The sequence below is a fragment of the Sceloporus occidentalis genome, unplaced genomic scaffold (assembly GCF_023333645.1).
Source record: "Sceloporus occidentalis isolate IW3139 unplaced genomic scaffold, rSceOcc1.0.p SCAF_234, whole genome shotgun sequence".
NCBI lineage: Eukaryota > Metazoa > Chordata > Lepidosauria > Squamata > Phrynosomatidae > Sceloporus > Sceloporus occidentalis.
In genome coordinates, this window is record NW_028317214.1 from 768,626 (window position 1) to 829,573 (window position 60,948).

The 60,948-nt window shown below is 39.0% G+C and overlaps 1 protein-coding gene across 3 annotated transcripts; it reads left to right on the forward strand.

Annotated features, from left to right (window-relative positions):
• The first annotated feature begins 42,025 nt into the window (after positions 1-42,025).
• On the forward strand, positions 42,026-60,551 carry LOC149276553 (serine/threonine-protein phosphatase 2A regulatory subunit B'' subunit beta-like). 3 transcript variants are annotated; one of them, XM_089503473.1, is made up of 13 exons: positions 42,026-42,382; positions 50,628-50,807; positions 52,287-52,390; positions 52,692-52,794; positions 53,696-53,770; positions 55,824-55,910; positions 56,216-56,369; positions 57,202-57,250; positions 57,520-57,609; positions 58,957-59,132; positions 59,541-59,659; positions 59,751-59,857; positions 60,407-60,551. In XM_089503473.1, the coding sequence occupies exons 1-13, from the start codon at positions 42,026-42,028 to the stop codon at positions 60,549-60,551; spliced, it is 1,746 nt and encodes a 581-aa protein (XP_089359599.1). The 3 variants fall into 3 exon arrangements, with proteins under 3 accessions (XP_089359599.1, XP_089359601.1, XP_089359600.1); XM_089503475.1 differs by having other exon boundaries at positions 42,026-42,376; positions 50,622-50,807; positions 59,541-59,663; positions 59,755-59,857; XM_089503474.1 differs by having other exon boundaries at positions 42,026-42,376; positions 50,622-50,807.
• The last annotated feature ends 397 nt before the right edge of the window (positions 60,552-60,948 follow it).

Consider the following 60,948-nt stretch of genomic DNA (forward strand, 5'->3'; position numbering starts at 1 on the left):
TCTCTGAAATCAGTTATATGTCATGATTTAATATCTCTGATTTGTAACATAACGTATATATGAATGTCATAAAATAAACATATACTATCTGATATATTTGTCTCAATGGTTGCATAAAATTCTACACCAGTGTGGAATATGATGGCTCTACACAAATCAATAAATAATAATATTGAACTAAGTTGCATCTTCTATAGGAAGGATTATCATGTACATTATGTCTCAGCGCTGATTTCTAGTTGTAGTTTTGACTGTGCCGCTCCCTCTGAACACTGAGCTCTATGTTCCTTGTTTTTTTATGGCTCTAAGCACCACACACCTTTCAACCATATTGATTTAAGTGAGCCGGTCACAATTTTGGGGCATCGTGGCACCAAGCTGCCCCATTGTCCCACTTTTGTAAGCATGGGCTGGTTAGGGAGATCAGAAGATCTCCCCTGATGGCCCACCAAGCTGTGAAATCTCCTTTCATTTTGCAGTACGTACCTCAATCACAGCTCCCACATGGCCTCCTCATGAAACACTGAAACAGGGCACTGGGATATGATGTAACAGCCTGGTATAATGCTACATTGTGTTGCAAGGTAGCAAAGTAAGTGCATGATCCTGTCCTCGGCCCAGCCCCTAATCATGACTTCCCCCAATGAATGTGTCCTGTTTTGTGGACCTGAAATGTCGTGGGGTATGACACCTTGTACTCATATTTCATTTTTATTTCACAATGACTGGGTTGTCACACAGAAGGTTACATATAAAAATGTTATTTTGGTGCAAAATTAAGGTCTTAATTGATTATATAAACCTATAATATCCACCATATGAAACACATGCTTGTGTTAAACAAAAATAAAAAAATGTAATATATAGAATATATATACAGGGGTTGACAAATTTGGTTTATATCAATAAACCAGACGAAAAATACAGCCAATTTGTTTTCTGTGACTAACATACTTACACACTCACAGTAACATACACACTAACACACACCGTAACATACTTACACACATACTAACAGAAATATACACTTTTCTGAAGGCTCATATGTCTGACCCTAATGGTCGGTTTCTTTTTGTCAAGGCACTATCGCGGATTCTGTTTATACTTTTGCTAATGTGTATCTCCCTAATAGGCAGCAACACCGTTGCCTTTCCAAGATTCTGCGATTATTCCAAGAAGGTCTCTTGATCCTGGGCGGAGATTTCAATGTGGCTCTTGAACCCAGACTGGATACTTCCGAAGGGCACTCCTGCACTCCCCCGCATGTCTCCCAAAAAAAGAAAGCTCTACTTCATGATCTTCAGCTAGTAGATTGCTGGATATTGTCTCTGACCTGCGGCGACGACATGGCGTCTTAACGAATCACTTTTTACGGACCCGATAGAGCAGGCCCATAAAGATTCTCTTACTGATGATGCCTTTCAGCAATTGGTTCTTCTGCGTAGGGACCTCTCTTCGTTGTTGGTCACTAAAGCATGGTGCTCTTTTCTGAAGCTGAGGGCCCTTTATTATGAACACGGGGACAAACCAGGTAAATATTTGGCTAGGGCCCTGAGAACTCGCTGCCGACCATATTATATCCCTAAAATACATTCGGCGGACGGTTCCCACCGCAGGCTTCCCAATGAGATTATGTCTGCCTTTAAGGACTATTATTCTAATCTATATAATCTGGTGCCCATTCGTCTGCTGATCAGACTGCCCGGTCTGATACGATACGTGCTTATCTTTCTAGAACGCTGCGGAGGAAGTTGTCTGTGGAGGAGGCAGATAGTATGGAGGCCCCTATCACTATAGCTGAACTGGGGGTGGCGGTTAAGGCGTCTAAGCTTGGGAAATGTCCTGGCCCAGACGGGATCCCTTTGATTTATTACGGGAAGCTGTTGGATGTCCTGGGGCCACGGATGGTGTACTCATTTAATTCTATTTTGGAGGGGAGGGATATTCACCCACATACCTTGATGGCTAACATTTCCCTGATCCCCAAGGAGGGCAAGGATTTGGAGCAATGCAGTAGTTTCCGCCACATTTCCCTGCTTAACGCAGACCTCAAATTGTTTTCAAAAATTTTGGCCACTCGTATGCAACGGTTTATCCCGTCCCTGGTACATCCCGATCAGACAGAGATAGTACGCTTAGAGCGGTGAATTTAATGCATTATGCGATCTCCTCCAGGACTGAAACCATCCTCCTGTCAACAGATGCTGAAAAAGCCTTTGACAGGTTGGATTGGTCCTTTATGTTTGCGGTCTTGGATCATATGTATTTTGGACCAAATATGCAGCGCTGGGTCTCCTCCCTTTATTCCCTCCACTCGACTCGGGTGCGCGTTAATGGAGTGTTAACTGACTCCTTCTCTATCACGAATGGGACCAGACAGGGCCGGCCGCTCTCTCCCTTACTTTTCATTCTTTGGAGCCTTTCATGGAGTCCATCCGACAGAATGGGGACATTCGGGGCCTCTTAGTTGGTAATGTCATGCACAAGGTCCTGGGTTATGCCGACGACTTACTCTTTGTTATCACGCAACCGTGGCTAACGCTCCCGGTCATACTCCGTGAGTTGAAAGAATACGGGGACTTGGCTAATCTCAAAATTAATAATTCAAAATCTGAGATCCTGAACCTTAATGTGGCTACGCTTGACGCTCTGCATTTGGAATATATTGAGAGCCCCGACATTCGGGCCCTGTTGCAGGTGTGAGGGGTGGGGCGCTGTGCTGGTTTCTAGGAGCACCCTCTCCCTCCTTCCTGTTTATCTTCTCTTCTCCCTCTTGTGTGCCATGTGTACGCAATGTGTTATTCTTACCGCTGTATATGCCCTGTGTTCGACTATGTTGGCCCACTGCGTTGGGCTATATATCTGCCTGTATTCTGTGGACTTATGGACCCTTTTTTCCCCTTTGTTTTCCCTTCCCCACTTATTTCCTGTTCTGTTGTTGTGATAAAACAATAAAACATATATTTACAACAAAAAAAAGAAATATACAATTTTCTGTACCTCTACCTTTGTACACTGCTTGGACCAACACCAGGAAATTATGTCATCTACCTGCACTCAGTGTGCTGGACCTAAGGGATCATGGTCAAGCGGTAGGCGGGGTATGCCAGAGGGGAGTGTTGGTGGCACTGGGCACAAGGCCTCAAAGTTTGAAAAGTACAGTGCTCCCCTGCAAAACACTAGGCACCAGAATGCAATTTCTTCTCGCCATGGTGCCCTGATTATAAATAATATAATTTATACAGTTAATATTTTGCAGGAACCAGACACATGTAATTTTACCTTACCTGGTCGAATATAATTTGATGACTTGCCAATACTGTCTCTGCTCTCAGTACTGTAGTGTTAAAAATGCAAGGTTGGTTAGTATTAGCTAATGTTTATATTTTGTGGAATATTTTTTTGATCACTACAAAACACTACCTAAATGGAGATGTGTGTACATTTTGTTATTGACATACATTTTGTTGCCAAGCAGTTGTTGACAACATTTATAAACTTATTTATCTCTGTCTTGTTGTTCACAATTATCCAATTCCCTACTTATCCATCTTTCTTTTGTTTTCCTTTGTCAGACGGGTTAATGCATTCATTCAGAAAGCTGACATCTTGAAACAGACATAACATTTGACATTGAGGTCTTTTAAATTAAATAATGTGTAACTAATTCAATAAAGTAACAACGAAGGCAGGGCATTCAGTTTAGCAATTAAAGGCTATCTGACCAGGGATCAGTTCATGTTTTCACATATATTCAAGATTTTCTGGATGACTAGATAAAAACACCATCCATTTGTATTGCTAATTTCAAATTAAAACAAGTTTTTTTTTAAATTGTGTGTTATATTTCTTTCAGCACTAATCACATAATTTCATGTTTATAGACATCTGTACATTTGTCACATGCATGTGTTCAAGCTTGGTTACATTAGTTCAATCTATTAGACACCCCGACTCCTTATGATACTGCCTTGTGGGACCCTCATATTACCAAAATGATTTCATTGTAAAATAAGGACTTATAGGATTGGCATGGAAAATAAATATTACAGGTCTTATGAAAGATCCATGACAAGACAAATATCAGAGACATAAATGCGGAGTCATCAATAGTAGCGCTTTTTGCACATGTGCGTGAGAGGGGGGTCTTGTTAGACCCCTAGATCTCTTGCATGACCCAGTACTGTAGCACATACAAAGTGGTAAATGGGATAGGTTTGGCTGACCACACCAATCCTAGGAGCCAGGATTGGAGAAATAGTGTAAATGATCATGTTGAACCACTGTGCATTTGCAAGGGTAAAAACATGGCACTCAGCTTTAATATGCATTAAAGTCCATGTGATGATTAAATAGCATGCACTGTATCTGAATCCTTGCTCATGAGAGCCTTTATTTTATTAAGCTTCTTTGTTAATTTACAGAGAAACAATCTTCAACATATCAGACGAATTACATCTACAAGGGCATTCTAGAACCAAAATGCAAGGCAGATTTGCTCTGCATAAAGGAAAGCATCAACTCCAGGCTTCTGGATGTCATGGGCCTTGTCAGTAAGTTGCAGTTGGTATCCTTAAGACACACATTGTATATATTTTTATCCAATGATTATTTTAAATGTATAGAAATGTTTTCAATGGATAAACCAATATATAGTTGTGATGTATAAATAAATAAAACTACAAATTTTCATTTTTTGTTTTACAATATTACCCAATTTCCACAGTGTCTGCATGCACAAATATTCAATATATATTAATATGTTGCAATTGTTGTACATTGAAAGGTACTTCTGATGCCTATTTGTCATATTCATTTGTTCTGGGTAATTTATTTTCCTACATTAATACATATTTAAAGAAAAAATAAGAAAGCATTCAAAACACCATTTTTAGAAAGCTGCACTAAAACTAAAATTCTTCTTGACTATCAGGCTTAATTAACATCTGTACAATGACCTCTGCATCCAGCCCATATCAAAAATGTTACAGCAGAAATGATTCAACATGAACTCTATAGCAGAAAAGACTGCTTACTAATGAATACTAATGAACAGTAATTACTGGAGCTCAGCCGTTGAAAACCCACTGCAGAGACATATGCTAATAGGATTTACACAGCAAGACCATAGAGCACACCAAACTAAGGATGCCGAAACTCTATCGTATGCACAGCATAGGGGAGATGATTAACTTGTATATCTCCAAAACTGCCAAACGGAACCTTATTCCTTAAATGTTTATTTAAAAAAAAAAAGTAATTAATTGCACCCTTTTTAATAGCAAACTAATAATGATACATTCTACTACACTCTTATAGCAAAGCCCAAGGCTGTCAGATGCTAGAGGCTTCCTCACAGTGTAGTAAAATTTGGACATCTGGCTGGGCAGCTGCTCCGCATTTGCATTCTACCAAGAGACTCAAAAAACCTAAAATACAACACTTGTAAATACAATTAGAAAACCATAGCATTCTGTGCAAACAATAAAACAGAGAAACCAATTACTTACTATTAAAACCCAGTTTTTCATTATCGTACATCAAAACAGCCATGGGAAAGGGAATGTTGATAGAATAAAAATTATATTTATTTTGTGTAAAATAGAGTGTACAATAGATGTATGGCAGTTCACTGTGAACAGCTAATAAAGTATCAGGGAAAGAGCTATTCCAAATTGTACATGTTATTTATGGGATATTTAAAAAATTAAACAAGCTACACTAGCAGACAATTGCCCCTATAGTTGTTTAAGATTATGAATTTTTAACTCCAATGAAATAAATTAATCAATAGGTTAATTATTTGTTTTTAGGCTGTTCATTAAATTGAAATGTTTTTGGTTTAGATTGTCACAATATTCAACATAAAACTCTGGAGATGAATTTGGATTTGGCAAATTTGGCAGATAAATTTGGATTTTATATAAATCCCAAAATATAAACAAATCAAATTATCTGTAATTAACATAATAACTGTGTCTGTTAAACCTCCTGGCTGATTAAACCTTTAATAAATAAGCAACATGGTATGTTCATGTTCTGTTGGTTTGCAGCAAGATCACTCATGGTCAACAACCTTCGGCCATTTCTTGGAACATATCTCTACATGTGGCAGTAACCATGATTTGGTTATAGATTCATGTGTGCTCTTTAGGGGCGTTGCTAGGTCTTCAAAAGATCCAGGACTAGAGCCCACAGCAGATTTGATAGCAGTGGAGTCTTTGCACACACTGAACATGTATATATAAACCGTATTGGCCCAAATATAGGCCGCACTCCCCATCCCCAAACTTTAGGTCTTTAAAGTAAATCAGACAAACAAATCATGTATTTGCAGGTATACAATAATAATGTAGGGAAACATAGCATTGCAGGTATAGATCAACAGAACACACAAGACCAGCATTGCGGGTATAGATCAACTGGAAATCACATGTAAACTCAGCACTGAGGGTATAGATCAAAAAACACATGGAAAGAGCACTGCAGCACTCAGCAATAAAGGTATAGATAAAACCCCCTAAATTACAGGCATGGATCACAGGTTGCACACCCCAAAGCCAGCCCTGGCGTCCACATTGCCCACATAGAATCTGACCAGCACCGAGATAACACACATAAGACTTGCCATCTTTGTCCCCAAACATCCCAGCATGAGTCAACTTTGTCCCCAAACAGTCCATCCTATGCCATCTTTGTCCGATAAACACCCTGCCTGCGCCATCTTGGTCCCCAAGGCTCAAGCACCCTGCTTGTGCCATCTTTGCCTTTCCACAAATCCAACACTTTCACAGTCACTCACTAATTCACACTTTCATTCACATTATTCATTCACATAATCATTTATTCTCTCCCTCATTCAGACAATTCATCCACACATTAATTAATTCATTCTCTCCCTCATTCACACAATTTATCCACACACTAATTCATTTATTCTCTCACTCAATCTCACTCTTTATTTATTTCAATATTCTTACTACCCCCTCTCTCACTATCTACCCCCTCCTCACTATCTACCCCCCTCTCCCACTATCTACCCCCCTCCTCACTATCTACCCCCCTCTCCCTTCCCTTCTCACCATGCCCCCCAACTGTCCTGATTTGGGTGGGACACTCCTGATTTTGGGTCTCTGTCCCGCCTATCCCTACCTTTGTCCTGCTTTGCAGGGGCAGAGGTAGGGTAAGGCGAGAGCCTTTCTAACCTCAGGTGCAGCTGCGCGGAGCGCACAGCCGCCTGATCAGCAGCTGCAGCATGCAGGACTAGTTGGGAGATCACGATCTCCCTCTAGTTGGCTCAACATTAGGGAGCCAGAGGTCTGTCTCTTCGATGAGTTCTGCGAAAGCCATTAAAAAAAAGTGTACCTCTTTCACATTTTGAAATTTTGGGATGTATGTCTCACTATCTACCCCCCCTTCTCATTATCTACTCCCTCTCCCTCCTTCCCTATTATCTACACTGCTCTGCCGCGGTGTGCGCTGCTTCACTACTGAGCTAGAGGCCTTGCGGAGGAGACAGAGGGGAGCCGAGTCATTGCTGAAAACTTCATGAGCAACCGCTCAGCGCCACTCTCTCTCCTCCACGTCCCAAAAAAAAAATGACGGCGCTTCAATTCCGAGACAATGCATTGTCCTGGGCAATCCGGGACATGTGGTCACCCTAAATAGGGGCAGAAATAGTAATACTTTTTAAGAAAATCCCAACGTAAGTATTCAGATCCATTTGCTACATTTTCATGATCACATGGCTAAAATTAGATGTCTTTTAAGTTTCAATCAAATGTGCAAATTGTATAATGATTTAATAAGAGGTAGCAATTGATATTGTGTAAGTATTTAGAGAAACAGGTGTTCATTTCTCTTTTTTGAACTGCACTTCAAGCATTTTTCCTGTATGTTGTCAAAAGCCAATTAAGCAATCAAATCAATTACGCAGGGTCAACGACCTTACCGGGGCTAATTCTGGGAAAAAACTCCCTGATCTCTTAATCAGCTGCTATTTTTGAAAACACAAATCCAATGACCCCATACAATATTAAAGACACTCTTCCACCTACTATACTTACCTACTGTTTGATTAAACACTTTATAACTTAATACATCATTAAAAACACCATATCTCGCACTTGTGAATGCCCATACCCTTTTCAGAAGAATTATTTAAATCATGTAAACTTTTCCCTATTTACTTAGAAACTGAAAAAGCTTATTTGTTTTGTTGCTTTTATTTTATAAACAAAATCAGAAATGTTTTTGTTACATTTTATTAACAATGTGACAAATATATTTATAAACATTCTAGTAAGCCCAATAAATGGTTTCTCTAAGTTGAACTGTTGTGCATGAATGAGCCTTAACTGTCTATATTAGAGGGGTAATTGCAAATTAGAATATATATCAGATTTTTAGTTCATGAATTTAAAATACACCACAAAGCAGTCAATCAGAAAAAAACACTGTGAACAGAATACATACAATATATTTTCAGCAAACAATACTATTTAATGAGTAATATTCTTCATATAGTATGAACATGTTGATAGCATTTCACATAAGCCCTGGACAGCTTTTCATAGCACCCAAGCCATTCCAAGGTATCTGACCAATGCTTAACATAGAAAGCATTGAGATTTTGTTCATTGTATGATCTCTTCTGTTACATCCCAAGCTGTGTGTTAGCCACCTTCTGAAACCAAGCCCCTGCATGATTCAAAATTTATTCAACCACATTTGGACTGCTTTGTCAGATCTGCAAGCAAGTTTATTAAGTCATATTTTGTATACTTATTCATGTTTTCCTCTATTTTGACCATCTATATCAGGGGTGTCCAACATGCGGCCTCGAGGTGCGGCCCGCGTGAGATCGGCAGCCAGGATCACAAGCCCTGCTGCTTACTTGTGGGAGGGTCTATTCTCTGCTGCAGTCCTGCCTCCTCTGTGGGGAGAACGAGGGAGGTCGCGCCCCCTGCTGAAGTCTGCCTCCTCTGTGGGGAGAACAAGGGAGGTCGCGCCCCCTGCTGAAGTCTGTGAGCGGCATCGAGAGCTGTAGTAGGTAAGGGGGTGGGGGAGGTTGTTTGAATGAGTATGCCTGTGAGGGAATTAATGTGTGCATGAATGAATGAGTGTGTGTGTGTGATAGCATGGATGTGTAAGTGCTGGAACCTAGGCATGATGGGACTGTGATTGCTGTTAGCAATCACACTCCTATCATGCTAAGTCAGCCAGTACATGCTGAAACCTGGCTAGCTGCCCCCTTGTGTATTGATGCTGCCAGCAGTATGGGGTCTGCACTTACAGCCATCCTGTACCAGCATGTACTGGCTGACTTGGCATGATAGGTGTGTGATTGCTAACAGCAATCTGCTAACAGCAATCTGCTAACAGCAATCACAGTCCCATTATGCCTAGGTTCCAGCATTTACTGGTTGCCTGGGTATAAAAAGAGTGTGTTTGCTGTTAGCAATCACACTCCTATCATGCCAAGTCATATTGTTGATTTTTTTGTCCAATTGTGGTGTGTTACTTTTAATAAAAGTGTGGTTACACACTAAAATTGGACAAAAATTACTGGTACAATGCCTAGCCAACCAGTACATGCTGGAATCTGGGTATGCCTGAGATTGCTGTTAACAATCATAATATATAATTTTTTGGTACAATTTTGGTGTGCAACCTACTTTCATTAAAAGTATGTGGGGGGGTCATTTTCAGTTTTGGCTAAGTGAACACTGAATTTTCGGTTTTGGTCCAGAATTTTCATTTAGGTGCATCCCTAGGATAAATAGAACTATTTCATTTTAACTTATCCAGAATCCTGAATTTGTAGTCACAAAACTTGCTAGGCCCAGAAATCAGTGAGAGAAAAAGTAAAGGTTTTGTGTCATTTACTTTATTTTAATCTGCATATCTTATTAAAGGCCATATTTTCTCACAGTGAAAAATGAGTGCGGCCCTCGCACGTATACAATTCTGATGAAGTGGCCCACAGCAGAAAAAACTTGGACACCCCTGATCTATATATTTTGGGGAGATTGTTTCTTTTTTGGCCAAATGTTGGTATTCACCTTTTAAATGAACTCTCCTTTGTCCTGATCCCTCCCGACCTACTACAAGCCATAACTCTGCCCCTTTTGTATCTAAAAAACTTTATTTTATTACACTTCTTTCTCTTCTCTGGTAGCCTTTCTGTTACATTCCAAGCTGCGTGCTAGCCATCTGAAACCAAGCACATCTCTCTGTTCATTTTATTTATGCATCCTCTTCTGCATCTTGAAACCACTTAGCTCTAATTACTGCTACAAGAGACATCCAACTCCCTCTTTTCATCCCTCCTTTTGTTTCAATTACCCCTACTATTCCCTTAGATTGTAAAATCACGAACGGGGCCCTCAATGTCCACCATTCCTGACTGGAACTTTGTGTAAAAGTACCATAAGGCTAGACGGCAAGTTTACTGTCAGGGTTTTTAACCCCTGATGTATCTGTGTATATTAATGTATATTTGTTATGTATGTGTTAACTTCTCCATTGAAATTTTACAGCGCTGAGTAATTTAATAAATAAAACATAATAATAAAAAGTCATAATAATGATTTCTGATTAGAGAAGGATTACATTTTGGATTTATCTGTTAATGATAATGTTTGTGGCAGTGTGTTTTTTGTATATTCAGTTGTTTTGTACGTAAGATATGAACATTCACTGAAAGCAATTGGGAAAGAAGACATATTATGTATAACAGGTGATGGAAATGTGACAGACGACCTGAATAACTCCTAAGTACTCTATAGCTCCTGGACCCACCGTTTTACCTGCTTAGGTTTAGATGCAAATACTAAGAGCAGGGAATTAAGGATTGGCAAGGTTAAGTAAAGAAGGAAACCATGATAAAAATGTTGCTGAGAACTTATTAAAAATCCAAAAACCCAAGTTGCATAAAAGTTACCTTTTTACCAAGAATATTTTTAGCTAAACCTTCCAACATAGAAAAACATGTATTTTTAAGCAAAAAATAATAAATACTTGACATGTCAGTAAAAGCTTTTATTTCATGTAAAAAATAATTACTAACTTAATGTGCTATCTAAAAGACTATTTTGTAGAATATACACGTGCTGGTGTAGAAAACAGAAACACAATGCCTCTTCTTGTTACTTTCATATTTCGTGCATCAGAGGAACTGCGAATTCAAAGCTATGTACATCCATTTAAGCTCACAGCTGAATGACTGCTAATTACCAGAGCATTTGGATTTAAGCACATGCAAAGAGACAAAAGGCTTTTTTGACAAGACTGCCCTAAAGGCAGAGGTAGATGTAAGGCAGTGTCCTTGGTACATGGGCATTACATGGACAGAGCATCCTTGATGTAATACACAGCTTGATTAACCCCACTGGGTGCCCATTAGGGCACATGGATAGATGCCTTATAAGTATTTGAAAAGCCTGCTAAGTCAATAGGTACTTCTTTTGGTTATCCAAACTAAAATGCTTAAAGCCTCTTCAATCATCTTCGTTATCAAACGTTAATAAAGTTTTTGTCGGCTAAAAAACACTGCAAGAGAAAAAGGCATAAAAGGACATAATTTACTCATGGATGACAAGCCTCTCTTTCATCTGATGGATTGCTTTCCTATGTTCTGCTGTAATCAATGTCACATGGGTTTGTCTTTCTAGTCAGCCCTATTTTATTTTTCTCAAGGAGCTGTGTACTGTACTTTTACTAAAAAGGACTCTTAATCAAAGCTTACCTTATCCTGAGGTAATTATTACAAAGATTGTTGAATTAAAGATGTGAGTTTTGACACTTTGGCAGGGGGTAAGGGACATGGGTCTCTAAGGTCCAAATTATGCCTGAAACAGACCAATTAACACCATGCAACTTCTTTTATGTTAACTTCAATTAAGATTTCTTAATAAAATTAAAGTTCTTTTCTTCTTTATAATCTCAGAATGTCAGTAATGTACATCAAAGAAAATTGCCGTAGTCCGAGAACCATAGGTAAAACTGATTTGCATGAACAAGTCTGCATATTTCAAAGGCTCACAGAGCACATTTTGCATTTCTTATTATACAATATAAGATAATGAATTAAAAAAAGAATACTGTGCCTACAATAAGAAAAAAGTCAGATTCTCTGGACCGGGCTATAATAAAGGCAAGACGCTGCCATTGTTACTTTGTCATGATGTGAGATGTCTAATATTTATCAAAGAGGTTTGGCCCTTTTGGTAATGTACAGGTAATGAGAGACATCAAAATGAAGGGCAGGAAACGCTCCCAAATGTACTGTGCCAGAAATGCCCTTTTTCTACGTAGTGTAGGTCGTGAGAGAAAAGGAAATTTAATTTGCACAACCATGGGGCCGATGCTGTGTCATCGGTCTAAACCATTGAGCCTGTTTTGTGTAATATAGTTCAATGACTATTTACTTAACACCCTTGTGATATTTCCTGTTAATTTGCTATTCATGGAAGCACAAACTGTATTTCCCAGATAAACCTATTAAAGATGTTTTAATTAATCTCTGTAGTGTAGCAGATGTTTTATCTCTCATCAGAAAAAAAATAATAAAAATGGAGAAACAAAACCAGTTTGTCATAGGCTCAGCGAAGGTTATCTTTAAAAAGTTATATTCTAAATAGTTAAGGTACACAAAAACAAAACTTAAATTGTAACATTAGTACAATTCCTTAAATCTTAGAAAGCAAGAAAAACACAGAAGTGAGGGGTAATTTAATGTACGCTGCCATTTCTTTTTCTAAATACGTTTCTTTCTTGTTTAAATATTTTAATTTTATAAAAAGATCCAGAGCTGCAGTGAGTAAAAAAAAAAATAAATTTCATTGGTGGATCACAGAAGCCATTGATTCGTCCATTTCGTCCGAATAACAAACCAAAAAATGCGACTCTGGAGGAAAGAAACGAAAAATGAACGTGCAAATCTTCATTCATTTGTTCCGTCGTCACGGCCGCAATTTTAACTGTACTAAGAGGAGAATCTCGCCCTTTTGCCTGCACTAAGAGGAGGGACATCGAGTGAGCTGATCTTTGTTTGTCCAACAGGTCAGTACTGTCACATCATGCTGAGGACTTGTCCGATGGCTGTGCTGCATCTTTCAAAGAAAAAAAAAGCAGACTAGTAATGAAGAGAGCCTATATAAGAGCAGAGCAGGCAGAGGATCCGTTCATTTCACTGTGACTGCTTTATGTGACATTGCTGTGCTGTGTCTGAGCAATTTACAGAGTGAGATTCTTCTGTTTGAAACTTGGTGAGCCTCAGCCTGCCATTTCTCAGTGCTAAGACTCTCTAAAGTTTTGATTTAATTAAAATCATTAATTAATTCAATTAAGGTAATTTAACCAGTCCAATACTATCCTTAACATTAACCCTAGAATTGCATTAAACTCTGTTAGCCAATAAATGGTATAATTTTAATTATACCTTTCTCCTGTTTTTCAATGGCTAACACGGTACAAACCTTTTTAACCTTAACCCTATAACTCGAAGTTAATTTTGACTCTCTTTCTTCCATCCATTGATCTGAAATCCAACTTCTTCTACGCCTTTATTTCTTGTTTCCATGCCAACCAGGTGGTTAAATGGCATTTCCGAAAATGAAAATGACGAATTTCAAACATGAATTTTCCGTTGGCGCCCAAGACTACTTCCCAGGATAGGGTAGGTACCTGGAGCTGCTAGTGTTAGGACTAGCCCCAGAGAGGTTTTAGTGGGAAGAAACTGGGTGGAGAGCAGAGGGAAAGGATTTTGGGATTAGTGATTTAAATACAGAAAATAAGACATGACTATGCCTGAGAACATCGGGTCATGGTGCCAAATTTCTGGGTTGAGGAAGCAGTGCTTAACCCCTTCGTGACAAAGGCTTATTTTACTTTTTGTACCCTTCGTGACAATGGCCGTTTTAACATTTCTGCGCTGCTCGTGTTTAGCTGTAATTTTCTTCTTTCCCGTTTACTGAACCCACACACATTAGATATTGTTTTTTTCAGGACAAGACGGGCTTTCTTTAGATGACATTGTTTTGATTGTATCATATTATTTACTATTAAAAAAAGTATAAAATATGGTGAAAAATTTAGAAAAAAATGACTGTTTCTAACTTTTAGTTGAAAAATCTTTTACTCATCTATAAAAGGTAATAAAAAAACCTGCTAAATAGATTCTACTATTTGTCCTGAGTTTAAAAACACCCAATGTTTTTATGTTTTTTTGCTTTTTTCTGCACGTTATGGAGCAATAAGTACAGGTAGCATTTTGCTATTTCAAAGCCATTTTTTCCAAATCTGGTAATTCTTCCCCCATGTGCCATTTTGGGTATCTTTGAACCCGGCCAATGCAATTTACCCCATCAAATCATATATTTTTTAAAACTAGACAGCCCAGGGTATTCCAAATGCTGGTATTTTAACCCTTTCCAAGCACTTATTCTACCATCAGCCTTTGTCAAACTTTATGGTAGTAATTTTTTTGCATTTGTTTTTTCACACACATTTTACTTTAGGTATGAATAAACAGGTTCTGGTATATGTCACTATCATAAAACACCCCAATATGTGTTTAGCAACATCTCCTGAGTACAGCGATACCTCACATGAATGATTTTGCCTGGCTGTTTGGGGGCAAAAGGGCCACATTTGGGGCATGTGCATTTTTCAATGTTGAACTTTGGCATTTGGGGATCCAATGCCCATGCCCTATTTGGTACATCTTTGAGCCGGGCCATTTCAGTGTGCCCAATAAATCCATATATTTTTGAAAACTAGACACCCCAGGGTATTTCAAATGCTAGTATTTTAACTCTTTCCATGCACCATATCTACCACCAGTCTTTGTCAAACTTTGTGGTAGTCATTTTTTTGCATTTGTTTTGTCACACACATTTTACTTCAGGTATGAATTAAAAATTTCTCGTATATGTCACTATCACAAAACACCCCAATATGTGTTCAGCAACATCTCCTGAGCGCAGTGATACCTCACATGAATGATTTTGCCTGGCTGTTCGGGGGCAAAAGGGCCACATTTGGGGCATGCACATTTTTCAATGTTGAACTTTGCAATTTGGGGATCCACTGCCCATCCCCTATTTGGTACATCTTTGAGCCGGGCCATTTCAGTGTGCTCAACAAAACCATATATTTTTGAAAACTAGACACCACAGGGTATTTTAAATGCTGGTATTTTAACTCTTTGCATGCACACATTTTACCACCAGCATTTTTTCAAAGTTTGCAGTAGTATTTTTGTGTGTGTATTTTTCCCACACACACCTACTTTATGTATGAATTTACAGCTCCTGGTATATGCCGCTGTCACACGAAAACCCAATATGTGTTCAGCAACATCTCCTGAGTACAATGATACCCCACATGCATGGGTTTGTCATTTTTGGGGGGAACTAAAAGGCCACATTTGGTACGTGTGCATTTTTCTAATTGGAAATTAGATGTGTGGCCATCCTTCCCCCCGTGTTAATTGGGACCTTGTTGAACCCGGCCAATTCAATTTACCCCATCAAATCATACAGTTTTTAAAAGTAGACACCCCATGGGCATTTAATATGCCAGTATTTTAACTCTTTCCATGCGAGAATTGTTTTAAGCTAATATGCTAATTTTAGGACTTGCTCACAAAAATATATTTTTTATATATATATATTTTTTTTTTGCCTTTGCTGTTTTTTTTAACATTTTTTTTCAACTTGAAGGTTCCCCTGATAGTGACATCAGTGGGAAATTATTTTTCCATTTTACTGGTTTTTTACTATTTTTTTTCTAATTATTATTAATTTTATTTTATTTTTAATTTATTTTTTCTAATCACACTGTGATTAGAAAGCTGAGCTCCATTGACTTGCATGGTTGAATGCAGTACCTATATTCAACCGGCAAGTGGAGCCAGAGTTCTCTAGAGGGTCTGGAGACCGTCTAGCGAACTTTTTAGTCTTTGTTGGTTTTTTTTCCCGGGCTTGCTGATGGCGAAGATCACCGGCAGCTGAGGCTGTGACCGCTCTCCGGAGCGGTCACACTCCATCCCCAGGTAAGTGTTTGGTGTCGCTGGATGCCTCCTGATCGAGGCATTCCAGCTACACCATTTAAGTTTAGGAGGCGGTCGTTGATCGCCTCCTAAACGCTTTTAAAACGGGCATCCGCCGCCATACAAAGTATGGCGGATGTTGACGCCCCGGGGAGGGGCCAGAGATGGCCCCTTTGTGCCGATAATGGCGTTGCTGAATGCCTCGAGGTCGAAAATAGATCGCTTTCTGCACCCGTTTAAAGACGTGCCGGTCCTGGCACGTCATTTGTCGTTATCGACTTGAATTTCCGTGACGTGCCCGGACCGGCAATTGTCATCAAGGGGTTAAGCACTCACAGGTGGCCGGAGTCTAGGTACTTAGGTATGGACAAGATAAACGATATTTAATTTTAAACCAATCATGAAGGCCGACATCAGCAAAACCTCCAATCAATTTAGATTGGGGATGCTACAGATGATGGCAAATAGAGCAATTGGCCTCCAGTTTTGCTGAGGGGGGAGCACTCTAGCTCTCACGGAGAGCTTTTGAGAGCACTCTAGCTCTCATGGAGGGATGCCATGGATGGATGGATGGATAGATAGAAATGATGAAATACTAAATACATTTCAGATTGTAAGTGATAGGTACCCACCCCAAACAAGCTTCAGCAATGGCTTTTGCAAGATTTTTAGGGTCTTAGTACTTTAATATGCATTTATGGATGGCGAGGCTGTTTTCTTTAAAAACGGTCAGTTTATAGTTTTTACAGTTAACTTTAAGGTGAATGCATAGTAAAGTACTTGTGACTACTGTAACATGCCATCTTCCAAAACACAAAAAGCAGATGCAGCTACCTGATTCCTTGGGTTTTTGACGATTCTCTACTGCTACACTCAGGTAATCAGTTTTCAGGAAAGTGTTTTCTGCAAATGCTTACTGAGGTCTGAATAGAGTATAATACTTGTGGGGAGATGTGTTTAGCTGAAAATATTTCCAGCATGGAATATAGCTGGGGGCGGGTAAAAATGCAAATGCAGAGGGCCGGTGGCAGAGAACACAACACACCTACCTTTACCACCGCTCAAGCAGCTAATCTAGTGCGTCACTATATAGTTACCAGTTAGATTTATACAGCCACACACTCCAAGAGTATCAAAGTGTAGCGTGTGGCTATGCATTTCTAGTTGGCAACCACACATATGCCTTTAAATGGCCACTGGCCTGTAAAAAAAAAAAACTGAAAAAAACATGCAGACCAATCTCTGATAATTAATATGCATAAAAACTCATATATGGATATTGCCATATACACATGTAGCCAGTTGTGTAGCTAGACAACATATATATGGACAAACATTTGAACCATACTCAATATTAGGATTATTTATTAACAAAATTCTACTGTCAGAAATACCACTATGCTATTTCTAAACATGTTGCGGTGATGCTGTTTTCCTTTTACTATTGATCGACAAATCTCCAGACCCAAGGCTATATATACAGGCACATCATGCTGTTCGCAGAAGCCAGACCAATGTTACATGCTTTTCTTTTACATGAAAGGGTTTATCTATCATTTATTCAATATTACTACAGTACCATTACAACATTTCTGTTGAAGATCCCATCTCTGTTGAAAATTGTAAAATATCTTCAGTATAAATAGATCAAACAATCACACCAAGCAGATCACATTTCTAATTTTCTTCAGTATATCATTAGTTGCTTGAGAAAGCTATTAAGTAACTGTTTTCCCTAGAAACACGTATTATAAACTAATTATAATACAGATAATTAACAAGAAAAACTGTTTTTACTGTATTTAGAGGAAATATTACCCCACACGTGCAGCATGACACATCCCGGCTGGTACTGGCTTGATCTACAGGATACTGGTAGCCGTAAGGAAAATAATGTACCTCATATAATACGCCCCTGCCTTTTAGTTGAATAGCTCCCCAAAAACATCACAAAAAACAGGAGTGAATCCCTTGCCATATATGTTATCAAGTGGCAGGACATATTGGATGAGCTAAACGGTATAGTTTTGACTTGTTATTCTAGCTGTTTATTTTGTATAGTTCAATTTAAAACATGAAATGGAATAAGCAAGTGTTCCCTGTTGTCCTTGTCTGTTGTTATGTCCAAGTTTGAAATGGGTAGTAGGAAATTACCATATCTTGATGAGACGGTCCTATGTTTGCACCCATTCATCTGCAGTTTTGCTTGAAACCAAAATCTTTACCTTAATTAATGTTTAAATAAGCACTTAAAGTATTCCACATATATTCACCTAGGAACCTGTTAGCTTTCTATGCAGCAAAATAAGATTCCTCAATTTAGATCTGTAAACAGAATATAATTTAATCTGCACCACATATAGTAACATAAATTGTTATTTTGAGAATTGCTTGGCACATAGAGCATGCTGGTAACCATTCTATGAATAACCCCACCATGCACTTAGTTGGCAACAAGGCAGAGGCACAGAAATTGGTGTGTTTCTGTGCCAGTGCGATTCATAGAAGGCACAGGTCCAAGGAGCAGAACCTGCATTACCATAAATGTCTTTCTTCGAGTTCACCTATCAGATTAAGTTTAAGATCAACAAGTTTGGGGACAAGGGGTCCGAAGAAAGAAGAAACTGAACGAGAAACCTTTAGAACCAGGGCTTCACCAGGAGACTCTGGGTCAAAGGAAGAGAGCTCCCAGATATGGTCAAGATCCCAAGTGTGAAGAACCATGCATTAGGCCACATATAGATTGTAAATCAGGCATACGATGAAACCCAAACTTGCACCAGTGAATTTCTAGAAGGCAAAATAATATTCAGATGGTGCTGAACACATTCATGTTTATGATCATTGTGAGATAAAGTAGCTCACACTACCACCAAGTGGTCAAAGTTAGAATGCTAGAATTTTTACATGGAGGAAAAAGCATAACACTGTTAAAGTAACATTAAAGTACATTTTAAGAAAATAGCTAAGCCAAGTATTAAAACTGGCAGGATTGCTTTTTTCCAACACAACTGACTCCTCTATGCTCGTAGACCATCTTCTGGAGTGAAGATGGCAAGTAAACTTGCATTTTTCTTCTAAGCTCTTAAGGAACTTTTACTTTTTTACTTATACTGTAAGTTTTGTTTAATGTATTCTCCTTCCATAAATGTCCCTGTTATGGAAACACTAGAGTTATTCCTTGTCCTAAGACACTAGAGTAAAGGCTGTGCACCAGGAAGATTGACTTTGACATCCCTACACACAAAGACAGTTTATAGAGTATACTGTACAATCATATACACTTATTGAAGTGTATCAATAGCCTTGGGTACTGTCCAACCTATACCAAATAGTAGAACTTGATAATTTATATAAATCTTATCTGTCCATTTTGCTCTGAAGGTAAACACCTGAAGGGTGAAGGCATTTTTACACTTGAGGACGTCATCAGGATAGCAGGATATGGCTGATTATTTTTCCTTTTTTATTTTTTTACACATTTTTATTTATTTATGTATTGTTTTTGGTACTGCTCTCTTTATATTGAGTCTTTTCACACCCTAGGGATATCTTTTGAAACAGGGGAAACCATTATGATGTCTCTGTTGCAGTAAGAGAACCCCCTTGCTGTCGTCACTTTGAGAGCTGTCACATTCATTCGCTCATCGTGGGGGCATACATTTTAGGACCAGCTAGCAGAAGGGAGATCTAGCCCTGCTGATGTTTAAAGTGGGTAAGAGCACATCTTAATTTAACTGCTGGAATTTTGTGACATACTATTATCAGCATTAAAGCCTTTTCAGCTTGTATGACACTAATTTATTAGTGCTTGATCATGTAGCAAAAAATGTGAATAAGACAAATTTTGACATTTAAGAATTATTTGTGGGAAGGGTTTGGGTGCCCAACAGAAGGATGTTTATTTGAACTATGAAGAACAACATCTTTAAGAAAGGCCCTGATGTGTGATTTTTATGGTAGCCTTACAAGCAGAAATTCAAACTTCAGTGTAACACAACCACAAATGGTCACCAGTATCTTGTAATGGGTGCACTGACCTTCTCAACCGCGCCACTGTATTTGGATTTGTCTAGTCAGGCAACTGCTTTGTAACACATATGCCCTATCAGGGAAACTACCATGAAGTTCTGTTACCCAATAAGTATTCACAACACAGAAAGGTGTCTGCTTGAAATACGAGTGTCTTCTGAAGAATCTGAAATACATATACTGTTTTATCTACAAAGAAAACCCACTGAAACCAACCAGCAGATATAGCACATAATACATGAATGGGCTACCTTCACGATGCCAAAGATGCTTTCTCCTCACTTATCGTCAAGTAATGTTATACAGGCCATTATAGAACTGAAAGATATCAGGGGCCTATGCATGATTACCAAGAAACCGTTATGTGACGTGTCATCTGAGTACTATAGAAGAATAGAATCAAAGTTTATATCAAGCAGGTCTTTCATAAACGGTTCCTGATAATGAGATTAAGAAAAAGGGTTGTATGGAGTGAGACCTTCTGAAATCTGAAACTGTATTTTCGACAATGATGAAGGACATAAAGAATAACATTTAAAGTCTGGAGATGAAAGCTAGAGCAATAATCTGTGGCCAAATCAGTAAAATACAGAGTGAAAGTTCACTAGGTCATTTTTAAGATCATTAATGAACTGAGAGGTTAAAATATAATGATGTGGATTACTGGCAGTTTGCATGGAAAACAGAATGTGCATGGACATGTTTATACGATCATTAAATTAAATCCAAATGTTAGTTTTCAATTCTGCAGTCACTTACCTACCAGCTAACGAAAGCAACATAAAAAGAATGTAGAATTCTGATCCACAGGCATTTAGAACTATATGCACATAATAATTTATGCATTTGAAACAAAGTGAGAATTCAGGTATTATAACCAATATATAGGTAAGGTGTAGAACATCTAAAAACAGAATGAGGTGAATAATTTGAAAATAGATTAAAACACAATTAAAAAATGTAGGGTAATTTGTTAAAACTGTGCACAGAAAAAGTACACATATCCCTTACGTTTTGATAAGGCATGTCCTTACAGTCAAATGGAAAGTTTACAGCTTTTTTTTTTTTTCTAGTTTATAGCATTATTTTTGAAATAATGTTTTAATGACTGGGCTGAGGTTTATTTGAAAGCTTATTGTCTATAAAAGGACAAAGCACATTTGATCTCAACAAAGGCAATTATGTGATTTGATTTGTGAGGAGAAAAATGTAATATAGAGTAATAAAATGAAAACAATATAAAGTAAGAGCCAGGAATATTAAATTACCTAATCGCATGACTCATAAACACAGAAGAATCAAGGTTTATGTCTTGTAGTGTGGAATTACCAATCAATATTAAGGTTTATTTAGGCCATCTAACTTTAATAGCTCAAATGAAGTTGTTTTCCCATTTCTTACAAATTTTATTTTACTGTGAACAAAAAATGAAATTACGTAGGTTTTATTGAAGACCAAATAGTTTTTTTTTCTTTTTAGATTATTTCACAATATTGTCATGTAGAAGGCTGGTAAATCAATACCAGAACAAGCTGGCTTAAATAAGATGGGTACAAGATGTACCGTTCCAGAGTTCTCATCAAAAACTGTTGTTTTTTTAACTGAAGTGTACATTACAGCATAGGTCCGTATAAGGGAAAGAGCAACATATAACTATGGTAAGTGCAAACACATTTGGGCATTCAATATTTTTTCCCTTTCTTTATCTTTTTAATCAAATATGAGGATTATTTTAAGCAATATGTTTTGGTAGCAGAACTTAGTAGCAGGGTATGAGCAAAGGAACACAATTGGTACTGCAGCAAATAGACCACAGGAGAAAAGTAGGAGGATAGTCAGGCATAAGTTGAGGTTAAACCAGGAGATAAGATGACTATCATGCCAAATCAGAAATGAAAATGTGTAGTCAGCAATGAGTTGGTGTCAAATAGAAATACCAAATAACATCATAATGAATCAGGATCTAGAGGCAAAACAAACAAATGTGCAGAGACCAAACCAGGTAATAGATACAACTTCAAAACACCGATTCAGAAGGGTAACCAGAGATAAGTCAAAAAAATCAAGTCTGGAGTTGAAGGAACGGATCAGTAACAGGGGATGAGCAAATAGGAATTACCATTAGTGGGAATTACCTTACTGGGAAAGGTTTTACACCTGAGCATTGCACCACCCTCTTGGCAATTACCAGAGTGTCTGTGATGCTACCCGAGGTGTCCAAGGTTTGAATGTGTAGGCACAACTCTCATCTTCCTTGTAGAACAAATGACATGCACACGACTCCCAGTCCAACGCCTAAGATGGGAGCTGCGGAGGAAGCACACAATACATGCTTGCCAAGTACATTACATTTTTCATGAAATATATTTATATAAAACATGTATAAAAAAATGGTATTCTTTCCCTTTTTTGTGTGCGTTCTTGGATTATTGCCTATTATATATATATCGTGATAGGTCCGACTTGCCTTCTTTCCATTTGGGCACCTTGAACTTTAAAGCCCCTTCATTGTATTGTTTTCTCACCACTGATGGAAATGTGCAGAAGGCAGTCTTTCACTGAGCCAATGGTGGATCTGAATGGCAGTGAGTACACCATGTGGGCTCAGGCAGCAAAGAATGTGTGCAAGACAAGGAGCTAGGGGTGGAGAAAGAGTCAAAAAGGGATGATTCTGCAGAATCCCTGCATGTATTTGCAAGAAGGACCCAGGAAAATGTAAAGGGGAGCCATTAAAGTGCTTTGCTACATTGTGTGTGATGTAATCACAGAAATATGAAGACTGCAAATGGCGCCCACCTCCCCATATGGACGCTCACATGGATTTCATGTAGATAGTTTTGGACATTTTCCAGCAAACAATAGCAAGAGAACGAGCTTTATGCTGTACAGCATGCATGCACAAGTGTTGGGAATGGCCTTACACATGCCCCCGGTGCATTCTCTTTTGTGACTGGGCTTGGGGCTCAAGTGAACATAAATTTGTGAAACAGGCTTGGACAGCGACATGAGCGGATGGTTAAAGATGCAGGAGATTTGTACAGAAACATTATGTAAAGCATGACAAAGGTGTAAGAAATTTTGTTATTTAGTAAATTTAATTAAATATAAGCAAATAAATAACATTTGGCATTCCAGCTCTTTTAAGTAATAAAACATCTTTGCCTTAAGAGTTTGCTGGCTGTGCATTTATTATTACACTATGTTGCCATTTTTTTTTTGTCGTAAGAGGCAAGACAATCGCTGACAATGAAAACTTTTCTTCTTGCATTAATGTGCAACGAGATTTAAGGTTGTATTCAAATGAAACATGAATTTTGCATTCTGTGCACTTTATTCTTTCTGTTGTTTCTTCCTTTGAAGCATGTGTTTAATGTCTAGTGATTGTAACATATCCATTTCATCTACTTAAATAATCCTGGCTTGTGGCTAGACTACCCTATTAAAGGTAATATTTCACTTACTCGTAAGGCAATTGGCTAACCTTTCATAGATTAGTTATTTGGGAGAATGGATCTTCATAACTCATAAGCATTATTATGAGGTTCAGTGATTATAACAGGTATTTAACTGAATGCATTTCAATTGAAGGGAATCAAGGCCTGTTATGATATTTATTGTTATATTTGCATTAAAACCTCATCCAGTAAAAAGCTAGTAATTGCTTATGACGGAGTGAAATGTACTGTAAGGAGTATTAGAAGACGATTGTTTCTGTAGTCTGCATAATAATGTGGTATATCTGATGTGAGAGCTTTTAACCATCTGAACACAGGGAAATTCCCTCAAAATAGCTTACATTAATCATAATTATGTTAGACTATGAAATGTTTTTGCCAAATTAATTTTTTTTTTTTTAAAGATGTAAAGAGTTTTAAAGAATAAATGTATATAATGCTATGCAATTCAGCACTTTTATGGAAAAGATGGCTTCATTATGATTATACACTGTGTAATGCTGATATTTGGGTGATGCCTACAGGCATTAGACATAATAGAAGTCCATAAAAAACACGTAAGATACTAGTATTTTTTTCTACATAAAACGTATTTGTGTTTTTGTTACATGGCCCCCTAAGCACCCTACTAATTTCAAGCAGACATGTGCAAAAGGGTCTGAAATGATCCCGACTAATTTTTTGGTTCATTTTTGGCAGATTTGTTTTCAGGCAAGAATGACGTTCCCTGCCTATTTGGTTCAGATGAAAATCAGGGGAGGGCATTTTTAATTCGGGAATTAAATTTGGTGCTCGGTGCCCACATTCGCACTCATTCTCTTTCACTGTCTCTAAATGTTCACCTACTTTCTCTGCCGGTCACGTCTGCTTCCGCTTCCGCATCTTCTTGTTCTTCATCTTCTCTCTTCGGAGGAAGGAAGGCAAACTTCCGACAAAATCACTGCACTTTTGGTGACGGAAGAGACGCCATTTTGGCAGAAGTTCACACCAGATTATGTCCACGGAGATGCGGATGCAGATAGAAAAGAGAAGAAAAAACGAGAGAAGATGAAAGGTAGAACAGAGAAGCTGCAGAAGTGAGTGGTCGGCGATAGAGATAGGCAGAGAAGGTAGGGAAACATTTAGCGAACGAGAATGATAGTGTGTAAGAGAGTGAATGAGAGTGTGAGTGAAAGGGCCTGTGAATTTCATAGGAAAATTCTAAACTTTTTGTTTCTACATGGATTGATGGTGGGTGCTTGTAATCTAGCTAATACTCAGAGCTGGTAAGTTTTGGCCACGCTATAGAATCATACATTTTGATATTTGCCCTTACACACAAACATCCTGGCTTACACTTGCCCTTGCAGCCACATACTTGCTTGCCCTTAGACATACTTTCCATAACATACAAACACTTTCACAACACAAGCATACTCTCTCTAATTGTCTGTCTCACCATTTTCTTCTCTTCTTCATTTTTTCTGCCTATCTTCTTTCTTATCTCCTCCCTTTTTCATTATCTCTCTCCTTTCTTCCCACCTCTCTCTTCCTCATTCTCTCTCCCATTTCTCTCTATCGCAACTGACTCTGGCACTATAGATACACACATACACTGACCCACCAATTTACATATACATACACATACATACTACCCGAGGTACACTCTAACTCTAAAACTATAGCACACACAAAAATAAATAAATAAAATACACAAATCTCCTCTTCCTTTTACTTCCTCAGTCTGTCTACTCTGTTGCTCTGTGTGCAAGCTGTTCACCGATGCCTCTCAAAGTAAATGTATTGCGGGCACTTGTGTGCCGTGCACCTGCCGAATGTGCCTCAGGGCCCCCCATTAGCCAAGACACCAGTACTAGGCCAGTGGTAGATGCAGAGCCAGACCTCGGGAGGGGCAATCACACCAACAGACACCTAGAGACACACACATCCATGCACACACGCTAACACACAGACACTCAACGCTAACACACAACCAGACACTCACACCAACACAACTAGACATTCAACACTAACACACACTTAATACTAACACACATGCACACACACACAACAGACACACATGCTAACATAACCAAAGACACATGATCACACGCTGACATAACATCACACACTTTTACTAGCATACCTAGATACATGCTGTCAGACATCACCCAGAGTCCCACAGACCGCAAGACGTGGCCGCCCCCTTTAAGAGGCCTGGCTGGACTTAAACTCACTATGTCGTCACCTAGTTCTGTTATGGACTGAACTCCGCCTCTCTCAACTGGCCTTGTCATCAGGCTTTAAAAGCAGTATTCCAAGACATAATGCACCCTTCATTTTGGCCCAGTTAGAGGGAGATCTCCTCAACTGGCCCTGCTCTGCCAGTGGCAGGTAGTCGAGTCTGCCTTTGGAGAGAGCTTGAAGGGTGACAGAACCCCTTCCCTGGAACTTACCTTCAGTGCATGGAGCCACTAGGTATTAAGACTGACCTTGTCTAGCTGCGGCACCCCCTTGATTAAGGTGTCCCAGCCAGCTGCCTGGGCCGCCTGGTACTAAGGCGGCCATGGTTGGATGCCCAAAACTAACTGTCTTTTGTTTTTACATGTATCAGAAGCATCCCAATGCCTAAAACAAGCGTGTGCAAGAAAAATATAATAGAAAACTCATTTTTCCCATGATGAAAAATCTCGACCAGAGTAGATTGATTTGTATAGCGTCATGCCTGTGCCCTAAAACTAAACCTGGCTCAAAGGAACTGAAAGATGTTAATAATCTGTCCACTGAATGACTGGAAAGTGTACTATGCGTACAGTTGGAGTCTTGCTGCTCAAAATAGTTAACTATGAAAAGGCCAATGTGCATGTTTAACTCATGCACACTAACCACAAGAGTACTTTAATTAACACTGAATATCTCTATCAAACAATAGATATACAACATGGGCTTTATGCATTTTGCTATCACCATACCCGAACATGCAATTTCAAATAAAATCTAAAAATAAATATTACAATTTAAACTCATACCAGGGGGAATCATAAAAACAGTACAGAGAAATGCATGTGTGATACTAATATTTTACTGGCTTCCTTTTACATAATGAAATATTTTCTCAGTCATGCTATAATAAAAGTTTAGACTGAATTTGCAGATTTTACCACAATTCTCTTTATGCTCCCAGTTGCCACTTGTTTGGGGAAGATGAAAGTTGAGTTGAAATATGCACCTTTCCTGTTTTCATCTCTAATTGAATTCTCTAGTGACCCCTGATTCCCTATGGCTGTATTTCGGGTTTTGATGATGAGAAATAGAATTTTTTATTTGGATAATACAATTTTCTCACTTGCTGTAAGCGACCTTCAGCTCAATTTCCTTTCCCTAGAGATGCCATATATTATAGAATTGAATCAAATTCCTTATTCATAGAAAAAAAAAAATTCCAATTTAATCTGAATATTCAGCATTTTTCACTGGTCAAGGTGATGGATGGCATATTGAAATACTTTCAGTTCAGGTAATAAAATGCTAGAATTTAGGTATGTATTAAAAAAAATAATGAAGCATATTCAATATTTTCCAAAGCCTGTGCAGTAGAAATTCCTCAGCCAAATCAATAGCTTTTCTTATTACTCTACCAATAACATCTCCATGGCAAAATGTCTGTAGTCAAAAATTAAGATATAATGTAAGCTGAAAAATTTAGCAGTTGTCAATAACAAAAAAAATGCCATATTTATCTAGGTGGATTTAAGAGGTTTTGTATGTATATATATATATATATATATATATATATATATATATATATCAGGGGCGTAACTAGACGCCTCAGGGCCCGGGTGCGAGAATCTGTTAAGGGCCCCCCCACCCCCTCACCCCCCCAAAAAACATGATTTTTACCCAACAATTATTTTTCAACTAATTCAACAAATTCAATTCACATATTGAATCATATCTGTAAAAAAATCAAAGAAAAAGGGGCGCATGTACAAAGGGCATAATCCAGGGGTGTCCAAGTTTTTTCTGCAGTGGGCCACTTCATCAGAATTGTATACGTGCGCGGGCCGCACTCATTTTTCACTCTGACAAAAAATATGGCCTTTAATAAAATATGCAGATTAAAATAAAGTAAAATGACACAAAACCTTTACTCTTCCTCTCACTGATTTCTGGGCCTTGAAAGTTTTGCGACTACAAATTCAGGATTCCCTAGATTTATTCTAGGGATGAACTAAAATGAAAATTCTGGACCAAAACATTCAGGGTTCACTTAGCCAAAACTGAAAATGACCCCCACCTTTAAAAATAATAATAAAAACTCACATGTTTAATAAAAGTAGGTAACACACAATTGGACAAAATTAGCAATATGACTTGGCATGATAGGAGTGTGATTGCTAACAGCAATCACACTCCTATCATACCCAGGCAACCAGTAAATGCTGGTACCTAGGCATGATGGGACTGTGCTCGCTGTGATTGCTGTTAGCAATCACACTCCTATCATGCCAAGTCAGCCAGTACATGCTGGTACAGGGTGGCTGTAAGTGATGTGCAGACCCCATACTGCTGGCAGCATCACTACACAAGGGGGGCAGCTAGCTAGGTTTCAGCATGTACTGGCTGACTTGGCATGATAGGAGTGTGATTGCTAACAGTAGTCACAGTCCCATCATGCCTAGGTTCCAGCACTTACACATCCATCCAGTAAATGCTGGAACCTAGGCATTATGGGACTGTGATTGCTGTTAGCAATCACACTCCTATCATGCCAAGTCAGCCAGAACATGCTGGTACAGGGTGGCTGTAAGTGCAGACCCCATACTGCTGGCAGCATCACTACACAAGGGGGGCAGCTGGCCAGGTTTCAGCATGTACTGGCTGGCTTGGCATGATAGGAGTGTGATTGCTAACAGCAATCACAGTCCCATCATGCCTAGGTTCCAGCACTTACACATCCATGCTATCACACACACACACACACACACACTCATTTATTCATATAATCATTAATTCACAGATTCATTCCCTCAATCACACACACTCATTCAAACACCCTCCCCACCCCCTTACCTGTACTGCAGCTCCCTCGATGCCGCTCACAGACTTCAGCAGGGGGCGCGGCCTCCCTCTGCCTTCTCTGCTAAAGCACAGAGGAAGTAGGATGTCAGGTGAACTCCGCTTCCTCTGTGCTGTCCAGAAGACCCTCCCACAAGTAAGTAGCAGGGCTTGAGGTGCAGCTCGTGTAAGATCGGTTGCCCTGGCTGCCGATCTTACGCGGGCCGCACCTCGAAGTCTCGCGGGCCGCATGTTGGACGCCCCTGCCTTATTTAAAAAAAAAACAAAACTCAAAAAAGATTTCGGGCGGCCCCTTGGCTTGGGCCCCCCTGCCGCCGGGGCCCGGTCGCAGTCGCGACCCCTGCGACCCCGGTAGATCCGCCATTGATATATATATATATATATATATATATATACATACAAAACCTCTTTTGCACACAGAGCAACAGAGTAGACAGACTGAGGAAGTAAAAGGAAGAGGAGATTTGTGTATTTTATTTATTTATTTTTGTGTGTGCTATAGTGTTAGAGTCAGTGCTTATGTATGTGTATGTATATGTAAATTGCTGGGTCAGTGTATGTGTGTATCTATAGTGCCAGAGTCAGTCAGACAATTAGAGAGAGTGTGTTTGTGTTGTGAAAGTGTTTGTATGTTATGGAAAGTATGTCTAAGGGCAAGTAAGTATGTGGCTGCAAAGGCAAGTGTAAGCCAGGATGTTTGTGTGTAAGGACAAATATCAAAATTTATGATTCTATAGCGTGGCCAAAAATTACCAGCCCTGAGTATTAGCTAGATTACAAGCACCCACCATCAATCCATGTAGAAAGAAGTTTAGAATTTTCCTCTGAAACTCACAGCCCCTTTCACTCACACTCTCATTCACTCTCTTACACACTATCATTCTCGTTCGCTAAATGTTTCCCTAACTTCTCTGCCTATCTCTATCGCCGACCACTCACTTCTGCAGCTTCTCTGTTCTACCTTTCATCTTCTCTTGTTTTTTCTTCTCTTTTCTATCTGCATCCGCATCTCCGTGGACATAATCTGGTCTGAACTTCTGCCAAAATGGCGTCTCTTCCGTCACCAAAAGCGCAGTGATTTTGTCGGAAGTTTGCCTTCCTTCCCCGGAAGGTTATATATATATATATATATATATATATATATATATATAAACAAAAAATAACAAATAGCCCTGCACTCCTACCTAAACATAAATAAGGTGACAAATACTAGATTCATAGTTCAAAAAACATGGTGCCCGGTGCTTGGCTAAAAGCAAAGTAACAATAATCTAAAAGTAGTAAAGCCAGCACTCACGGTCTTCAATAGTGCTTCATTTTTATTTGCAAGACGCCAAGAACGTTTCAGTCCACCTCGTGGACTTTCCTCAGGACAAGGTGGACAGAGCTCTATTTTGTCCATGTTTCTGTGGTGCAGCATGACAGTACATATTGTTCCTCTATGCTTGTTTTGTATGGAGAGATGTTAACATCACAGTTATGTTCCTCTTCCGTTGGTTGTTGTTTCATGTCTACTTTTTCCCCTCATAGTTTGTTGTTTTTTTGTCTTTGTTTTTATGAGAAGTGTTTTAAGCTTCATGTAGTATAATTGTAGTTTATGCTTCATCACACCCATGTATCGTTCCAGTTGTGTGTTGAGTGTACTGATTTCTGCTTGTATTTTCTGGTTGTAGTAAATTGCGATGGAGGGGGTTCTGTAGCCTTTCAGAGGTCATGTTGCAGAGTTGTTGTGCATTCTGGTTGTTGTACATATGCAGTATTGGGTTCTTCAGAATGTGGCCTTTTGGGATAAGGGTTTATGGATGTCGCTTTCCATTTATGCTAGGTTCTTCAGGTGGGTTTTAGCTTCAATAGTGCGAGGTACATTGTGGTATCTTCCATGGCAATAAAGGTATAGGAGTTGTACCATGTTGGCCATAGAAAGAGAGAAAGCTTTCAAGACTATCTAGATTTCTTTTACATACATATAAACAGACACACACATTATATAGATATATACACGTACACTATATGGACAAAAGTATTGAGCTACACCTCTTAATTATTGAATTCAGGTGTTTCAATGAGACCCATTGATACAGGTGAATAAAATCAAGCACCTAGCCCTGCAGTCTGCATTTTCAAACATTTATGAAAACAAACGGGTCGTTCAGAAGCGCTCAGTGAACTCAAGTGTGGTACTATGATTATTATTATTATTATTATTATTATTATTATTATACTTTATTTATATAGCGCCAACAGTTTACGCAGCGCTTAATACAATACATAAATTCAAGGGATATGACAAGACAAGAATTGACAGACTAAGACAAACCGATACATTTGGTGGAGAGAGCCCTGCTCGCAAGCTTACAATCTAGAGGGAAATGGGGTGACAAACATAAGGCATAGAGAAAGGGTGAGAGGTATTGTGGGGGTTGTATCGATGACAAGGAAGTTCTAGCAGCTAAGATGGTATGCTTCTCTGAAGAAGTGGGTTTTTAGATGTTTCTTGAATGTTGGGAGGGAGGGAGAATGCTGAAGGTTCCTTGGGAGAAGATTCCAGAGATATGGGGCAGCTCGAGTGAAATCTTGTAGACGGGAAAAGGAAGAGGTGATGAGTGAGGAGGAGAGCCTTAGCCCATGGGAGGAACGTAGGGATCGAGTAGGAGAGTATTTGCTAATGAGGTCAGAAATGTACGGAGGAGCAGTATTATGGATGGCTTTATATGTCAGTACCAGGATCTTAAATTTAATTCTAAAGGTAATTGGGAGCCAGTGGAGGGTTTCACAGAGGGGGGAAGCAGAAGAGGAGCGACGTGCAAGGAAGATGAGCCTAGCAGCCGCATTAAGGATAGACTGTAGAGGAGAGAGTCGAGACAGTGGAGTGCCAACCAGAAGAGTGTTGCAGTAGTCAAGACGGGAAATGATAAGGGAATGAACCAGGGTTTTTGTGGATTCTTGGGTGAGGAATGGGCGGATAGGATCCCACCTTTGGCATTGTGAAATTTCATCCCTGCTAGATATTCCATGGTCAACTTCCAGTTAAGGAAATCTTAATGCTTCAGAATACCAAGACATTTTGGATAATACTAGGCTTCCAACTTTGTGGGAACAGTTTGGGAAAGAGCCAGGCCTTCTCGTCCAACATCAGTGACTAACCTCACAAATGCTCTACTGGATGAATGGGCAAACATTCCCACAAAAACACTCCAAAATCTTGTGGAAAGCCTTCACTTGGAAGCTGTAATATCTGCAAAGGGACCGATTACATATTAATTTCTATGTACTTAGGATAAATGCCCCAATACTTTTGTCCATATAGTGTATACATATATATATATATATACATACACTATATGGACAAAAGTATTGAGACATCTGACTATTACACCAACAGTGTGTATATATATATATATATATATATATATATATATATATATATATATATATATATATATATACATATACAGTATATACACACATACACATCTGTACAGTTTATAAAGTTACTTGCAGGTGTTGGCAGAAACAGGTTTTGTATGATTGTCACAGTCTGGCCTATGCTCTAAGCAGAGGTATTATTCAGTAGAGACTTTAAAATCTTCCAAGAGCAGACAAGATCAAGCGTATTCACGGTGGTATGGCTGTAGGCAAGAGACTTTAAAATCTAACACAGAACTGAAGATCGATCCTACACTAGTTGTATACCAGAGTATAAGTATTTTAGAGTATAAGTATATACAGACTGAGTATTCTTTATCTGACCTCTCCTGTAGTCAGTAGATTATTTCCATGTCTTTTTTTCGTGTAGCCTTAAAAGAACAGTTTTTGAAAGGATTCCTTGATACAATAACAGCACGAGCATATAGATGAGCAAACACAAATGTCAGCCCAGCTGAAGTACTAGTAATAGTGCGTGCTTGGATTAGCTAAAGCATCTCCTCCTCTTTTGTACTATAGTCTTTTTAACAATTTTATCAATAAACCAGACAAGTCCTGCTTGGATCACATGCAGCTCAACAAGCTCAGTCCCATCTTGACCAAAATTACACATAGAGTGCAGTGAATATCCATTTTCTTTACAAACAAGAGAAGGAGGAGGTATATACCAACATTATTATTACTATATTTTTTATGTTGCCATAACACATGCACATAAAATAACCAGGCAAGATGGTTTATTTCACAAGATAAAATGAATAACTGCTGAGCTGAAGTATTAACATAAGAACATTGAAGGAAGTATTAGTTCCTGATCGCCTATTCTAAAGTTTACATCGCCTATTCTAAAGTTTACGGTGCAGTCAATGCTCTCTGTACTAATAGATTCAATACATTTAGAAATTAGAGCAATATCTGGATGATATGCTTTCCCGTAAGTGATTACTTGATCTGTACATAACTGATTTTGCATTTCATTTTTTTCAGAATAGATGTTTTGATGGAAAACAATTTCATTTACAATTCAAATCATATCACACACACATTCTGCTGAGTCTCCTAGCATCGTCCTGTCAACCAGCCTCCTCCCTGTGGGGACCTGTCTGTACTTCCTTGGATCATTGTGGGTGCCAGAGCTTTCAAAGTGAGCTAAACACCTCTGATCATCAGCTAAAATGTGTCAGCTTCCAACATCTTCTTTTCTCTAAAGGAAAAAAATGCAGATTCAATTACAAGTAAATTAGGCTCCATAGAGGAGTGTTTAGTGCTCACAGTGCAAAATACAAAGGTTTCTTAAATTAGTACTACAAGCAGGCAAATATAAAAGTTATAAAAATATGGGTAAGTGTACCGTCTGGATGGATGTGGCCGGGATGTTATAGGTTGGTCTATGGGTCACGGAAAGTTAGTACTTATTATTTCCCACACCACATGGGGTGGAAGAAAAGGGGAAGTGATTGTTGCCCTATTGGTTAACAAGGGGTCTAGAGGACCACACTTTTATGTTTTGTTATTTATTTATTTTAATTTATTTAAGGTTGTTTCCCCCCCCCCCTTTAGTTTAGGAAGATGCAGATGCAAATTGTCATTTAACTCAAGGTCACATATACTAGCAAATAAACTCAAGTATTAATGAAAGTGTATGCATAACTTAACAGACTGACCTCTCTGTGAATAGACCCAAATTATTTTACAGTAGTACTTTACTAACAGTGAAATTATTTTTTATGTCAGGTATTAACATTATTTGGAATTAAGTAACCTGTAATGAATCATTTCAAATGTGATATACCAGTGAGGAAAAAAACAACTGGGATAATCTGGTATCATTAAAGCAGAGTACAAGCAACTCTACATTATTGACATTTTCCTTGCATGGTGACTTAACTCATTCCATAAAATGTTAAGATAATTCTCAAGTTTCATCTTGTGTGTTAGTATGAAATGTAAAGTAATATTCCATGTATCGACAGTGCTTTTATAATTTAAAAAAAATAAAATGCTTAATATAAAACCTTTCAAAAACTACCCAACCAATTTTTACAAAACAAAGTTATACAGGGATTGAAAATCTTACAATTTTTTTTATATATTATATAGCATATATATATATATATATATATATATATATATATATATATATATACTATAAGTTGAGAGATATGAAACTGTGTCTTTTTATTTTTTATAAACTATTAAAGGTTTGCAAACACATAAAAAGATGGGAAAAAAGCATTGTAAAGCCATGGTGGATTCTGGGGGACAGCGGGTGTTTTATGGATGACTCAAATGTCCCAGTACATATCCATCTTATTGATGGGAACCCTCTGGCATCTGGACCTGTTACCCATGAGACAGTTTTCAACGAAGTTCACCTGGGTTCAGGAAATCTACAGTTCAACTATTCTCACTTATTCTGGAGTTCCTTGGCATTTCTCTCCCCCTACTGTAAGACACACTGTCTACAGATAACCACACCCTTGAAGGGACAAAACGTCTCTGTCGAGCCCAGTAACCAAGAAGTGACGACACCTACCATTCCTCTTCCCTATCGGCCCTTCTCTGACATATTTGAGAAAAAATGGGCTATTTATCACCACACCACTGATACAACTGGCCAATCGACCTCTTGTCCAGTGCTCCGATCCCATATGGACGTATATATCCTTTATCTGGACCAGAACTATGAAGCAAGGCCTACGAGACAATGATGCCCTCAAAAAGGGATTTATTCTCCTGCAGGAGCGGGGATCTTCTTTGTTGGAAAAAAAGGATGGTGGTTTAAAACCCTGCGTGGACTATCGGGCTCTGAACTTCATCACTAAGAAGAACAGATACCCCTTGCCATTGATACCTGAACTACTGGACCCAGTATGGCTATATATCTACTCAAAAATCGATCTTTGTGGAGCCTACCATCTAGTCAGAGTAAGGGGGATGAATGGAGTACTGCATTCCGCTTCCGATACGGGCATTACGAAACTGGAGAAATGTATATTTGAGACATCACAGTTGAGTTCCTTGGTTTTCTACTAACCCCACAAGCTCTTGGGAAGGATGACAGAAAGATCGAAACCGTCCTCTACTGGGCCTACCCTAATACTAAGAAGGAGGTTCAATGTTTCAGTTTGGCTAACTTTTACCGCAAATTCATCAGGAATGTCTCCAACCTCTTACCACTACAGTAATCAGAAAAGAACACCAGTTCCTATGGAGACCAGAGGCCCAGGAAACATTTAACCATCTGGAAAGACTATTCACCACCGCTAGATCGCCAGGTGTGGAGTGTTAAAAGATTAACAAGAAATAAATAGATCAAAGACAAAAGAAGTGGGTTAAATGAAGAATGTATTCCTAATTGATAAACACGAGTGATCACCGGGTTTGACCCAGAGATTGCACCGTTTCTCCAGTTACCGACCCCACCCTCCGGTTGGCAGGAGCGGGGTCTTGACACGCCCCACTCCCCGCCCATTTTCCCTTGAATTATGGGTCGTTTCCAGCAGACGTCAGCGGGACCACCCCTGACATCAGCGGGACCTCCCCTAACGTCAGCGGGACCTCCCCTGACGCCAGCGGGACCTCCCCTGACATCAGCGGTTTGGCATCAACCGTGTTTGCAGGAGGAGGAATGCTGTTTATGACCCCACAATCCCCACCGTCAAACATGGAGGTGAAAACATTATGCTTTGGGGGTGTTTTTCTGCTAAGGGGAGAGGACAACTTCACCACATCAAAGTGACGATGGATGGGGCGATGTACCGTCAAATCTTGGGTGAGAACCTCCTTCCCTCAGCCAGGGAATTGAAAATGGGTCATGGATGGGTATTCCAGCATGACAATGACCCAAAACACACTGCCAAGGCAACAAAGGAGTGACTCAAGAAGAAACATATTAAGGTCCTGGAGTGGCCTAGCCAGTCTCCAGACCTTAATCCCATAGAAAATCTGTGAAGGGAGCTGAAGGTTCGAGTTGCCAGACGACAGCCTCGAAACCTTAATGACTTGGAGAAGATCTGCAAAGAGGAGTGGGACAAAATCCCTCCTCAGATGTGTGCAAACCTGGTGGCCAACTACAAGAAATGTCTGACCTCTGTGATTGCCAACAAGGGTTTTGCCACCAAGAACAAAGTCATATTTTGCAAAGGGTCAAATACTTCTTTCACTGAGTAAAATGCAAATCAATTTATAATTTATCTGAAATGCGTTATTCTGGATTTTTTGTTGTTGTTCTGACTCTCACTGTTCAAATAAAAATTATAGACTGATCATGTCTTTGTCAGTGGGCAAACGTACATATATAAAAATATGTATATAAAATATGTAAAATATTCAGCTGTGGCACCTACAGTATAGACAAAATTTGAAACATTTAAGTAATACTAAATTTTAAACACTTAGCAGAAACAGTGATTTTGTTATTTTTACACTAATGTGAATGTTAAAGGCAAAAGCTGAAATATTCTGCAATATTAAAAAAAATGGTGTAAAGAATAGTCAATACACATGGAACTATTTTAGGGAGATGCTTAAATAATTTCTTCTTTTCAATCACCACTGAACATTTAAATTACATTACCATATTAGCCATTATTATAAAATGATTTAATTAAAAACTTAACTGAAGACAATCATAGGAGTGAATGTTCCTTGGAACGTCTTCATCTGGAAATGGAATGGAATAGGTTATATCATTGATGACATCTTTTTGGTTTAATGTCCTTTTATCTGCCATAAATATGGCCTTTTTCCAACAGCCCCATTTCAAATTGGTAGATAGATACACAATCACTGCTAGCATTAAAAAAAGATATAAAGCTTTCTAAACCATTTGTGACAGTTCTCAGAATATTTATTAACAGCTATGCATAGATCTGAGATTGTTTTCTATCTGTGCTATTTTTATCTCAGAAATGGTATCCGGGAACAGTGGTTTGGGTAATGGAAAATAAAATCTAAAATGTTATCAGAATATAATGACAATTCTTAATACATTTAGGTTGTATGTGTGGTTTATTGCATATGATTTGTACAAAATTGCTTCCATACTCTATATTATAATCTCTACATTTAAAAGTAGGAGTATAATTATGGATTACGAACACTACTTTCCTAAAAATAAAAGATTTTGTTGTGAAAAACACAATTGCACTTAAAAATCTTTAAAAAAAATACCCCACAACAGTTAAATAATGATGAATTGTTCCAAAGGTATTGAAAAATGCAGTCCATGCTACTTCGGAATAACACTGGATTATGAGAGATAGTGGCTTCAAGTGGTTTTTACCTCTAGACCAGTATTTATGAGTTAACAGTTTGCGTGCAAGTTGAGGAACGTAGGGGACCCTTGAATATTTCTTAACCTGTGGAATCTGTAACTTTTGGGGTTCTTCTGATTCCAGGAAGTGCTTCAAAGATGATTTGATGCAAATGGTGTATTTACTAATGTAGTGTGTTGTTAATGCCTGGATGACCAAAACACCACTACAAGAATTTAGAAGCAAATAATTCAGATAAATACAGTCTTGGCCAAAAGTTTTCAGAATGACACAAGTGTTGGTCTTCACAACGTTTGCTGCTTCAGTGTCCTTAGATATTTTTCAGATGTTACTATGGTATACTGAAGTATAATTACAAGCATTGCATAAGTATCAAAGGCTTTTATTGACAATTACATTAAGTTTATGCAAAGAGTCAATATTTGCAGTGTTGACCCCTCTTTTTCAAGATCTCTTCAATTCGCCCTGGCATGCTGTCAGTTAACTTCTGGGCCACATCCTGACCGATGGCATCCAATTCTTGCATAATCAATGCTTGGAGTTTGTCAGAATTTGTGAGTTTCTGTTTGTCCACCCGCCTCTTGAGATTTTACCACAAGTTCTCAATGGGATTAAGGTCTGGGGGGTTTCCTGGGCATGGACCCCAAATTTCGATGTTTTGTTCCCCGACCTACTTAGTTATCACTTTTGTCTTATGGCAAGGTGCTTCATCATGCTGGAAAAGGCATTGTTTGTCACCAAACTGTTCTTAGATGGTTGGGAGAAGTTGCTTTTGAAGGATGTGTTGGTACCATTCTTTATTGGCTATGTTCTTAGGTAAAATTGTGAGTGAGCCCACTCCCTTGGCTGAGAAGAAACCCCACAAATGAATGGTCTCAGGGTGCTTTACTGTTGGCTTGACACAGGACTAAATATAACGCTCATCTGGTTCTTCCCCGGTAAGTTTTTTTCCGGATGCCTCAATTAATCGGAAAGGGAATTCATCAGAGAAAATGTACCTTTTGCAGAAAAAAGTCTTTGCCTCACTGTGTGTGCATATGCACTCACACCTGCCTGCTGCCATTCCTGAGCAAGCTCTGCACTGGTGGCGCCCTGATCCCGCAGCTGAATCAACTTTAGGAGATGGTCAGTACGCTTAATGGACTTTCTTGGGCGCCCTGACGCATTCTTCACAACAATTGAACCTCTCTCCTTGAAGTTCTTCTCCCGATAAATGGTTGGTTTAGGTGCAATGTTACCAGCAGCAATATCCTTGCCTGTGAAACCCTTTTTTACTCAATCAGAATAACAGAGGGATCTCCAGCCTTGTCCACGTCAACACTCTCACCTGTGTTAACGAGAGAATCACTGACATGATGCAGGGCTGAAATGCAGTGGAAATGTTTTTGTGGGGTTAAGTTCATTTTCATGCCAAAGAGGGACCTTGCAATTGATTGCAATTCATCCGATCACTCTTCATAACATTCTGGAGTATATGCAAAGTGCCATCTAAACTAAGGCAGCAGACTTTGTGAGAATTAATATTTTCCCCCAAAGCTTTCTATACCATCACAGGCCCTCAGAAGGGCACCCTAACTTTATTCCTCATCCGTTACCATTTCCTTTATAGGATTGCATGGGCTACGAGAACACTAATTGCACAAGGAAACTTCCTTTTTTCAGAGTCACTGTCTCTTTTATGAAAGACACAGGAAGATGTTTTAGTAAATATCTGTTTCATCTGTCTTTTCCTGTTGCCCTAATAGTTGTCTTTTTTTCTACTAGTAGCTTTTTGGAGTGATTGTGTGATTAGGTTATTATATAATGTTTAGGATTCTGTAACATTTAAGTAAACACTTTAAAAACTACAAGTAACAATAATTAGGGTAGAGGTACAGTGAATAAAAAAGTCTGCACACCAGGTTCTAGTGATTTTAAAGAATGAGACAAAGATAAATCATGTGAGAACTTTTTCCACCTTTAATGTGACCTATAACGTGAACAATTCAATTGCAAAACAAGCTGAAATCTTTGAGGGGGGGACTCACAATAAGTGTGAATACCCTTAAACTTATTGTTGAAGTACCTTTTGATTTTATTACACCATCATTCACAGTACTACTAGGGACAAGGTGCTCAACTCCAACCTGAGTCAGTAATCAGGAGCAATCCTTTTTTACCTGTCACCAGCAATGGGCCTAAACTATTGCCCCTCCTATCATACTTCTGGTGGCTTGGACATCATCACCAATAAGCAGTCCAGCGAATAATCAAAGGGACCAGAAAGCCACATAGCACCCTTTCTCCTCCTAACAATGCTGATGTGCTGTAATAGGAAGGGCCTTATAATAATTAGAGCCACAATACCAAAGCAGACTAGAGACTCACAACAATTCACTTTGGTCAGTTTCAGGGAAAATTAGAGGTGCCTTACCTTGCTGTTCATCTCTCTTCTGGCTAGACTTTATTCTTAGGTTTAGCCATTTATACTGTTATTTATATTAGGGATGAACTCAAAACGAATAAATTTTTTTTGTTTAGGTACGATTTGAGTGGGATCACAACAGGACAAACCAATATATATATATATATATATATATATATATTTATATATATATATATATATATATATATATATATTTATATATATATATATATATATATATATTTATATATATATATACACACACACTTGTATTCTACATTAGACTATTAACCCCTGAAACTGATTGTTTTTGTACACATTTGACAAACAATAAAAGGTAGATAAAGCGTTAATTGTTGGCGCTATATAAATAAAAGATAATAATAACAAAGTTGGGCAAGATGGTAGAAAAAAAATCATACTAAAATGTTCATCCTGGATCATCTCTTGAGAATGGCTTTCCATATAGTAAGATATTCATCATGATGGGTGACCTTGTATCTGATTGTATCAGAAAGGATATTAAGAGCGATATGTGTATAAAGGATATGTCCATATATCATTATCTTGCCCCCTTTGCCAAAAGGTTTTATTTCAATGTCTAGTTTCCGGGTTTGTCTAAAGTGGCCATATGATGCGCGTTCAAGCGTACAGCTTCTTTTTCAATGGCAGATCAATTTCTCTTAAAAACTATCTGTATAAACAAGGAGTTCTGGTGATATTAAGGTTAAACAGCCCATCTAATTACCCCATGAACCTCACTAATGTCAATAATCACAAGTCCTTAGTCTGTCTAGGTTATGTAACATTCCTCTAAACTCCACAATATAACATTGATATTAAAAATGTTACAACGCATTTCGCTGCCACAACTTCGTACAGGGAGAGAGGGTGCCACGCAGCTTCCTCACATATAAAATGAGTCATCTCACTTGTTTCAGAATATTTATTTTTTGCCGTAGTTGTTGCACTAGATTTGAAATTTGCTTATAGGTACTTTACCGATTCTTGCATCATTGTTACAGATGGATATTCCTAAATGTGTCTCAACTGTGCCTTACTAAGCTACCTTATCGATAGTAAAGCCACTTTAAGATAACACGCAAGCAGACAATGGCTTGCTGTATTTCATGCCTCTGTATTTATGTCCATCACGTTACCTGGAAAATAAGAGAGCAGAAGTGCAATGCACTTGTATATGCACTAGGGGGAGGATGAGACCATTCATTGATATATTTACACGGAAGTTTATGGAAAACACAATGGCACATTTAACAACAAAGCTTTTTTTCCCAAAGAAAAATAATTTAAGGTTGTGACAATATTGACTAGACTGCATTCTATTACATATTTGAATGATAAGAATGATCATAAACTGACATCCACCCCTTGTGGCCTGCGGCAGGTATCCACGCTATAATTTCACTTAAACATCAATTACTAATGCCAGAACTCTACAAACACCGGCCTGATTGCCTTTTGTTTTAATACCTATTTTATTGCCACAATACATGCATACATTTATTAGGAATAGACCATGTCATTCGCGGCTGGTCTATATAAAATGACAAGCGAAAGCGGCCAGGTCTGGGGTCTCGCACAGGTATTCTGCCGGTAATTCCCATCTAAGTCTTTTAACCGCTTCACTCACGAAGTAGACGGCAACGCCGAATACACCGTTTCCTAGCAACTGCAAATAGCGTGTTCTAGTAACAGGAAGTGACGTCCAAGGCTCCAACAGTTCCTTTAATTCCGCCCTCCCAGTTCGTCACTTCCTGCGGCTCGAGTCCCGCCAGATGCTTTTCCTTGACACGGTGGGCGTGAGGGCGGGCCTTAAGCTTACCTTGAACGGAGGAGGTGCATGTAATTCGGTGTTACAGGCGGAAGCGCTGCTGTGACGCCTACCGGGGGGGGCAGTTGTTTGGAAACCGGGGAGTCACCTGCCCTCGTAGGGAACGTATAGGTATGCGCGGCATATTTGAATTCCGAAACAGCCAGCACCTAGCTATCTTTTGAGTAACAGGGCCGAAAGCAACGTGCCTTTCGCTCGTAATACGTTGCCATAACAGTCAAGTTGTTTTGCGTGCGTTTATCTGAAATAGTATTCTGTTTACTGTAGTACTGTGCCCGGTCTTTAATACGCTATTGCATTTATTTCTCATAAAATAAATATGCTTTGTACAGGAATGTGTGATTTTGTGTTCTGTTTCTTTGTGATGCTAATCTAGTTGACTTGTCTGTCTTTTTTTTCCCCCCCTTCTTCTTCCATGGTGTATTCCACTTAAAAGTATTGGCGAGAGAAGTATCTTCCATCATGCCCACTAGTAAAGTAATACAACCCGTTTTAAAAATGAAAGTGGATGAGCTGTTTCTACATTGGTTGAGCGAGACGCCAACACAGCTACTACTGAAGGACTATTTAAGAAGGATAAAAAATGGAGAGAAGTTTCCCGGCGTCACCGGGCACTCGGATGATGAGACCATTTCGATTTCTAGCAAAAGCAATTTGCAACCTGCTCATAAATTACTAGACAATCTTTCCATCTCCTCCATGGCGCCCTGTAGTCCTCCGTCTCGTTCTCCATCTTCTCTCCCTCTGGGTTCTTTTGGAAGTCCAAGGAACGGGCTTACCCCGAGAACACGTAGATCTATTGGAGCAAGATTGGTAAGTGTGGTGTCGTTTTTCACAGATATTGTAACGTAAGCATTTTGCGTAATTTTTTTTTAATTTATTTTATTACTGTTTTTACCTATTGCGACATGCATGTGTACTTTTTGGTACAAGATACTTTAGCAAAGAAAGCTGCTTCTGGCATCTTGTAAAAGCAACAGCAGCCAGATGTACTTTTTTGCAAAAATGTAAGCATTGAAATTTTCTGAAAAAAATTATTATTGAACTCTGCATCTATGACATTGTTCCACCTGTGATTATCGATCTGCTGATCTGAAGACTGAAAGGTCTTGACTGTAGAGGTCCTTCTAACTTACCGGAAAGCTCATCACCATGCGTATCATGTTCTCAGTACCCACAGAGGTTTGTGTCTTTGCTTGAGGCTTACCGTACATTAAAGCTTGTTGAAATAACAGCTGTGCGTTGGTGTTCAATATCAAGAGAAGAGTCGCATATGTATTTGTGATCTTTAAATGTGCCTCTTCGTCAAATAATGCATTTTAGAGTGCTTTGTAAGTACTCTAATATGCATTTATGTAAAACAAATACATTGCTTACTTGTAGCGCAATGCCCCCCCCCCCCCCCAAGCAGCCTACCAGAGTCAGGAAAGTGGTCCCACTATAAGCAATGGGAGCTTTTTCTGCGTATAAGGGGTCTTACTAGAATCCCCTCCTCCCATTTGCACAAAAGGGCATATGGTGGCTGTGTCGTCCCACTGAGTATGTTCCATTGATTTTTATTTTTTTTTCCTTTGAAATTTGTGCTGTGTTAAATGAGAAATACTGCTCATTTTCTCACAGGAGATCCGGCGGCCACCTGGTAAGTCGACAGTCCTGGGTTTTCTGAGCGTACGGATGTTGGGACCCACTCTGTTGGTGACTTACGTTCAGATTAGCAATTGTTTTACGCATACTAGCCTGCTGAGAAGATCAATGTGTAATCGTACTGAAATATTTCGTATTAATGAAGTGTCACATAACTATAAACATGTATCACCGGTATGCAGGTTTAAGCATATAAACCGCATTGTTTTTTTTAATGTTCCCTTAATTTAATATTGATTTACAGAATAAATCAGGGCAATCTTATCCAGGTTAAGTAAACCTACGTCGTAGTATTTTACTGATTAAAATAAGCCGTATACAATACATTTCAAAGGTTTGGTGTCACTTAGAAATGTCTTGTTTTTGTATGGATCAGAAATAGAGAGTAGATGTTGTTTGTCAATGGCTGTTGTAGACATGGCTGGATTTGCATAATTTCTTCTTGATAAATTGCAGGTTGTTTGGGTCTGGCAGCCATCAGAAACATTTTAGATGTGCTAGTTCTGCATAATATACCTCTTTTAAGTGTTCAATTTACCTGTTCCCCTGCGCAAGAGAGGTCCTGTTGACAAGGATGTGTTACACTATGTCTTTGTGTGCGAGCAGGTTATTGTTTTTCTGCTGGTAGGCAAGTCCTACTGTTCTCCAAAATAAGAATTGCATCCTCTGTAATTATGTGACTTGTAATCTGAAGAATAAAATTGCATGTTTTTGTCATTTTGAGACTTGGAATGAAGCTGTGGCTACTCCCAGGCATAGTGATTTTTTTCTATTTTTAGAAACCTAGTAAAATTTCCAGGATACAAATGCATTCTTGAAGGGATTAGTTACAAATTTGCTCTGCGTCATCCATCTGCTTCTGCTTTAGACAGCTGGTGCAACACCGCCACCAAGCACTAAATATAGAAATCATTCATATTTTCTAGAAGAGCCACCTTCCCTCGTAATATATGTTCTGATTTGGATAGCTGGGAAAGTGTGCACCATTCAAAGCAGTTCTTTATACAACAAAGTCCAAATGAAGACATTTAGTATTTTTTTTGTTGCTTCCTCTTTAATTGTTTGACAAGATAAATGCTATACATGCTATGACAATGACATGATGTCAAGAAATCACAATAGATAGGGACTGGACTGAGTTGATCTAATCAAACATCACTTTCTATGCTTTTGACTTTGGCGGTCCACACTGGTATTTGTATGTGCACATGCACCTTTTGGTCCTGATTTGTAGTATAAGGGTACACGGTCAGAAGTGCTGCGTAAATTGTTGGCGCTATATAAATATAATGGTTTCTTTAGCATTGCACTTGTGATGCACAAACTGTAAAAATTACAGTTAAAAACTTTGTTTATAGTGCATAAAGATAAGCCTGCATGTGTTTCTTAGCGTCTCTACTAGTCATGGCTGTTGCTATAGTGTCCAGCCCAAACTCCTTTCCTTTTATTTATTTATTTTTTTTCTGTATTTTATAACTCAGTCCATCATTTCACTTGAAAAGACCTTTGGTGTGTTAACATATTTCAGTGGGTGACTCTTTCTGATGTTTCATCGTGTAGTGACATGCATTTTATTTTCTTGTGTGTGGGCTTATAGTTTTAGCTTACTTCATTGTGTGGCATAGATACATCTTGTAATCATTTAATACCCACTGGTATGCAATTTCCTCCTCTCTAGTCTTTTCTGTGCTTTGTTACATACCTGGTTGCTGCCTCCTTACAGCATGGTTTTGAATGAAACTGTTCAGGCAGGCATACCACATGTAAGCGTCCTTAAGTGCACTCTGTATTTTCCTCCTTGCTATTTCCAAAGGTGCAAACAAGGGCGATTCAGGCTGAGGTTGGTGGGTTTTGTTTTTTTTGTCTTTAGTATGTATGGGCATTCTGTTGTAGTAGAAGAATGCATATTCACTCGGTCAGGCCCAGGGTTTTCATAACCAAAGGACAGAATTCTTTTTTTTTCTTCTTGTTTGTTAAACCATGATTAAGCCTTTTCCATATTTGGTGAACCGATGTAAATTATACACAACTTTGTATCAAGTATCATTTTGAAAAATAGGGCCTTCTTTAATTAAAAAAAAAAAAAAAACATACTTAAATGGGGGAGGATCATTTTCAATTGGCCAGATTTAAAGATGACCCAAATAGGACATGGGTACAGGATGACCAGATTTGAAAAGAAAACAACTTTCAAAAAAACATTGGGTATTTGTAAGTTTTCTAAATAGTTCTAAAATATTAGAATCTATTTTGCAGGGTTTTTTTAGTAGCTTTTTTAGATGAGTAAAATATTTTTCAACTAAAAGTAAAAGGTTTTCAATACTATTTTATTACTATATTAGATAATGGTATCTAAAGAAAGCTGTTCTTGTCCTGAAAACAATTTATAATTTTTGTGGGGTTAGTAAATGAGAGGAAAATTACAGCTAAACAAACACAGCAGAACTATTACAATGTCCATTGTCACGAATGGTACAAAAAATAGTCCTGCTACAGGGGTCTTTATACATAAGATGGCTAGCGTGTACCATCTAATAAATTGGCCCATTAAAACTAAACGGGTAGATTCAAGCACAAAAATCTTTTTCTGACTGAGGCACCATTTGTGTGCCTTTTTACTCTCGAGTATTTCAGATAGTCACAAAATCTAAAACAATGTGAAACCCAGACGGACCTTTTTTAATAAATATTTATTTGCAAATCATCTCCATAGCCTGCTCATTAAAATATTCTAAATATATCTACACAAATACAGAACTTTGTAGTGGTAGATGTAATCCTTTTATTTTCAAGGTCAAAAAGGATAGTCCATGCCTGCAGGACATTAAAAATGTTTGGACCGCTGCCTTACTATAATTTTCAATGAGTCATTCGTAAACAGCTAAAGCATTTTGTTGGAAATGTCATTCTGTGCCTCTTAGATAAAGAGCACTGCCCCCGTCTGACTTTGGAGTCTGTACCGGCAGCTGGAACTATATCAGCCACAATTAGGCGTATGTTTCAAGCATCCGAAACTGTACATTCTACTTATAATATTTTGAAGCTGCCGCTTCCCATAAACTAAGAGATTGGCCGGCTGGAAGGTCCATGGTGAACTCCATGCTCTGGCCTTGATTGGTTTGTATAGCAATAGCAGAGTCTGTATAAAAGTCTATGATTCTGTCAATGATTTCATATTGGTTTCAAGCCCCCCCCCCTCTTCTGCGTATTTTACAGTCCTTCCTAAAAGCTTCGCTGTTCTTATCTGGCATTTTTGCTGTTCATGGTATGCGAATGGAGCTGTGCTCAGCATAAAGAGCTTTGCTCCTTTTTCTTTTAAAACAGGGGTCATGGTAATCATTACCTCAAGGTATCTTATAGATACCGGTGCATTGCCAATAGAGTGCTTGTGATATGGTAATGTTTTTTTTTTATACTTTAAAAAATTGCTTTTGTGTGTTTGTTTTTTTTGTCTGTTTAATTATATTTTAAATCTCTTGTAGTCTGCAAGAGTCCCAGACTGAAAGAATGTGTTTGATTACCCAGGGAATGTACCTAAAACATTACGTGCTCAAAGAAGGCGAATTAAATGGCTTGGCAGCCCCTTTAAATGGGTGTAAGCAAACGTCAGTTTTTGGTGCTTGTCACCTGGAACCTTTTTCAGCACTTTCCGATTGAAGCCGCTTGGTATGTGTGGGAGATGTCATCGGTCAGGCGGTACGAGATAAATAGCTTGCCTTCCTTCACTATAAATACCCACCGGCTGAATGTAGCTATAGAAATGGTACAACTAAAATAGAAAAGGAGGGCTAGATGTGGGGAACAATTGCACCATTGTGTCTAGAAGTGGTAATATGTCAGCGGAGATGAGATGAGGCTTCGTTAAATGAACATGTTTTAACAGCTTTTGTTGGGGGGGGAAAAAACAAACTCTACTAGTAATTAAGCTTGATGTTTGAAACGCCTTTATTCTAAAGAATTGTACATGTAATGTTTAATATCCGATACGTTTGCATTACTCATGTTTGGAGCTGCTTGTCGCTAGTATAGACTGTTGCAGAACTTGGCTACATTAGGAGTTAAAGTTAAGACTTTATCTAAAGCTGGCTGTCAGGGCCAACAGCAAAGGTAACTTTTCTCCTGATCTTTCCGCTGTACTGCAAACCAGTCATTTTATTGGCCTGTGATTGACTCGTAGAGTTTATGCAGCGAGGAATGTATAAAGAAGTCACAATGAAAGTAACACAAAAACAGGACTCTGTGTCTGACAGTTGTAATGTTTTGCCGTGTGATTTTTGAAGCGGCCCTTTCTCTCCCTCTGTAAAAATCACAATAAGCTTGGACAGCCTAGACGTAATGTATACTCGGCTGTAAGTGGCGTTGTGTGACGTCACCGGTGGGAGTGATTCGGTGGGGCAGCTGTGACTGCTTGCCCCTTCACCCTTTAAAGCCCTGAATCCTTCTTGCAAGAAGTGAGGTCAAGACAGCCTTTCTATGCCTCTGAGACTCTGAATATGCAGCTTGACAGCCAGGATATAAATTCCTCTGGGCTTGACTTTTATATAAGTAAATAGTAAGGAGAGCTGACTTCATACATTGCAGCGATGCGCCCTGCAGTTGTCTCCAGCTTGAATTCCCTTCATGTATGTAAGAAGAACATGTATTGCTTGGGTAGATCGTGCTGATTGGATTCCTCTCCTGCCCTCCACTGGATTATCAGTTGCTGCATATTTGCTAATGTGATAGAGGCCGCGTTGAAGGGAAGAAGAATGTAAATGCCCTAAAGAGCCCTAGCCACTTCATTCACGGAGCGGTTACTGTGGTGTCTGGCGAGCTGCAGTTGTAGCAAGAAGCTGGAGTCGTAGCAAGAAGCTGCAACTTCCCACAGAGTTTGGCTGCTTTGCTCCCCCTCTCTCGTTTCTTAGTTTACATGTTACGCTCTCTTCAAGCAACAGGGTGATTCTTTTTGCTGTGTGAAGTCCCTGGAATTCTTTTTGTGAGGGGCAGTCTCCCTCTGACCGTTCAAGCACTGTCATCAAGAGGGTCGTGTAGTCTGTCCCAATGTATGGAGCCGGACACTGGTGCTGCACGTCTTCTCAACTAACCGCAGGACTTTTTCTGTCATAACAAACCTGTTGCCGTTTATTTTTTTTGCTGGGATTTTATTTTGCATCAGACGTATTTTTTTTATGAAATCTGGAAGTATGAGGATTAAGGAGATCTCCCTAAGGCAGGATCCAGACCTGAGAAAGGAATTGGCATTGTTGGCTCGTGGATGTGATTTTGTTTTGCCTTCAAGATTCAAAAAGAGACTCAAGGCTTTTCAACAGGTCCAGGTTTGCATGGCATATACTTCTTAAGATCTTTATGATAAACATGCTAAAGGGATGGTTTAAACATTTTATTTATATAAAATATTCTTTCCCATCCCTGTAGATTGTGTGTAGGATAATAGCTCATTTTTGTGTGTATAAATTTGTTTTTATGAAATGTGCTTTAGTTATGCAACTAATATATTAGTTTGTAGTAGTCATAAGGCCAAACTAGTAGACCAACTGGTACCCAAACTACAACAAATCAAGGAATGCAATGTTCTGTGTTAAGAAGCCTGAGGGACACAGTCCGCCCGAAGAACTGTCGCACTGCTACCCCCAGCAATTACATGGCCAATGAAATGTACATCAAAGGGATGACTGCTTCTTTAAAAGGATTGTATCACCATCACTGCTTTTAGCATCACTTATTTTCAGAACTACCGATAGTTAGTGTGTGTAACAGCTTTCTGTCTTTTCCATGGAAACATTTTCCTTGAGTGTAAAATACATCGATATGGATTAGCATGGACAAAAATTGGGGGAATTTCCTTTACCGGGAGGCATGTGATATTTTGGGTGACTTTCTTGCTCAAACACCACACTGAGCTGATTCTTTATGGCAAAGATAATGAAGTCTGCCCCTCATCGGACTTTCATCGGTCTCAGTGTGCTGTTAGTTGACATTCTGTCTACTGCGGTCAGTAAGATAAGGGGTCAGGGTGTTTGTGTAGTAGATTGAGCGAAGATAAGAACTACAACACATACAGATGGCTAATATGCAACTACCAGAAAACATGCAAAAGCTAGAACTGTTTTTTTGTATTTTTTTAGGGGGGGGGGATAGCAGTTCCCATTTGTGAGTTCGATTGTTTTAATAGAGTTTATTACCAGACAAGAGCCGTACGTCCCATCTCAGCTGCCCTTTTTTTCATAGCTGTTACAAAACATGAAACCTTATTTGGTGTGTGGCCACGTCTCCGTTCCGAATAGCCTTACGTCTGTCCGATGCTTCCTTAAATTCCCTCGCTGTGTTAACCTCTACTACTTCTGCTAGGATACCGCTCCACCTGCCCAGCAAACAAACACTCTGTGACGTCAAAGCCAAGCATCTTAGAATTTAAGCCTGTACTTTTTGCTGAATTATGCCTTAATTTCTTCAGTCACATTGTTCATGTAAAGTAGGAACAGGGTACTGGTAAAAGAAAGCAGAAATCTTGGTGCTCAACACTTCATGTAGCAAGAAACCTTCTGTATGCATTTTATATTTTATACATGAAATGTACTAATGCCTCTACAATTGTCACGTTTCTAAAATTTCATATATTCTGGTGCTTATAGCTATTGGTAACTTCTTACTCTTGCATAAGATACCTAGGCCACCACAAGAAATAGTTGCCCAGATGCTACGTACATGGCTAGTAATACTTCTATTGGACTAAGAGCCATGCAGTAAGACGAGCTGCTTCTCTCCTTGTGTTCAGGTGGCCACTGGTGCCTCTCCAGATTTGGTGGCCAATTTTCCCCTTTTTGGTTATACGCCCTGCTGACAGGAGGCTGCCACCAGCAGTCAGTGGACAGTGTTTCTCCGTGGAAATCCCTTGCTAGCATGTACTGACACGACGGAAATATCAAGTCCAATAGATACTTCACCCCCATACCTTCAAAGAGTTATATGAAAAGGCCTACTTTTATGACCGGTATGAGCGTTAACAGTGGTTTCCTAATAACACCCACGTGTGCTAAAAGCCCACAATCACCCTTTCAAGTTCCCGTGTGGATTATCCATGAACATGGGACCTACACATTTGAACATGTTTGGTGTATTTAGCCTCTGATTTTTCTACTCCCTGTAATGTGTGACCTCTGTCCAACATCATTTTGGCCAAACCATACTTCAATTATTGTGAATGTTGAATTCAAGGAATCGTGTGTTGAGTGACTTTGTGTATCCTTGTCCTTTTATTATCCCGTACTATGTCTTGAAACGGTCTGGATTAAGGCAACGAGAAGTCTTGCGTATATATCTGAATTTTGTGTGCACCCTTTAAGATATAGGTGAACTTGCATGGATTTTTGGTTACTTAGTCTGCTTATTTTGTTTTCTCCATTTTATTCTTAAGGCACAGCCAAAAAAAGAGGAGCCGTTAACGCCTACCTTAAGCCAAAGCATTCCGAAGTTTTACTTCCCTAAGGGCTGCCCGAAAGCAAATATGAACATTGATCTTATCATTTCAAAAATCGAGAAGACTTTTTCGCTCTTTCCGAACGAGAGAGCAACCCTAGAAGATATGGGGAAAGTGTCAAAGGTATTTAAGTATGTTAAATATAACAACTTATAAGAGTGATAACATAAAGTAGTACGGAGCCAGTGGTGTCCAACCTGTTTCTACTAGGCCCTCTAGCACAATAGTTCCAAGGATGATACTTGAGGCATAGTGTCACACAAAATGCTGAATACTGCATGTGTAAAAGCCATGTTTGAAGCCCTTCTTTTTATATACGCAACTGCTTTCGTAAACTCCACTGCGTCACTCATACAATTAAAATGGAACCTATGAACAGAACTCTCTGCTGACATGACAGATATTAGGCACATAACCTTACCATGTTTGTGATTAAAAAATATCAAAGAAATTGATACAAGGTCATTTCCAATTTGGACTTTTTTCATGATATAAAACTAGTATTCTAGTGTTCCATTGATGCTATATGTTCAGTAGTACTATCTGAGCAATCGCTAGATGGTTGCTTTTAAGAACTCAAAACCAATACGGGTGGATCTGCAGTGATACTGTATACCCGAGACCCATCTATGAATCATTCTAGTACCTAGGGTATGTTTATAATGTCAGTTTCAAACCCAGCTGTATTGGTTTCTTAAACCCCTAACAGGAAGTAGATAATGTAAAAAAAAAAAAAAAAAAGTTGTATTTAACTATATGAAATCCATTGACACGCACGGCATACATCTGGGTTAGTACCTGCACGCTGTAAACATAACTCTGCGTTTCCGGTTTCATTTGTTGGATTCTTTCTTTCTGCACATTACGCATCCGCCTTTATCTAGTGTGCAAACTAGTACAAGTAATCTATGATTTTGTAAGTGATATTGCATTGCCTAGGTTCCTACAAAGAAAACTTCTTTTAAACAAAATTCCGTACTACCAAGCACATGACAAAGGTAGGAGTCCCGTAGCAATACAGTGCGGAGGAAAACATTGTTTTTGTCCTCGCAAGCAGTTTTAATAGTTTAAGCTAGGCAGGCAGTGCCAGAATTCCCTACTGGGACATATTCCCAGTACAACATCGAAGACAGAAGGGTGTTTGTTTTAATTGCCTGGCCTGCTTTTTGTCATGTACTTTTATCCCAGCGTGAGGCTTTTAAACTGCTAAATAAGGCAATGGGCAATATTTTATTTTTTTTCTGCTTCAAGAGTTTGTTTATAAACTGTTACTGTGTAACAGCGTCTGTGGATATTACACCTAGTAATAAGACCGTTTTGTGTAGGTACTAGGTGAAATCAAGCACTGTATGTAATGTTCTAAACACTTTTTAACACTCTTTAATGGTACGATCCATTGGGTAACTTGTGTATTACAGATACAGACAGGGCTGGATGCATCTGCATGCGCATAGCACCTTAGCGACCCATTGAGTGTCATGTGTAAATATACTACAAATGAAGACCTGGCGAGTTGCATGTGTCCACAGTCCGCTGAAACTGAATGTATTACCTTTGTTGAGGTGATGCTGGGATGTAAACATACATGTGTTTCCCTTCCAGGCTTGTGAATGTCCTATTTACTGGAAGGCACCGCTGTTTTATGCAGCTGGAGGGGAGCGGACAGGGTTTGTGTCGGTCCACAAGTTCGTGGCTATGTGGAGAAAGTACGTTTCTATGCCCCCGCTATTCTTATTTTGTTATGTCTTCTCGGCCAACAGTGTAAAACTGCCCTGTTTTGATCACAACTTCTAAAAAAAAAATAACAATCATATTGTGATTTTATGAAATTTATATGCCAGTGTTAAACAAACATCCCTGCTGATGTCATGAACGCCTGAACATGCATTTATATATTGAGGCGCTAATCAGCATAGGGATCTCTCAGCGGCAATTTTGTTCATTTTGTGCATTTCAGTGCCAGCTGGACCCCAGGGCTGAGTTAATGTTCTTTTTTTCTTTTTCTAGAATCTTACAAACGTGCCATGATGAGGCTGCTAAATTTATCCAACTCCTAGCCAAGCCCGGCTGTGCTTATCTGGAGCAGGAAGACTTCATTCCCTTTGTGCAAGTAAGAATTCTTTTTTGAAGTTGCTACCTGAATGTAGCAATTAAAGCATTAGGATTAGGGCACAAACCCCACTGCTTTTTATTTTCTAACGTGCTCGATTGCCCAGTTACAGATTATATACGTTCGGCTTCATTGGTCCATCGTAGTGGTGATATCGCCACCGCGTTTCTGCCAGCAATGATGTCAACTACAGAAATCCTTCAAAGAAGGGTAGCATTGTTACCAGGACAACCGAAGCTTAATTTAAAAAAGGGGGGGGCTTGAGAAAAAAAAGCTTATTCTGTCCATATGCTGAATCAGTCCTTTAATGTTTTGCAATTATCGTTGTTGCTAAACATTTTTGCAAATTGTTATATCTAAATTGGACAAATCACTTACAATGTAACCAAGTATTGGTAGAATTGGAGCAGATTTTCTTCCTTGTCATGGAAAAGCTTCTTTTTAGAATTCTTGCATACACTGAAACCGCTCGTGGCAGCCTATGTTTCTATTTATTTTTTTTAAACTTCATTAAGGGGCATGCATACAGACATAGGATTTGATCATTCTGTCTGTCCGTTTTTTTTTCTGATCTAAAAACTCAGACCTTGATCATTGCGTGGTCTAGTCTTAAGTTCCAGATTTGTCTCTCATGCATGTTTATATTCCCTTACTGTATTTGCATCTATCACTTCTGATAGAAGGCCACTTATCGTGCCTCCCTCTCGGTAAAGTAAAACTTCCTCGCTTTACATCAAACAAACAAACAAAAAAAAAAAATTCTCATTTTACAATGTGAGATTCTTTCAAATGTTCAGATGTTTCTATCCCAAACATTTTAAAATGTAGTTTTAGACAGAAAAACACAACCAAAAATGTGTATGCAAATCTGTAATACCTGCATTTCGTGTCTTCTGTCCAGGATGTGGTTAACAGCCATCCACATTTAACATTTCTGAGAGAAGCCTCCGAATTTCATTCTCGCTACATTACCACAGTAAGTATTTATTTCCTTTCCTTATATTCTATTGTCAGGTTAACGTTTATATTTGTTAAAGTAAAAGTACATCAAGGGTCTGATTTCGCTTCCACACCTTATAGACGACAAATACCAGATTTTGCTGCAGTTTAGCGATAAAGATTTGTCAATGACTTTACATTCAGCTCATCGGTTGCGCTATGCATTGAGACGAGACAATCGTGTCTGGTTATTTAGCAAGAAAGGCTTAGTACGTCCTACGTTTTGTATGGTTAAATCTGTGACGACACGCAGAAAACATAATTAACTATGAATTATACCAGCTCAGATCTTGTAGGAGAACCTCAAAGCTTGGCTTTTCATAATCCAAGTTAAAAGTTTCAACTCTTCTTTTAAGTTGTGTTCTAAAACACAGATGGCTCTATCTATATCGATTTGGTATAGGGGAAGAGACTTTTTTTTTTTTCTTTTCTTCAAACTGCGGTATTCTTTAGTGTTCGGTGGACCAGACCCAGTCCAGTTGTTAAGAATCTACACAGGGTGTTTTGGTTTTGTTTTTTTTGGGGGGGGGGGTTAGAATTCCCAGGACTTAATTTCTTACGTTTTGAGTCTGCAAGTTGGTGATTCTGTAGCCCGTGTCTCCTCTCTTGAGTGCGTTGCATGATCACTTCCATGCACACACACACAATACCCTTATAGTCATCCCAAAATGTGTTTAGGGAATGTTCTATTTTGTATTCCTAGTAGTGATCTGGAGACCTGCTATATAGGCAGACCTGCTTTCAGCCAGTTCTGGCTCCTTCTCCTAATGCCGAAGCAGACATATTACCCACGCTTGCCCTGTCCAAGCAATAAGACGGCAGACGGCACTGTTTGATGGCGCGTTCCTTGTTTAGTAAAAGACATGCACTCCCTCTCGCTTTGAAATGAGTCATTGAAAAGTTATTACGCCCCCTGATGTCTTTTGACATTGTGAGTGTGCTGTGAAGTTCTGTTATATTGAAGCTTTTTGGAGTATATATCTTGGCTGGAATCCTGCATTTCATGATAAATGGATATTGTGACAGTGAATATTTACATGTCTCTAATAATATTTTGGCATATGCAAACGTCTATCGGTACTCCGAGAGCGCTTGATATGGTGCTTCTTAAAATCTACCAGGGAACGACGAACAGTTGTTAGGAACATAATTGCAAAAAGGCCAGACTCCCACTGATCTGTCTGCATTTCACACCAGTTGTACAGTAGTAACGTGATCCGTGTGCATATTGCTAAATAATGTGCTAGATATTTAAGACTGGGGATTTTTTCTTTTGTAGTTTGTGCCAAATCTGGTCTTTGCATAATCTTTTTAATGTAGATCGGTGTTAAAGGAGTTTTAAACTGTGTTTTTCACTTGCTTGGTCAGAAATGCTTTTGACTTGATAAAGGGAGGACTCCCGAAAGCTCGTCTATTATTTTAAATACTGTTAGTCCAATAAAAAAAGGTATTACAAGATTCTGCAACATTCAGTTTTTTTGCATTCTTATACACTGGACTAATACGGCTACCCCAAACTAAAGGAGTTTGTGAAATATTTGTGTAGTGTTTACTTGGTAGACGGGGTGATCTAGACTAGAGAACCTGTAACCTGTGTGATGAAGCACTTGGAAGTTTGGGTATACCACTGTCACAAATGCACAGCAGGCCACCGCAAAGGGCTTTGTGAAATGTTAGGTTCTGGTGATTTTTCAGTACTCTTGTGAATGTGACAATCGTATGTAACTTTTTGGTGTCACATTTATGAACTGGATCAACAAAGTCCTATAGAACTATTTTAGTGATTAGCTCCTCCGCATTTTACATTTCTTTCAGATAGTTGTCCTTTTTTTTTATGTTCTGTCTCCTGTCCGTGACAAGATTACACTTCAGAGAAGTTATATTAATCTACAAAGCTGAAACTTTAACAGAAGTCCTCGGTTTAAAGTGGAGGAAATGCAGTCTGCAATATGCATTGGACCTGAACAATAGCGTGACCTTTTTCTTAGCGTGCCAGCATTTTATTTATGAAAGATTTACCGCACATGCAGGTTATTCAGAGGATATTCTACCTGGGGAACAGGTCATGGTCTGGTCGGATTACGTGCGCTGAGCTTAGAAAAAGTAATTTTTTGCAGGTAAGATAAATTTTTATTTTTCCTTTTGGAGACGGAGAAAATGTTTTAAAAAATGACTAGACCTGCAGTTTTAACTAAACAGAAATTCAGTTCCATCATAACATCAAATTCCCCCTGAGTCCAGGTCTAATCTTTACTTCATGGTAACGCCTGTGCCTATCCCAATAAATTGCTTATTTATACAGTAAGTTGTTTTTTTGTGTATTAAACTTGATCTGATTTCCATCTAAGACACAACAAAAGAAGCAAACCACCAAACCCCTGAAGTTTTTTTTTTTCTTCCTTTCCTTTTGGTCTTTTTACAGCATATAGCATTATTGGAAGAGGAAGATATTAATCAGTCCACGGATTACTTTTCATATGAGCATTTCTACGTCATCTATTGCAAATTTTGGGAGCTTGATACCGACCATGACTTGTTCATTGATGAACAAGACTTGGCTAAGCATAATGATCACGGTAGGAGGAAATCCCAATACTAATGTCATGTCTATTATATTTCTACTTAGGATGTTGTTTTAAGTAGACCGTTAAATTCGTGGGGGCTCATCAAACTGGCACAGTAGATGGAAATAAATGCAGGTTTTACCTCATATAGAGTGGTCTCTAAATGTGTGGATTCACAAGTCATAGGGTTGTATAGTGTTAAATCATACAATGTTCAGCCTATATCTGAAATCTGCTTTTTAAACCATTAACCTTTCAAATGTGCTTAACGATGGGGAGAGTGTCAATTTGGCACCAAACATCAGTGTATATGGTTTTCCTGTTCACTTGAATAAATAAAATTGATACCCCCCCACTATTTGCCACTCTGCTTCCCTGATATGCTTTATACGACCTATATGCCACTCTGCCCTCCCAGACTTACCAATGCATTCCCAGACTTGTCCTCCTGTGCTTCAGACTCCCTGGTGTCTGGTGTGGGTAGCTGGTGAACGTCTGCACGATGCGCGTAGACAACCTCTGCTGGCACTCCGCCGGGACTTCTACAACTGAGCACCAAAAGGTCATGTCACGCAGGCGCTCTGTCATAGAAGCCCTGGCTGGAAGTGGATGGAGGATGGAGGTCTCCTGCGGGGGATCTGGATCTTAGTCTTGTAGTCAGACTTCTATTTGAGGTCTGATTAGAAGACAACCTGGAATATAAGACGAGGCATATTGTCTTCTAATCGAGCAAATACGGAACATTGTATAAAATATGTAAAATTCAAATTTCAAATGCATTCTCCGAAACTTGTTGCATAGAACTAATTTCATTTTGGTTTTTTCATTTTTGTTTTTTTCACAGCCATATCAAGTAGAATTATAGAAAGAATATTCTCTGGAGCTGTTACACGGTAGTTATGGTTTATTTAAACTTTGATAAATCTTTTATATTTTTTTTTTGAAAAAAGTAGAATAAAACAAACAATTGAGTTCCCTGTAACTCAACACAAAGTTAGAGGCTATGTAGCGCTATAGAAATAAAATAACTTGGATTCTGTACAGCAGAGCAGATCATTGACTGCAACAAAGTGCATACACTATTACAAGCTGTTATTTCATATGGTATGGAACCTGTATCTTATTCAACTATTCTTTGTTTGCACCCCCCACCATTCTTTAGGGGCAGAAAAGCCCAGAAAGAAGGAAAGATAGGTTATGCAGACTTTGTATGGTTTCTATTATCTGAAGAGGACAAGAAGACACAAACCAGGTGATTAACTGAATACACTGTATAAAATATTATAATACACTATAAATACCTGATGCCTAAGCTCAGAGGCGCCCTTGTTGTAAGGACTTTACTGTCTTCAATTACCGTGTACCCAGCTGAAAATGCATGCAGGGTGTGCAGCATTCACACGCGTGTATCACCATCGATTCGGAGCACAGAACCATGTGTTCTCAGCTATTTATTATTACTGATTGAGAACACTGCAGGAGTAGCATGCTATGTGTATACCATCACATCACGCAATGTATACCATCACATCACGCAATGTATACCATCACATCACGCAGTGTATACCATCACATCACGCAGTGTATACCATCACATCACGCAGTGTATACCATCACATCACGCAGTGTATACCATCACATCACGCAGTGTATACCATCACATCACGCAGTGTATACCATCACATCACGCAGTGTATACCATCACATCACGCAGTGTATACCATCACATCACGCAGTGTATACCATCACATCACGCAGTGTATACCATCACATCACGCAGTGTATACCATCACATCACGCAATGTATACCATCACATCACGCAATGTATACCATCACATCACGCAATGTATACCATCACATCACGCAATGTATACCATCACATCACGCAATGTATACCATCACATCACGCAATGTATACCATCACATCACGCAATGTATACCATCACATCACGCAATGTATACCATCACATCACGCAATGTATACCATCACATCACGCAATGTATACCATCACATCACGCAATGTATACCATCACATCACGCAATGTATACCATCACATCACGCAATGTATACCATCACATCACGCAATGTATACCATCACATCACGCAATGTATACCATCACATCACGCAATGTATACCATCACATCACGCAATGTATACCATCACATCACGCAATGTATACCATCACATCACGCAATGTATACCATCACATCACGCAGTACTTTCAAAAGCTCTCTAAAAACCCACCTTTTTTTTTTTCTTCTTCAAGAAGCGCACAACCGTTCTTCCTAATATAACTAAGCCATCATCCCCATCCAAGCAGTCCTCTGCCACGGTTTCACTTCCCCCTCAACCACCGACTAAATTGTAAGCTCGCCAGAGCAGGGCCCTCTTCTCCTCTTCTACCCGTTTGTTATTGTGTGTGACGTTAAACTATTCCACTCATTGTAACCGCGCTACGGTATCTGCTGGCACTTTATAAATAAGTGTAATGCAATGTACTTGGCATTTTGCTGGCATGAATGTGTCCGTAACCCCATTTCTCTCCAAATACATGGATTCTAGTTAAATTCTGACATTCCCATTTCCCCCACGCAGTATCGAGTACTGGTTTCGCTGCATGGACCTGGATGGTGATGGAGTGTTGTCTATGTACGAGCTTGAGTATTTCTATGAGGAACAATGTCAGAAGATGGAAAGCATGGCAATTGAGCCGCTACCTTTTGAGGACTGCCTCTGCCAGATGTTGGATCTTGTGAAGCCACAGTGTGAAGGTATTTTACGTCTGCTGGGTGCTGCTAGTCATTAGGAGTTCGGTGTAATGCCAACGGCAAATATAACTTCACTTATTACATGCTTTCTGTGCGTGCGAACAGAGCGTTCACAGAGCTGGAGCTGACTGAGGACTTTATGTATGGAGGTGTTTGGTGGGGAAAGAGGAAAGGTTCTGCAGAATCTCCCATGCATTTGCAAGGACACCACATAAAGACATTAACGTGCATATGTTGGCTGGAGTGTCCCATTTAATGTATCGACAAAAAAACCCTCTGTCTCCATAGCTTGCCTAAAACTTTAACCTTCATCCAGCAGCACTGTACATAATCCTACTAAATAAATGACAAAGACTAAGAATAAGGAGTTTTCATTTGTTGAACCATTGAAGATTATTTCTTTGCCTGCAGGAAAGATCACTCTGCAAGACTTGAAGAAATGCAAGCAGGCTCATCTGTTTTATGATACATTCTTGAATCTGGAAAAGTACTTGGACCATGAGCAAAAAGATCCATTTTCTATACTGAGAGTACGTAGTACATGAACTTTCCTGCTGGGTGGCCGTGAAAACGCTTTATGCTTTTCATACTTTACACTGACCACAAAACCGTATTTTACAGGTAGGCGAGAACGAAGGACAGGAACTTTCCGACTGGGAGAAATATGCTGCTGAAGAGTACGCGGTCCTTGTGGCTGAAGAGGCAGCAACTGAACAATGGAACGATGGGTAAGAGACATCAATACTGCAAATATATTCACATTTCCTCCAAGGATCCAGTAACCCACTAAATAGTAAGTGTTTTCTCTACGAATCCGCAGGGAATGTTGGAGCGGTGCTTGTCTTTTATAATACGGATTTGTCTTTTATAATACATAACCAAGTCACAGAGGGTGAAAGATTTAACTCGCCTGCAAACTTCTTTGTTTGTTCACACACTCCCATATATCCATTTGCTTTAAGTTGAAGTAAAAGCATTTGAACATTAAGTGTTATGGTGGAAGTGGAGCAATTGTTATGGAAGACATGTTTATAGATGTCTTTCTTACTTCCTGCATAGCTTTTTGGAAGCTACTCACCAAGAGCGGTCCTAGTCCTTTGTGTTTTATAAATATATATAATTTCCTGACACACATACTGAGAATGCTTCCGTGACAGTACAAGATCTGTGTGGAGGGCAGGGATGTTAAATCTCATCCATTTCAATCAAAATGGGGTCTTCTAGCATTTAAGCAGGCCTGAAATGACTAGATCTTAATGTTGTTTTTTTGTTTTTAGGGATTATGCCGAACTTAATGCTCTCCACACCCCAGTGGCCACTGACAGTAGGTATGCTGATGAAAAGAGGCCCTTCTTTGACATGCCCTCTCACGATGTGCCTGAAGATCTGGAGGACTATGACTATGAGGATGACTTTGAATGAACAACACTGTTGGATTCATGCAGCTGGCCTGCTCTTGTATGTTCTGTAATGCCTGAATGACATTGTCATCTTTATGCCAGGGTTATGAATTCCCGTTCCGCACACCTGATAATGGGTAGTGCTCAAACTCCTGGGCCTTACCGTTCTGTTCCCATACATAAGCCGGCTTGTCTGTCCTAATGCTGGAGAAATTAATAGAAATAGATCAATAGAAAACCCAACACAGCAGATACTTTAACTGAGGGATGACCTACCCAATGTTCTAAACCCCTCTTAACACTACCTCGGTTAAGTGTAACTCATGCAAGGTTGCCTAAGCAAACCGAATGTATGGACTTTAATCTTGCCTTATGCCTTTTTCTGCCCTTCTGTCTTGCTTTATCCTGCCTGCCCCATC

Bases quoted from the DNA above. Each gene is read 5' to 3' on its own strand.
- LOC149276553 (XM_089503473.1), top strand. From the start codon at position 42,026: ATGCCCACTAGTAAAGTAATACAACCCGTTTTAAAAATGAAAGTGGAT. The intron at 52,391-52,691 runs GTACGTTTCTAT...TTCTTTTTCTAG, and splicing joins TTCGTGGCTATGTGGAGAAA to AATCTTACAAACGTGCCATG. The intron at 59,858-60,406 runs GTAAGAGACATC...TTTTGTTTTTAG, and splicing joins ACTGAACAATGGAACGATGG to GGATTATGCCGAACTTAATG.